The sequence below is a fragment of the Oryx dammah genome, unplaced genomic scaffold, assembly GCF_014754425.2.
Source record: "Oryx dammah isolate SB20612 unplaced genomic scaffold, SCBI_Odam_1.1 HiC_scaffold_25, whole genome shotgun sequence".
Lineage (NCBI taxonomy): Eukaryota > Metazoa > Chordata > Mammalia > Artiodactyla > Bovidae > Oryx > Oryx dammah.
The window spans coordinates 99,295,121-99,366,739 of record NW_024070209.1 but is presented as its reverse complement, the minus strand read 5'-3'; the positions used below and the strand labels follow the sequence as shown (position 1 = coordinate 99,366,739).

General features: G+C 51.4%; 1 protein-coding gene across 1 annotated transcript; it reads right to left on the bottom strand.

The window, feature by feature from the left end:
- Positions 1 to 28,767: 28,767 nt before the first annotated feature.
- NCS1 (neuronal calcium sensor 1) lies at positions 28,768 to 55,297 on the bottom strand (the record flags this gene model as incomplete). The annotated part of the gene is made up of 7 exons (XM_040225729.1): positions 28,768 to 29,439; positions 37,265 to 37,382; positions 39,944 to 40,021; positions 40,505 to 40,593; positions 43,981 to 44,059; positions 45,314 to 45,452; positions 55,245 to 55,297. Coding segments are annotated over 6 exons (537 nt in total), but the record flags the coding sequence as incomplete, so codon positions are not given.
- Between the last annotated feature and the right edge of the window lie 16,322 nt (positions 55,298 to 71,619).

Sequence of the window (71,619 nt, the reverse complement as noted above, 5' to 3'; positions counted from 1 at the left end):
CCAGCCCAGACAGCAAGTCATGACCTTCTCAGCATGAAGAGGAGCCGCGTGCCAAGCACCAAGATTTATGGGGTGGACTCCACTACAAAAGGCGATCTGGTGACCTCTCGTTTGACATTTAGTAGATACAGGCTTACGTTGCAGGAGCAGAAGCTTTGGGAACAAAGTGGTCAGTGGCTGTTGCATGAATGCTCAATGTGTACCCTGCGGTGGACATTTGTTTTGAGTTCTGGCCAGCCACAATATTAACATACAGTTACCTGATCTCCTGCCCTCCCCTGCAGCTGAAGCACAGGTGCTACAGGCTATACCCATAGATACCCTCTGCTGGCCTTCAGGTTCAGAGCCAGACACAAGAAAGCTGCTGGCTCCCTGGTGGCAGCAGCCGCCAGATCAAGTTCCTGGTATGGCAGGGACAGTGGTACTAGCCACAGCCTTTAGTCATCCGACTGCAACCAGAAGGGCTTGTTTCCACCTGGTGAGCACCAAGTATGAGTCCCTGGCTCGTGTGTGAGCCCCCAGCTACGCTGCTGAGATCAGCAAAAGCGCGCCTCTGTTGCCTACCACTGACAACAGGGCCCCACTGCTTCAGGAAATGGATTTCAGCAGACGGCCCCCGACAAAGAAGGTCACATGACCCAGGCTGAACTAATGCTATCGTCCCATCTCTCCAGCTAGAGCGATTGGTCTAGAGATGGTCATGTGAGCCAAGCGAAGCCAATCAAAATACTTTTCTGGGGTTGGGCCAGAGATGGGCATGTGACCCAAGTGGAGCCAATCAACATCCTTCCCTGGGATGTTTCTCCTGGGGAAGAATCTTGCTTCTGGGCTGACAGGGCTCAAGGCTGTGAGCAGGAGGGACACCAGCAGTCCTGTTCTGCGCTTCCAGGTGGGGAGAGACCACCTGTAGTGGGAGAGAGAAGCCAGGAGAGACAAGATGCAGAAAGAGGATGAGAAGGAAGCGTATCATCACCCTTTGAGTCCTTGCCCCCCACCGCCTACTTTCTGTGGTGTGATCATAGGAATTGATAAGTTCTCTCTTGTTTAGGCCTGTTTGGGCTGGGCTGCTGCCATTTATAACAAAAGTCTGAAATACTGAAGGTGGAGAAATGTTGCTTTATTCAGGAGATGGCTTCATGGGCTTGTCTTTCTCTTGAGATGGCAGCTGACTTATCTTTAAAAGGAGCGAGTTACCTGAGCACTGAAGCGTCTTTGGCAGACCTGGCTGGTGTTAGTCAGCAAATAGGTTTTGAGCATCTTCCTAATGTCAGATCCTGGCCTAGGTGCTTTCACTCTGTGTGAAATGATCCGGCATTCAGCAAGCACTCAATAATTGTTGGGTACAGCAAGCTATTATTATCATTGGTTCTAATTCTCCCCTTCCCATTGACAATTCAGAGAGCTGGCGGAGAGGGATGGGAGGAGGTGGGTTCAGGATTTGGGATAGGTAGTTTCCCCTCTTTTTCCCTCAAACATTTCTAATTAAAGCCCTCCCCCCAACCAAGTGATTCCTCCTAGTTCTGTGGACTTGACAAAGGGGAAAATATATTTTTTGATGTAACCAGACAACTGTGCGCTGAGGGAGTTGATGACCTGCTTTTGGAGGAAGTGATCCACTTTAAATACAGTGCTTTCAAAATTAAGGAGTTCTCTGAATTCCACCGTGTAACCTTCTTGCCAAGTCTCCCCTGCTGGCGTAGGGAGCATAGTTCTGTGCCTGCTGGGCCTGGAAAGAAAGAAACCCTACTCTCCCAAACTCCTGTAGGGTGTCCCCTAAATTAACGCCTTGAATGACAGCTTGGCCTCTGACTGACCTTCAGGTCCAGCTCGGCAAGGTGTCATAGCCCGAAGAAATACAAGTGTGACTCAAAGGCATCAGAGTCAAGTCAACCTTTACTGAAGGCTCTTGGCGTATTGGCAGAAGGGGAATTACACCTCCTGACATCTTGCCTAACTCTCTAAAAGTCTGCTTTCAACACATCGCCCCTGAAGTCATTTCACCCTCACAGCTGCACCTCTAAATTTCTCCTCTCCACACCCTTCCACATCAAGTATTTTCTCCTTCATAGCAATGAACTCTTTTTAAAACACAACTTAATTTAGCCCCTTTGACTTATCTCAACTTTTCTACCCATTACCTTTTATCAGCCCAGAGTCTCAGAGAAAACAGCAAAAATGTTCCTTAGGAGGTCAGGGGGGGAAGGAAGTGAAGACCCAGACTCTTTCAATTTCCCCTTCTCAAAAATGTTGTGAGAGGAGTTCCTTGGTGGTCCAGTGGTTAAGAATGCACCTGCCAACGCAGGGGACAGAGGTTTGATCCCTGGTCTGGGGAGATTCCACATGCCATGGGGCAATTAAGCCTTTGTGCCACAGCTACTGAGCCCACACACCCTAGAGCCTGTGCTCTGCAACAAGAGAAGCCCGTGCACTGCAACTAGGGAGTAATCCCTGCTCCCTGCACCTAGACCCAGCGCAGCTATGAGTAAGTAAATAGATTGTTTAAATGTCAGGAGAGATGAAAAATAAGATTTTAGGCATATATGTGTTTGGATGCCCATAGGTGACATCTGAAACTCAGCTGTTAGCCATGAGCTCCCCTTTAGGAAGCATGTTATAAAGTATGTTCTCTGACCATAGTGGAATTAAACTAGAAATCAATAAGAAAAATGAAAAGACAATGTACCAGAATATTTGGGATGCAGGTAAAGAAGTGTTTAGGAGAAAGTTTACAGCATTAAATGTTCATATTGGGGGAAAAAAGATCTCAGATCAATAATCTGGGCTTCCATTTAAAGAAACTAGAAAAAAAAGCTTAAGATAAATCTAAAGCATAAGGAAAGAAACAAAGATAAGAGCTGACATCAGTAAAGCTGAAATCAGAAAAATGATAGAGATAATCAGTGAAACCAAAGGCTGTTTCTTGGAAAAGATCAATAAAACTGGTAAACTGCAAGCAAAATTGACAAAGGAGAAAAAAATTATCAATATCAGGAATGAGAGATAAGAGATCACTATAAGCACACAGATATTAAAAGAATAACAAATAATAGAACAATTCTGTGTACATAAGCCAACTAATTTAGATGAAATGGACAAATTCCTCAAAAAAAAAAAAAAGTTTTTACAAAATCTCACTCCCAGGTTGAAATAGATAACCTGACTCATCCTATAACTAATAAATTGAATTTATAATTTAAAACCCTTCCAAAAAGGAAGCCTCCTTGTCCAGATAATTTACTGGTAAATCATACCAAATATTCAAAGGAATTCTACCCAATAAAAGAGAAAGGAACACTTTGTAACTCTTCTTACAACACCACCTGGTATCAAAACTGGATAAAGACATACAATCAAAGACCAGTATTTCTCATGGGCAGAGATGCAAAACTCCTCAACAAAATATCAGCAAACAAATTCAGAAGTACATAAAAGGAATAATATTCCAAGATCAAGTTGGGTTTATCCCAGGAATGTAAGGCTAGTTCAGTGTTCAAAAGCAATCAGAGTAACCCACCGTATGGTCAGCCTGAAAAAGAAAAGCCACATGATTGTATCAATTGATTCAGAGAAAGAATTTGAGAAAATGTGGTATCCATTCTTGAAAAAGCTCTCAGCAATAGAAATAGAAATAAACTGACCCACCCTGATAAAAGGAATCTACAAAAAAAAAAAAAACAAAACCCTACAGTTAACATCAGAGTTACTGCTGAGAGACTGAACACCCTCCCCCTCTGATTGGGAGCAAGGAAACAGTGCCACCTCACCACTCTTTATCAACATCGTGTTACAAGTCCTAGTCAGCATAATAAGGCAAGAAAAGTGGGAGAGGGGGCTGGCTATAGACCGGAAAGCAAGAAATAAAACTGTTCTTCCTTTGAGATGACATGATTGTCAGAATAGAAAATTCTGATGAATTTTTAACCCCCTACTCCCAACCCCCCAAATCCCAGAGCTAAGAAGTGAGTTTACCTAGGTGGCAGGGTCAAGATCAACACAGAAAAATTCATCTTATTTATATATACTAGTAATGAACAATTGGAAATTAAAAATTTTAAATGCTATTTTACAATAGTGCCTCAAAATGAAATAATTAGATATAAATCTGACAAAACAGCTATAGGATCCATACACTGAAAACTACAAAGTGTGGATGAAAGGAAGCAAAGAAAATCTAAAGACACGAAAAGACGGGGGCTTCCCCGGTGGTCCAGTGATTTAGGATCTGCCTTGCAATGATCCCTGGTCCAGGAAGATCCCACATGCTGCAGAGCAACTAAGCCCGTGGCCACAACTACTAAGCCCGTGTGCCTAGAGCCGGTGCTCCACAACAGGGGAAGCCCCTGCAGTGAGAGGCCCATACACCACAAAGCGGTAACCCCTGCTCTCTGCAACCAGAGAAAGCCTGTGCAGCAGTGAAGACCCAGCACAGTCAAAACTAAACAAATGCTTAAAAAAATAAAAGAAATGAAAAGACAGATTGTATTTCTGGATTAGAAGACTCAGTATAGCCACGATGTCAATTCTGCACAATTGATCTGTAAACCTAATGCCATTCCAACACAAATCCTAGCAGTCTCTAAGACAGAAACAAACCAGTTCTAAAATTTATACTGAAAGACAGGGAAGTAAGAGCAAAAACTGTTTTGAAAAATAAGGCTACCATGGAAAGACTCATGATAGTCAATTTTAAGACCCTCTACACAGAAGTTATCAATCAAGTCAGCGTGGTCCTGGCAAAGGAATAGCTACATACATCAGTGGAGCAGGACAGAAGGTCCAGATACAGGCACACATAATCACGGCCAATTGGTTTTTGACAAGGGTGAAAAGGCAGTTCAATGGACGGTCTTGGAACAATTGGATATCCATATGCAAAAACTCGACCAATCCTTGACCTAAACTTCACACTTTATACAGAAGTTAACTCAAATGAGTTGTAGATCTAAACATAAAAAGAAAAAAAACATAAAAGTATAAAACTTAAAAAAATATATAGAAGATAATATATTCATGATCTGGGGCTTCTTCTGTGTTGAAGAAAACACAAACAGATAGAAAGATACTCCATGTTCCTGGATTGGAAGAATCAGTATTGTCAAAATGACTAAACTACCCAAGACAATCAACAGATGATTCAATGCAATCCCTATCAAATTACCAATGGCATTTTTTTTTTACAGAACTAGAACCAAAAATCTTAAAATTTGACAAAGCTACAGTCATCAAGACAGTATGGTTGGTCCTGGCACAAAAACAGAAATATAGATTAATGTAACAGGATAGAAGGCCCAGAAATAAACCCAAGCACCTCTGGTCAATTAATCTGCAACAAAGGAAGCAAAATTATACAATGGTGGAAAGACGTTCTCTTCAACAAATGATGCTGGGAATACTAAACAGCTACATATAAAAAAATTAAATCAGATCATTTTTCAACACCACACACACAAAAATAAGCTCAAAATGGATTAGAGACCTAAATTCAAGAGCAGACGCTATAAAACTTCTAGAGTAAAACATAGGCAGAACACACTCTGACATAAATTGCGGCAGTATCTTTTTCGATCCGTCTCCCAGAGTACTGGAAATAAAAACCAAAATAAACAAATGGGGACCTAATTAAACCCAAAAGCTTTTGCACAGCAAAGGAGATCATAAACAAAATGAAAAGACAACCCACAGACAGAAAGAAAATATTTATAGATGATGTGACTGACAAGGGATTAGTCTCCAAAATCTACAAACAGCTCATGAAGCTTAATATCATCAAAATAAACAATCCAATCAAAAAATGGGCAGAAGACCTAAATAGACATTTCCCCAAAGAAAACATCCAGATGGCCAAGAGGCATACAAGAAGACATGCACCGTCCCTGACTATGAGAGAAACGCAAATCAAAGCCACAGTGAGAGACCACCTCACACCAGTCAGGGTGGCTTTGAACAGAATGGGGCTTCCTTAAAAAACTAAAATGAGAGTTACTTAGGATCCTATAAAGCATTCAGTGGTGGTGCTGGAGAAGACTCTTGAGAGTCCCTTGAACAACAAGAAAATCAAACCAGTCATTCCTAAAGGAAATCAACCTTGAATATTCATTGGAAGGACTAATGTTGAAGCTGAAGAAAAGACCCTGATACTGGGAAGACACATTGATGCTGGGAAAGATTGAAAGCAGGAAAAGGGGACGACAGAAGATGAGATGGTTGGATGGCATCATTGACGCAATGGACGTGAGTCTGAGCAAACTGTGGGAGACAGTAAAGGACAGGAGAGCCTGGCATGCTGCAGTCCATGGGGTCACAAGGAGTCAGACATGACTTAGCAACCAAAAAACAAATGCTCCTATAATCCCACTTCTGGACATACGTCCAGAGGGGGAAAAATGCCTGAAAGGATACACACACCCCCATGTTCATGCAGCACTGCTTACAATAGCCAAGACAGGGAAGCAACCTAAATGTCCATAGTGAGAAGAATGGCTAAAGAAGATACATTATAAATATATAATGAATAATGCTCAGCCTTTAAGAAGAATGATCTAATGTCACTTGCAGCAGCAGGGATGGACCCAGAGATTGTCATCCTGAGTGAAGTAAGTCAAAGAGAAATATCGTATGATGTTGCTTACATGCAGAATCTAGAAGAGAAACTATACAAATGAACTTATTTGCAAAATGGAAACAGGCTTCCATACTTAGAGAATAAACTCACGGTTACTAGTGGGGAGATGTGGAGGGAAGGGATAGTTAGGGAGTTTGGGATGGACATGTACACACTGCTGTGTTTAAAACGGATAGCCAACAAGGACCTACTGCATAGCACAGGGAACTCTGCTCAGTGTTATGTGGCAGCCTGGATGGGAGGGGAGTTCGGGGGAGAATGGAGATGTGTGTATGTATGGCTGAGTCCCTTCGCTGTTCACCCGAAACTATCACAGCATTGTTAATTGGATATACTCCAGTACAAAATAAGTGTTAGTAGCTCAGTCACGTCTGACTCTGCAATCCCATGGACTGTAGCCCACCAGGCTCTTTTGTCCATGGAATTTTCCAGGCAAGAATACTGGAGTGGTTGCTATTCCCTTCTCCAGGGGATCTTCCCAACCCAGGGATCAAACCTGGGTTTCCTACACTGCAGGCAGGTAACTTACTGTCTGAGCTTCCAGGGAAACCCCCTTTTTATATAAAATAAAAGTTTCTAAGAAATCAAAAATGTTCAGTCTGTGAAAGACAGTTAAGAGAATGAAAAGACAGGAACTTCCCTGGTGATCTGGCGGTTAAGAATCTGCCTTGCGATGCAGAGTATGTGGGTTCAATCCCTGGTCTGGGAGCTAAGATCTCACCTGTCACAGAGCAACTAAGCCCACATCAAGCTAGAGAGTCCACATGCCTAATGAAAGGGTCCACATGACGCAGTGAAGATCCCACATGCTGCAACTAAGATCCAAGGCAGCCAAATGAATAAATTTGGTTTTTTTTCCTTTGATGGTTTCTTTTATTTATTTATTTTTATTTTACTTTACAATTCTGTATTGGTTTTGCCATACATTGACATGAATCCACCATGGGTTGAATGAGAGAGAATGAAAAGACAAGCTACAGACTTGGAGAAAGCATTGGCAAATTGCAAGCCCATCAAAGGACTGATATCCAGAATGTATAGACAGCTATCAGGGGGTATAGCTTGGGGGTAGAGCATTTGACTGCAGAATGTATAAAGAACTCTCACAACTCAGCAGTAAAAAAAACAAACAACCCCAAGAGGGCGTATGAAAGGCATATGTTCAATACGTTCAATATCATTAGACATCAGGGAAAGGCACATTAAAGCCATTCTGAGATGAACTACACACCTGTTAGAACATGTGTGCATGCTCAGTTCTGTCCAACTCTGCAACCCCGTGGACTGTACCCAGGCTCCTATGTCCATGGGATTTCCCAGGCAAGAATACTGGAGTGAGTTGCTATTTCCTTCTCCAGAGGATCTTCCCAACCCAGGGATCGAACCTGTGTCTCTTGGGTATCCTGCACTGCAGGTGGATTCTTTACCAACAGTGCCAACTGGGAAGTCCAGTAGAATCGCAAGACTTAAAAAAAAAAAAAATCAGCAACACTAAATGCTAGTGAGAATGTGGAGGGACTGGAATTCTCATTCACTGCAGGTGGAAAAGCAAAATGGCGCAGGCACTCTGGAAAACCGTTTTAACAGTTTTCATAAAATTAAACATCCACTTGCTGTGTGACTCAACTGTCCCACTCTGAGGTATTGACTCTAGAGAAATGAAAGTTTACCTTCATACAAAAACATACATGAATGCTTATAGCAGCTCTATTCATAAACACCAAATCTCAGAAATGACCCAAATATTCTTCAGTGAGTGAATGGATAAATAAGCCTCACACTCTTGAGAAACCTATATGCAGGTCAGGAAGCAACAGTTAGAACTGGACATGAAACAACAGACTGGTTCCAAATAGGAAAAGGAGTCCGTCAAGGCTGTATATTGTCACCCTGCTTATTTAACTTTTATGCAGAGTACATCATGAGAAACACTGGGCTGGAGGAAGCACAAACTGGCCTCAAGATTGGCAGGAGAAATATCAATAACCTCAGATATGCAGATGACACCACCCTTATGGCAGAAAGTGAAGAGGAGATAAAAAGCTTATTGATGAAAGTGAAAGAGGAAAGTGAAAAAGCTGGCTTAAAGCTCAGCATTCAGAAAACTAAGATCATGGCATTTGGTCCCATCACTTCATGGCAAATAGATGGGGAAACAGTGGAAACAGTGTCAGACTTTATTTTGGGGGGCTCCAAAATCACTGCATATGGTGAGTGCAGCCATGAAATTAAGAGACACTTACTCCTTGGAAGGAAAGTTATGACCAACCTAGATAGCATATTAAAAAGCGGAGACATTACTTTGCCAACCAAGGTCTGTCTAGTCAAGGCTATGGTTTTTCTTGTGGTCATGTATGGATGTGAGGGTTGGACTGTGAAGAAAGCTGAGCGCCAAAGAATTGATGCTTTTGAACTGTGGTGTTGGAGAAGACTCTTGAGAGTCCCTTGGACTGCAAGGAGATCCAACTAGTCCTTTCTAAAGGAGATCAGTCCTGGGTGTTCATTGGAAGGACTGATGCTAAAGCTGAAACTCCAGTACTTTGGCCACCTCATGCGAAGAGTTGACTCATTGGAAAAGACTCTGATGCTGGGAGGGATTGGGGGCAGGAGGAGAAGGGGACGACAGAGGATGAGATGGCTGGATGGCATCACAGACTCGATGGACATGAGTCTGGGTGAACTCCGGGAGTTGCTGATGGACAGGGAGGCCTGGCGTGCTGTGATTCATGGGGTTGCAAAGAGTCGGACATGCCTAAGCAACTGAACTGATTCATCCATACCATTCTGCAGTGAAGAGGGATGAACTATTAATACAAATAAGCAGCAGCTTGCCTGGATCTTGAAGCCATTAGGCTGAGAGAATGGAGGCAGCAAGGTTACATGCAGCATCTTGGTTCACACCCTCCAGAGCTTCCCAGGTTAAGTCGGAAAATGACCTCTACATGGAGAGCAGGAGAGACCTAACAGGCAGGTCATTCTAAATTGGTAGGTGGCAGGGTTAATAAGGGGCTTCTATGGTGGTTCAGATGGTAAAGAATCCACCTGCAATGCAGGAATGCTTCGATACCTGGGTTGGGAAGATCCCCTGGAAAAGGGAACAGCTACCCACTCCATTATTCTGGCCTGGAGAATTCCATGCACAGAGGAGCTTGGCAGGCTATAGTCTGTGGTGTTGGAGAAGATTCTTGAGAGTCCCTGGGGCTGCAAGAAGATCAAACCAGTCCATCCTAAAGGAAATCAGTCCTCAATATTCATTGGAAGGACTAATGCTGAAGCTAAAGCTCCAATACTTTGGCCACCTGATTTGAAGAACTGACTCATTGGAAAAGACCTTGATCCTGGGAAAGATTGAGAGTCCCTTGGACTGCAAGGAGATCCAACTAGTCCTTTCTAAAGGAGATCAGTCCTGGGTGTTCATTGGAAGGACTGATGCTAAAGCTGAAACTCCAGTACTTTGGCCACCTCATGCGAAGAGCTGACTCATTGGAAAAGACTCTGATGCTGGGAGGGATTGGGGGCAGGAGGAGAAGGGGACGACAGAAGATGGGATGGTTGGATGGCATCACTGACTCAATGGACATGAGTTTGAGTAAGCTCCAGGCATTGGTGATGGACAGGGAAGCCTGGAGGGCTGCAGTCCATGGGGTCGTAAAGAGTCGGACACAGCTGAGCAACTGAACTGGACTGAAATGAGGGTTAACAAGCAAGGGGTGGGACTTCCCTGGTGGTCTAGTGGCTAAGACTCCGAGTTCCCAATGCAGGGGGCCTGGGATCAATCTTTGGTCAGGGAACTAGATCCCACATGCCAAAACTAAGCCTCAGCACAGGCAAATAAATACATAAATATTTCTTTTAAAAACTAAGGAAGGGGGAAGGGCTTCCCAGGTGGCTCAGTGGTAAAGAATCCACCTGCCAATCAATATAGGAGATTCGGGTTCAATCCCTGGGCCTGGAAGATTCCCTGGAGAAGGAAATGGCAACCCACTCTAGCATCTTTGCCTGGAAAATCCCATGGACAGAGGAGCTTGGTGGGCTATAGTCCTGGGGTGGCAAAGAGTCAGACGCTACGTAGCGACTAAACCACAGCAGCAAAACAAGCAAGAGGACTGGTGCACCGGACTCATCTTGGGCCGCAGGACAAGCAGATCTCCCCACCCACCCGCCAGAAGCTTAAAGTTTATATAGAGACCCTCCCTGGCTTCAGTCACTTCTGTTGTCCAGGTGGTCACAACTACACCTTACTCCAGGTCATGTCCTGGAGAATGGCTTCCGCTGTGGGAAAGGTGGACAGAACTACACTCCAAGAACAGGGAGCGATAAGGCGCCTCTGATGGCCTGGATCCAGCTCTTGGGTGGACCAGCCATCACATCCTCTCAGTGATTCTCTCCAACCCATTGTTTGTTTCCATTTATATGACATTCACAAAAAAAGACAAAACTATTACAGTAATATAGTGATGCGAACAGATTGATGGTTGCTGTGGGTTAGGAGAGGTGAGGGTGTGATTCCAAGGGGTTAGCAGAAAGGAATATGTTTGGTTTTTATTTGTTTGTTTGGTCACACCACGCAGCTTGCGGGAGTCTTAGTTCCCTGACCAGGCATTGAACCTGCACCTCTGGCAGTGGAAGTGTGGAGTCCTAACCACTGGACTGTCAGGAAATTTGCATAAAGGAGTTTTTTCAGTGATAGAACTGTTTTGGATCCTGGTGGTGGCCGTGGTTACACAAATTTATACGTGTGCTCTGGGAAAGATTGAAGGCAGGAGGAGAAGGGGATAACAGAACGAGATGGTTGGATGGCATCACCGATTCAATAGACAGGAGTTTGAGCAAGCTCCAGGAGTTGGTGATGGACAGGGAAGCCTGGCGTGCTGCAGTGCGTGCGGTCGCAAAGAGTCGGACGTGACTGAGAGACTGAACAACAACAAGACAATGAACAGAAATGTACACCAAAAAGAAAAATAATGTCAATTTTACTGCATTTCAATCCAAAAAATTAAATTTAAAAATACAGAAGCCTCAAAAAGTTAATGTAGATTAGTAAGGGCTATCAATATATAGTCACAAATAGAACTTTAAATGGTGTTTTAAACAAAAATTAATTCAAAAAAAGACATGCTCATTACAGAAAATTAGAAAAATGGAAGACACAATGAAGTTTTAAACACTCCCTAAACCAGTTTCCCCGGAGAAGGCAATGGCACCCCACTCCAGTACTCTTGCCTAAAAAATCCCATGGATGGAGGAGCCTGGTGGGCTGCAGTCCATGAGGTTGCTAAGAGTCGGACACGACTGAGCGACTTCACTTTCACTTTTCACTTTCATGCATTGGAGAAAGAAATGGCAACCCACTCCAGTGTTCTTGCCTGGAGAATCCCAGGGACGGGGGAGCCTGGTGGGCTGCCATCTATGGGGTCGCACAGAGTTGGACACGACTGAAGTGACTTAGCAGCAATCTGTAAAAAATACTGAGTCACTGTGCTGCAAATCTGTAAATCTGTAAAACCAGTTTCCCAGGAATAAGCACTGTTATTATCTTGATGAATACAACCGCAGACCTCTGTCTATGCCTGTGTCTCAGTCCGTTTGGGCTGCTGTAACAAAAACACAATAAACTTAACAGTTCTGGACTCTGGGAAGTCCAAGATCATGGCATCAGTGGATTTCAGTGTCTGGTGAGGGCCACTTTCTGGTTCAAGGACAGCCTTCTTCTCTCTGTGTCTTCACAAGGCTGAAGGGGCAAGGGAGCCCTCTGGGGCCTCTTGCTGCTGCTAAGTCTTTTCAGTCGTGTCTGACTCTGTGCGACCTCAGAGACGGCAGCCCACCAGGCTCCCCTGTCCCTGGGATTCCCCAGGCAAGAACACTGGAGTGGGTTGCCATTTCCTTCTCCAATGCATGAAAGTGAAAAGTGAAAGTGAAGTCGCTCAGTCGTGCCTGACTCTTAGTGACCCCATGGACTGCAGCCTACCAGGCTCCTCCGTCCATGGGATTTTCCAGGCAAGAGTACTGGAGTGGGGTGCCATTGACGCAGGCGCAAATCCCATTCATGAGGGCTCCACCCTCACGGCCTAATCCCCTCCCAGAGGCCCCTCCTCCTAAAGGGGGCCTAACCCTTGAGGGTTAGCATTTCAACATACGAATTGTGGGGGACACAGACTTTCATTCGGTAACACATTGGGGTTTTTTGGGGGGGTTAAATATTTGCTTTATTTCTTATTTATTTATTTGGCCACTCTGGGTCTTAAGTGCAACATGAGGGATCTCTTTCCCTGGCCAGGAATCAAACCTGGGCCCCCGCACGGGGAGCTCACTGTCTTAGAGAGCTCACTGACTTCCACCAGGGAAGTCCCCACATTGTTTTAACAACAATTACATCATTCTGTATCTATAGTTGTGATTTTTTTTTAAACTGACAATATGTCATTAAAGGGTCTTCTACCATCTGATTTTTAGTGGCTGCTTAGTAATCCATTGGACCATGAATATACCATAACCTATTTAGCCAATGCCCTATAATTAGACACATATGTTGTATCTTGTCTTTAATACTCCATATGTGAAGGCCAATTTTTCAAAATGATGAAAATCCTTGTTTCATGGGCAACTTCATTAGCAAGGGAATTGGCAGGATGAAAAAGATTGGAGTTGTATATAGCTGCTGAAAGAAAGAAAGTGGATATAGATTGCTAAATTAGATACAGCCATATCCCAAAGACACGGGGATCATCTTTGAGGTTATTTTCTAAATGACAGAAAAGAAAACCTATGTACTTTATCAGCTGTCTACAAATTAGCCTCTAACTTCACAGAGCTGTAAAATGTCTGATCCTTGATTGATGGCAACTAGAAAGTCAAAGGAAATTACAACTCCTGAGAGAATTAGTTGATCCTCAGGTGGGCTTGTTAGAAAACGCCCTTCCATGACTTTAAAAGGATGCCCCACCCTCTTTTTGCCTTATTTCCATTTTTTAAATTGTTTTTCTCAACACAAGGCAACTGTAATAATTTCTATTATTTTTATTCATTCAGTGAGCACATTGTAGCTGAATTTTTACAAAATTTTCAATGGACAATTTTCCACAAGCAGGTTTCTGAGTCGAAGAGAGTATTAGTATTTATGGCTTCTGATACATATTGTAAATTGTCTGATATATCCTTCCGTCTGCAGTGGGAGGAAGTCTTTACTCTCCTCTGCCCTCCCCAATATTGAAAGTTATTCTTAAAATCTGTACAAATATGGTAGATGAAAATGTATCAGACTTATTTTTATCTATACTTCTTGACTTACTAATAAAGTTGAACATTTTCAATATGTGTATTGGCCAGGAAAATAGTGTTTTGTTTTGTTTTATTTTTTATTTTTATTTTTATTTTTTTTGGAAAATAGTGTTTTTAAGAAAATATAACTTTAGACTTCCCTGGTGGTTCAGCGGTTAAGACCCTGTGATCCCAGTGCAGAAGGCCAGGGTTCAATCCCTGGTCAGGGAACTAGATCTTCCATGCTGCAACTAAGACTTGGTGCAGTTAGATAAATATTTTTTTAAAAGAAAATACAACTTAAAAATCCAATAATAATGTTAATATACTTTTACTCAGCCTTGCTGCACCTCTATTTTCTCATCTGTAAAAGGGTGATAGTAATGCTGACCTCCAAGTCTGTTGCCGTCAGTTGCCTAGAATCATCTCCCCCAAAAAATCCTTGCCCTCAAATTCTTAACTCACCATTTTTTTCTGGGGCGTTTGAAATTAAGACAGAGACTAAAGCACAAGTGAGCCGTGACACCCAGCACAGTGCAGAGAGAAATTTTCACCTTTAGATCTTTAGAATTCCTAGACCCTGAAGGTAAAGTCCCTTGGACAGGACTTTAGCCTCTGGCTCTTAGAGTTTATCTTAACAAAGGCCCTTCTGACCACAGTGAAGCTTCCTATGGAGGTCTGCCTGGAGGAGGAATGGCAATGAAGATCATTTGTTGAGTGTTTTCTTTCTTTTCTTTTTTTTCTTCCAGTTTTATTGAGGCATAATTGACATACAGCACTGTGTAAGTTTAAGGTGATAGCTCCATGATTTGACTTACACGCATCCTGAAATGATGGCCACAATAAGTTCAGCGAACATCCATCATCTCATATAGATACAAAAGTAAAGAGTGTTGGGAGAATTTCCTGGTGGCCCAGCGGTTAAGGCTCTGCCTCTCACTGTAAGGGACGCAGGTTCAATCCCTGGTCGAGGAACTAAGATCCCACATGCCACAGGGCAACTAAGCCCCTGCGCCACAACTGGAGAAAGCCCACGCGTCCCAGCTACTGAGCCCGCATGCTCCAGAGCCCATGTGCCCCAAGAGAAGCCCATGTGCACCCCCATTAGAGAAAGCCCACAGGCTGCAAGGAAGACCCAGGGCAGCCAAAATAAAATAATAAGAAAGAAAGAGTGGCGGGTGTTTTCCACGTGCAAAGTTTCTGCACATCACCCATGTAGGTCTCACACTGACAGATCCCAGGAGCCACTTGGAGGCTCTGTCCTTCATCAAACCCACGCTGGAGTGGAGTTTCCTTCCCTCCCAGGGATCTCTGTGGGCTTGAAGTGAAGTCACTCAGTCGTGTCCCACTCTTTGCAACCCCCATAGACTGTAGCCCACCAGGATCCTCCATCCATGGAATTTTCCAGGCAAGGGTACTGGAGTGGGTTGCCATTTCCTTCTCCAGGGGATCACCCCGACCCAGGGATCGGACTCGGGTCTCCTGCATTGCAGGCAGACGTTTTACCGTCTCAGCCACCAGGGAAGCCCTCTATGGGCTTGGTGAACCCCATCTCGAAGCTTAGGGAGCACTTAAAAAGGAAAGACGCCCTGATACCTGCTACAGCGTGGATGAACCTCAGGAACATCATGCTGAGAGGAAGGAGCCAGACACAAAGGAACCAATATGGCATGATTCCGTTTATGTGAGACATCAAGAAGAGACAAATCCATGGAGCCAGAAGGCAGGCTGGTGGCTGCCAAGGACTGAGGACAGGGGACAAGGAGAGTGACTGCGTAACAGGAACAGGGCTTCTTAGGGTGATGAAAACATCTTGGAACAAGACAAGAGGTGATGGCTACCCGACGTCGTGAAGGTACTAAATGCCACCTAGTTGTATGCATGAAAATGGTTCATGATCAACTTTATGTGATAGGAAATTTACCTCCGGAAAAGAAGGTGACTCAGGGGACTTCCCTGGTGGTCCAGTGGTTAAAACTCCACACTCGCATGCGGGGGGCCCGGGTTCCATCCCCGGTCATCGAACTAAACTCCACCTACCGCAACTAAGACCCTGCACAGCCAGATAAATAAATAGTATTTTAATGGCTCAGGAGAGGAACAACTTTGCTGCCTAATGTCTCTCGGAGTTTATATTCTCAGTTAACGGCTGCGGATGGGCAGTCAGTAATACATAGTATCAGGCGGTAAAGCTCAGACTTCACGGGAATAAAATGATCTTTTGTCCTGAGTTTTTGGTATGGATCTGTAAGATCTGGGAAGCCCATCCATTCCATTGACATCACTTAGTTTGGTCTTCCACCTTTGTAGTGCCTTCACTGCACCACAGGGTTAAATATATGATTTTTTTCTATTGTAAAACACACACAACACACACACAAAGACGAGGGACAGAAGCTGCTCAGAGTCACCAGCTGGGGCTCCCGCTGCATCTGAACCTCGTCTGGTTGACACGAGGCCAGGGTGTGGTTACGAGGATACCCCGCTTGCGGTGGACCGCAGGAACCAGGGCTCCGGAAGTAAGAAGCTGTGTGTCCTCCTGGCTGGCGTTCCCTGGAGAAGCTCCTTCTACTTGTAAAGAAATAGAGACATGTTACAAATCATTTCATTTCACTTTATGGGAAGCATTTTATCACCCTTCTTCCATCCCCTGCAGTCTTTTGAATCTCTCAAGTTTCCCTCTGGTCTGAGCGATGCTCAGCCCTCTTTGCAGCAGGCATTGATCTGGGGAATTTCCAAGAATTGATTCTCCTAACAGAGGCTGCCATACACCAGGACTGAATCTGAGGCAAACTCAACACAGGCCCCGGGGCCAGCTTCTCCTCTGAATCTTTCCAGCTCCAGAAAAGTGAGGGTGAGGGTGCAGGAAGCCTCAAGGGCAAGGTCAGGTCTAAATCCCTCCTTAGATGCACAAGGCAGCTTTCCCTGCAAGGCAGAGATTGTGGGCACCTGGGCCCCACCTGGGTGGGAAGCAGGGGCTTCCTCCCTGCTGTTTGCACAAAGCGCCCCTTTTGCACATCAAGGCTTTTCGGGTTCTGGGATGCTCCCTAGGCAGGTGTGGGGACACCTGGAAGCAAGGAAGATATTAGCACAGTGGGAGCCTGCCTCTGCTACTGCTTGGCTCAGCTGGCACTCTTGACTCAAGGCATTTTCCTCTCGGACTCAGACTTGGTTAGAGATCTGGACTGCAGTTTCTCCAGGGGTTGGGGCAGCTAAAAACACAAGCTAGGAGCCATATTTCTGGACCAAAACTGGACTAAACGAAAGGGCAGCAACTTTGGGGCAGGGAGAACTGGACAATAACAACAACAATATTAACTGCTTCTATTTACAAAGGAGTTCAGACACATCATTTTTATCGATTCTCACCCATGGCCCTGTGAGAAATGGACTTCTAGCTTCTATCAACCCCACTCGACAGATGAGGAAACTAAGGCTTAGCTAGGTTCATGATTCCGTATTAGCCCAGATCCCACAGCTGGTGGGGTGGGGGGAGCCCGGACTGGAATCCAGGGAAAGAAATATAGCTATATTATGAAACTGGAAACTTTGGGAGAAGAGAGTAATCATCCCTCACCCTTCGCCTCCCCGCAGTGTTTAATTTACAGCCAGATGGTACAGCAAGTGGGGTGGCTTGAAAATGTCTTGAGACTAGCCAAAAAATGCTGAAGACAGCGGGCTTTCCCAGGCCCCACCCTGCCCCTGGAATCCCAGGCCTCCCTGAGCCACGCGATGGTCCATCTGACCCCTCCTTGTGGAAGAAACACTTCGCCTGCCTTGTCCCAAGACCAGCCAGGAAGCTGAAGGTGAGGGTCATGGGAGTGGCTGGCTTGTCGCCTCCTTTTCTTCCTAGAGCGTCCAGGGCAAGGAGTGGCCAGCCAAGGACGCCCAGTTGGGTGCTGGCAACTCCAGGGAGCCCAGGGTCAGGTTTGCCTTTGTGTTAAGAAAGTGAGAGCTCTCCACGTTCAGACTTAGCCCATTGCCTGGTGGAAAATTCCAGACTCTGGGAAGTGCTGGTTCCAGGCACCCTGAGAGAGAGGACACCCGGCCAAAACTAATGGATCACAGTGGTGGCTCTGGCTTTGTGTTCGGAAGGCCTGGCCTCAAATCTCTGCTCTTCCACGTATTTGCTGTGTGACTCTAGGGAAGTCACTGACCCTCTCTGAGACTTGGTTTCCTCCTCTGAAAATGGGGATGAGAACAGTAGCTGAGGAGCGGCCGGAGTGGGGGAGGGGGCAGCAGCTGTATGTGGGCACTTCCTGATTGCCCAGCCCCACCTAAGCTCTCCCTGCTCTGGTCGCATGATGCTCACAACAGCAACCTGCAAGCTGAGTCCCGTGATCAACCCCATTGGACAGCTCCAGGCCTGTCCAGGTGGCACCCTGGGACTCTATCTGGCCGACCCCATCATTCCTGCAGCCTGTCCCAACCCCTCCCACCTGCTCCTGAAGTTCATGCCCGACTGGCTTCCCTGAGCAGGAATGGGCTCTCAGGCTCAGGTGTTCTCAGGGTCTTCCGTCCCCAGCACACAGCAGGTTGTGAGCGGGACCTTCCTCCCTGGGTCCAGCCCCGGCCTCCCTCCCCTTGTCCCCACCCCACCCCCGCCAGTCTGCCTCTGAGCTGCTTCTCCCTCCAGGCGAGAGGTCCTCACCCCACCTCCATGGACCCCAGCTGCGCAAGCCCCCTTCCCTCGCACACCTCACCTCCCAAGCAGCAGCATCTGGGAGAGACCAGAGACGGCCATCCACTGCCCAGATCTGGACCTAACAGAAGCTACCTCCCCCAACACCTGGTGTCTGGCCAAAAGCAGTTTTATTGGAGCCTGGAAGCCCTTTACAGGCAGTAAGACGGGGACCTGCCGCTTCTCTCTGGGCCTCCATTTGTTGTTGTTCAGTTGCTACGTTGTGTCCGACTCTGCAGTCTCATGGACTGCAGCACGCCAGGCTTCCCTGTCTTTCACCATCTCCCAGAGGCTGTGGAAACTCATTGTCCATTGAGCTGATAATGCAATCCCCACCTCATCCTCTGTCACCCCCTTCTCCTGCATCGGGGTCTTTTCCAATGAGTTGGCCCTTCAAATCAGGTGGCCAAAGTACTGGAGCTTCAGCATCAGTCCTTCCAGTGAATATTCAGGGTTGATTTCCTTTAATATTGACTGGTTTGATCTCCTTACCAGTATTCTTGCCTGGAGAATCCGATGGACAGAGGAGCCCGGCAGGCTACAGTTCATGGGATCGCAAGAGTCGGACACAACTTAGTGGTATCTTTATTTTCTTTCTTTCCTTTGATATTGACTGGTTTGATCTCCTTGCAGTCCAAGGTACTCTTTAAGAGTCTTCGACACCAAAGTTTGAAAGCATCAGTTGGGATGTAATGCTACAATTGGTCTCAAGGGGGCACTGCTGTAAGGCCTAAACAAAATGATGGCTGAGAACCTAGCACACAGTTCAGTGTGGTATTCGCTTTACCAAGACCTATTGTATTAGGATCACTTTGTTGATAGAATGGGTGAGTTACAGAGAAGAGCCATGAGGCCAGGCTTCCCAAGAAGCACAGAAAGAGGGCTATAAGCTCAGACTGCCCAGGTCTGAGCTGGTACCGACTCCTGAAAGGGGGCCTGTTTCCCTTCTTTCTGTAGAGATTCCTATCCTGGAAAAATCTGACGCTTCACTGACACGGAAGCAGTGGCCACTGGGTCCACGTGCATCCTTCCCTCCCGCCGTGTGGCTCTCTCCTGTAATCCTACCTCTGCATCTTTGCACCTGCTGTTTCCTGCCTGGGGCACCCCTCCCTCACCTCCTCCCCACCTCAGTTCAGCCGCTCAGTCGTGTCTGACTCTTTGCCACCCCAGGGATAGCAGCGCACCAGGCCTCCCTGTCCATCACCAACTCCCAGAGCTTGCTCAAACTCATGTCCATCAAGTCGGTGATGCCACCTAACCATCTCATCCTCTGTTGTCCCCTTCTCCTGCCTTCAATCTTTCCCAGCATCAGGGTCTTTTCCAATGAGTCAGTTCTTCACGTCAGATGGTGAAAGTATCTGAGCTTCAGCTTCAGCATCAGTCCTTCCAATGAATATTCAGAACTGATTTCCTTTAGGATGGACTGATTTGATCTTGTAGTTTCCCCATCTAGATCCTGCCATTCCTGAAGGCCAGCCCTGCCCCTCCTCCTGCAGGAGGCCCCCGGGTGACTGCAAGTGGGGAGAAGGGCTCAACCCCACCCCATGGTGAGGTCCTTGGTTGACATCACCCATCTGCAGCTGAAGTTCATGACCCTCTGGGGTGTGTCCTGCTTTTGAGGCCTGACTTTGTGGCTGGACAGTATACACATATGAGTCTCGGTTCACCCCTGCAGAAGCCGGACAAGGACTTCAGTCAGCCTGAGGCTGCTGCCTGAAAATCTCTCAGAAAACAGCCAGCACTGGATGAGTTGGTTTGAGGCATGTGCTTTGGTGTAGAATTCAGATCTCAGAGTGGACTGGAGGTTTTCCCTGACAAGGAAGATGGTTCCTGCCTGGTGATGGAGAGCCTCTCCCTTCTCCTCCCAGGCCAGTCCTTTGCCCCTTCACCCCAGGTCCCAGCTCTGGCCTCTGACATGGCACAAATCTCCTTCTAAAGAAAGAAGGTTTTTGGATGCTTAACATATTAATTGAGTCCTCAGGATCCTCAAAAATCAAAGCATTCCTTCCACAATATGGCAGAGACCTCCCCTCACCTCTGGGGCAACCAACATTCCAAAGATTAAAAGGAGACACCCTCCGCCAGATGGCAATTCTCCACTATTCCTCCCTGGTCTCTAAACAAAGCTGTTTTTTTTTTTTTGGCTGCGCCTCACTGGCTTTTGGGGATCTTAGTTCCCTGACAGGGTATTAAACCCGGGCCCCAGCTTTGAAAGGCAGAATCCTAACCACTGGACCACCAGGGAATTCCCTAAAGCTGTTTTCATTACATCTGTTACCTCAAAGATCTGCTTATGTGATGGCTTTATTTCAGGTCTCTAGGGAAAGGGAGGTGGGGGTTTAAATGGACTGTGAGGCGCTCTGGTGCCCCCCATCTTGAAGCCCCTGGCAAGGTCCTTCCAGTGCCCAGTGTGAGACCAGCCTGTCTAGTACCCACCCCCACTGAGGTTTCCTAGGGAAATCCCAACTAACGAAGTCTTACAGGGCCTCCTGGCCCAGGCAGGGCTCTGCCCCACCCCCTAACTCCCTAGTCCTTCAGCACAAGAAGGCCCTTCCCCCAAGAGTCCTTCCCACTGGGACCCCCAGCCTCCTGAACTTGTGGAGGGAGGCACAGCTGGAAAGGAAGAAGAAAAAGGAAGAGGGGACTGGGAAGGCATGAGTCAGAAGGGACCACATGGGGAACGTGCTGCACTGTTGGTTTTTCACTAAATCACTTTGGCAAACATTGAGAGTTTAGAGGCAAACATTTGTAGGTGGCATCAGCTCATTTTAAATGACCCAGAGAATCACTCAGTGTATGAAGGTTGAATTAAAATGTTAAAATGTGGCTGTTGACACAAAGACCCCGGATGGCTTAATCATGTTGGAAGTGTGTTTATTTCACTCCTAACAATCCCAGTGTAAATGGTCCAGGGCTGGTGCAGCCCCTCCATGGGATCAGGGGCCCAGGCACCAGAAAACCTGTTTTGGAATTTAAGGTGCAGCCAGAGGTAAGGAGGGGAAAGGAAGGGAGGGTGTGTTCATTGCTTTCTTTCCATTGGTCAGAACTGAGTCACATGGTCACATTCAGCTCCAAGGGAGGTTGGGAAATGTAGTTCTTTTGTCCATGCAGCCCAGGGCACAGCTAAATGTAGGTTGGGGGGGAGGGAGGTGGTAAAGGCTACAGAAATAAGCAGAAGTCTCTACCGTACCTATGCGAGCTCATTTTTTCTAAACTCAGGAGGCCTTCAAAGCCTTTTTCCATGCCACTTCCCTGACCAGGCTCCCCTAGATCAGGGGACTAGAGGATATACGATTTCTATTCCTGGATGTGAGACACTCCCGGGCAAGCCTGGCTCAGTCTCCTATGGGGTCGCTGCTCCTCTCTCCTGAGTCCTGGTGCGTACAAGGTTTTGTTTGTGCCCTCCAAGAGTCTGTTTCCCCAGTCCTGGGGAAGTGCCTATCTGGGCCACCTGGTTTGCCAGGATAGCTCATATGCCAGGCCAGAATACTGGAGTGGGCTGCCATGCCCTGCTCCAGGGGATCTTCCCAACCTAGGGATCGAACCCAGGTCTCCCACATTGCAGATGGAGTCTTTACCGGCTGAGCCACCAGGGAAGCCCAAGAATACTGGACTGGGTTGCCATGCCCTTCTTCAGGGAATCTTCCCGACCTAGGGATCGAACCCAGGTCTCCCACATTGCAGGAGGATTCTGTACTGGCTGAGCCACCAGGGAAGCCCGGATGTGAGGCAGGCACTATCATAATGGGACGTGTACCAGTGACAGGCAGACTGCAGGAGGCACCACCCCCCCAAGGAGAGTGGCAGGGAGGGGGCAGCCACATCAGGGCAGGGGTCTGCATTGCATTCCCCTCCCTCCATCCTATCGGCCGTTCCTTTTCTCTCCTCTTCATGCCTAGTGATACCCTGAGCTTGGCTCTGGGAAGTAAGATTTAGGGAGATGACTCATTTCTGTCATGCAGACATGAGTTTGAGGTTTGGGGAGGGCATGGGGGATGGGGTGGGAAAAATCAGCCCATCTTGGGGGGTTCACCTACATTAGTCTGAGCCAGCAGCTAGTCTGAGCCATCCTGGTAAACCAGGTGGCCCAGATAGGAAGGAATTGGCCAGCTCTGGAACTCTTTTGGGCCTCAACCCACAGGAAGTTGCCCAAGGTAGGCTGGGCCAGGGGGAGGTCAGTGGAGACATCCTGCTTATACTCTGGCATCATTGCCCCAGCTGCTTTCACACCAGGCCTTTGAACCGGATCCTGGGCTTCCCTGAGAGAGGGTGCTCTTGTGCACACCCTTACTTTCAGAGCTTTGGTGGGATCGTGGAACCGGAGCACGCGTGCAGGTGTCAATTACCTCCAGTCCCCACCTCAAAGACAGTCCCTTAGGATTTGAAACACCCCGCTTAGGAACCTGCTCTCCAGAAGGGGTCATATTCGCATTTTAAATATGTATTACTATTAAAACTTACACTCCAGGTTGATTCATTAGCAAAAGGATGCTAGAAATCATTTTTTGTAGGAGAAGTGTGAGGTGATAGAAATTAATGATTGACAGAAAGATCCCGAGAACTCTGCATCTCTGTACCAACTGGGAAGAGAACCCAAAGCCAGAGACTGTACTCTGGGTACTCTGTCCTGAGTCCCCCGACTCCCTGGACAGACAAATGTTTTAACCTTTCACACCTGCTTGCTAGTACATATTTGGACATTTGGCAGAATTTGACCTAAAACTTGTTTTTGTTGTAACATTTCATCTGGTGGGAAGGTTGCTAGGAAAAGGCTGTGGGGTCATCACCTACCTCTAATTAGAGCCCACATTTTTACCAGAAAACCCTGTCAGTTACAACTCATGCCCAGTGTCAACCAGGTCTAATTTTAGAACCTGCACCCCTAACCACCATCCCACACTGCCTTCCCATGTTGCCTTTGATTCACTCCCCTTGGTCTAGAGAAGGGCTTCCCAGGTGGCGCTAGCGGTAAAGAACCCACCTGCCAATGCAGGAGACATAAGTGATAGGGGTTCAATCCCTGGGTTGGGAAAGATGCCCTGGAGGAGGGCATGGCAACCCACTCCAGTATTCTTACCTGGAGGATCCCGTGGACAGAGGAGCCTGGCAGGCTACAGTCCATGGGTTCGCAAAGAGTCAGACACGACTGAAGCCACTGAGTATGTGTCTGAAGGAGTTCTAGTGTCTTGAGCAAAGCTGGGTGCTTGGTGTGACCATGGAGAGTGCCATCTTTGTACCCTCTTCTCTGTGGCTGCTTCGGCCTCGAAGTGAGAGTTATGTTGGGCCGTCCTCCAGCTTTGTCTCCGAGGTGTTGGTCTGACGATTCCTTTCACAAAACCGACTCTGAACCACAGCCTGTTTTTGCAGGTGGCAGCTCATTCTAATGCTAGCAGCTTGATCTCATCAGCCTACACACAGGCATGTCTGTCAGGAGCCTAGGCCCAGAGCGCTAACATACTTCTAACCAGCAGGTGTGCTCTTAAAGTGACATTGCCTTTTACTGTCTTCCTAACTAATGCTTCCGCAGCAAACTCCAGAAGGCAAAGACTGCCCCTCCTCTGATCCCTCCTCCCTCAAACACCCAGCACACGAAGGGACCACGCCATACGTGTCCAGCAAACATTTGGTCACTTAACTAGAGGGGAAAGAGGGGGTCCCTCCAAGATCCCAGGTTCCAGGCAGAGGGCAGCCATGCCGACTGCCAAACCCTGGCATGCCTTTCTGAGAGCCCCCATCAGGGCTACGTAGCTACCCACCTCTCCTCCCAGAACACTCCTCCGATCAATAAGCGACAAGTCTCTGGGCCCTTGTGCCTGACACATCGCAGGTGCAAAAGCTACGTGCGGGTGAATATTTAGCCTGAATCCACAGGAAACAGAGGCTGGACTCCTCTTTAGAACCCAGTTGGGGTATTCCCTGATGGTCCAGTGGTTAGGACTCAGCACTTTCACTATCAAGAGCCTGGGTTCAATCCCTGGTCGGAGAACTAGGATCCCACGAGCGGCATGACATGGCCAAAAAATTAAAACTGAGAACTCAGCTGGTTGCCCCCGAGTGTCAACAGCTCCCCCAGGGGTTCCAGACCAGCAGCATCAGTAGGGCCTGGGAACTTGTTAGAGATGTACATTCCTAAGCCCCAGCTCAAACTCAGTTAATCAGAAACTCTGGCGGTGAGGCTGGCATCCTGGGTTTCCACAAGCTCCGGGTGATTCTGACAACACTCAGTCCTGAGCACTTGTCCGGGCCCACGTTTTCAAACATTGTTAAACCCTGTCGAGACCCGCAAGAGATGAAACAGACAGGAACGGAAACACTAGGAGTGACTCGTGGGGTGGGCTCGAGGTTCACGCTGCTGAACCCATGGCTTCCACAGAAACTCTCCTGGGAATGCTCTGGTTTGCTCACTACACCCAAGGTTCTCACTCTGTATATTCTTTCTCTCAGGGCAACTGGGCAGACAACACCCAAAGCAAGAGAAAGCAAGAAACCTACAATGAAACGAAAAAGAAATAGACAAAGCAACAGGTCCACACAAGGGAAGCAAAGACAAGTCAGGAAGCGTGTTTAATTGGCGTGACACGGACGACATACAACGGGAGCAGGAGAGGAGGCCTGGGCGTGCCACAGGCTTCTGTCCACCCCGGGGTCCCACCCCACCCCCCAGGCGCACCACCAGGGCAAGGGCCTGCCCCTCCCCCAGAGACACCCACCAGCAGATTCAGACAGGACAACACCCCGGAAGAAGAGGGACTGGGGAGCCAAACAAAGGAAATCACCACCCAGGAAACATTGCTTTTCTTTTTTTCTTTTTCGGTAACAGTTGCTCGAATTCCTTTCCAAAGTCACAGGCTCTGGGTGGGGGGCCCCATGACCATTCACGTCTCCACTGGCCTTTCACCTTGACCAAGGGCTCTGCTGGTCCCACTCACGGCTGCTCCCCACAACGGCCCTGTGATAGGGGTTGAACAGAGACTCACTCCCATCTGACAGATGGAGAAACTGAGTCCCAGTGAGCAGCAGAGACTTGCCCAGAGTCCTGGAGAAAGCCGGTCACTGAGTCAGACTGGGAGCTTGTGGCCCTCCCTGGGGCCGCCGGTGGTGGCAGAGACGCAGGAAACACCGAATGTACAGCCTGGGCAGAGGGTCGGGGTCGGGGGTGGGTGGGTGGGTGGAAAGGATTCTGAGTTTGCCCCAATCCCGGGGAGCAGACAAAGCCTGAGATGCCTAGATGCCAAGACAGAAGCTGGGACCAGCTGTTTATTCAACAAAAGCCTTTTTATTCATTCAAAAGTTAACCATTGGGTTTATTCCGCAGATATTAAAAAAGAGGGGGGTGGGGGGCAAGGCTTCCCATCACAGTGCCCTTATGCTAATTCACTTGCTACCCCTGGGGTGGACCTAGAAGAGGGGCGTGCGGACACATGCTGCCAATGAGGTGGGGCTGGAAGCCCAGGGCCTGGATGAGATCTTGGCCCCCCTCCTCAAATCCCCATCTGCAGCCTCCTTCTCAAACCATCTATTTGGCTGAGCAAGTCCCCTAAATGTCTTTACAGCTCATCACCACCAGGGGGCGCTCCCTGCATTCCCCTCAATACTTAGAAGCTGAAACCATTGGGAACCCTGTCGCTTTCACCTTGAACAGTGAAGCTGCCACTTCCCAGGAGACCCAGGACTCCCACCCACCACCACCCCCCAAACCCCGAGAGAAGAGACAATGTCCTCGAAAGCCCAGGTGCATCTGTCATCTAGGAAGTGTCTGTCAAAATGAAAAAACGTTTCAGGGGATGGAGAGGACACACGTTTGCCTTGACGTTACTCTAAACATTGCTTGGTTGAATACTAGAAATGCATGACGTTCTTCTAAGTACCATCAACGCAGAGCGGGGAGTGGACACCGTGAGGAAAGAGCCAGGGCTGCTCCAGACGCGCTGCCTGTGGCTGATTCCTGCTCCTGGGCCGGGGAGCCAGGGGTAGGAGGGGGTGGGGGAGGCTAAGAGCCTGGCTTTCAGCTGGTCTGGAAGCCATGGAGAGCAGCAGCCGATGGGGTTGGGCCTCGGGTGCGAAACGGTGTCAGGGAGAGAGGCCCACAGACTGCTCAGGGTTCCAGGGTGCCAAGGCTGGAGGCCTGGTGAGAGGAGGTTGACAGGCTTGTTGCTGTCCACAACCTCGGGCAAAAACGGCCAGTGTCCAACACTCTCTGGATGGTCTCCGGGCAAGGACCCAAGGTGTCCCTGGGGCACGGGTCCACAGTACCTCCTGCTAAGCCACTCCTGTGGCTCCAAACCAAAAGGCCAAAGGCGAGAAGGTGGGAGGAAAGCCTGGTCCCCAGATCTCCCCAGACACCTAGGAATCAATGCCTCAGCTGGTGGGACCCACATGCTGAACCCTGGAGAATTCTCAGCCACAAGCCCTTTCCATGATGCCCCCGGGACAGCGGCACAACCGCTCCTGACCCCTGGATGAGAGACACAGATGGAGTCTCAGAAGCCATCTGACCTCCAGTCCCAAGTCACCAAGCTCACTTCCCACCCTAGGCCCCCTGGTCAGAGCCACGACGAAGAACTGCAGGACTTGATGAGTCCTGGGGCCTCCTGGGCCAGTGGCCTGAGCATAAAGGGGGCTACAGGGGCCCCAAAGAGCCCAGGTTTCAAAGTCCCCCATGAAAATGGAACTACCGATCCCTCTCATGCAGGGTCTGTCTGGGGGTCTTCCAGGGGAGGCAGAGGGTCTGCGAACATCAGAGGGAGAGGTGGGAGCTGGCTGAGTGGTCCAGCCTAAGGAGTGGACGCGCAAGGCCCACGCTGGCAGAGCTGCTGTCTGGCAGAGAGTCTGGTGGCTGAGGACTAAGGAGCAAGGGAATCTCTGGCCTCCTGGGAAATTGAAAAGTAGACGGCGAGGGCAATTCCCAGTGGGGGCTGAGCGCCAGCTCCTCATCTCCTGGGGCTGGGATAAGCAAGGAAGGGGTCAGCTACTGACTGTGCAAAAAAGAAGCTGGGATTCTAGACTCCAGCCTGGCCCTACCACAGGCTGGGAGGCTGCTTCTGGCCCCCGAAGCCTTCCCTGGGGGAGGACAAATTTTGAGCCTGGAAGCTGGCTCAAGAGCCCAGGAGGACCAGGAAACTGCGGGGAGGGACAAGGCATATCATCTGACCCCATGCAACGCCACCAGGGGCTGCCGTGTCCCTGAAGACATGTGCCAAGAGATGAGATGGTGGCTCAGACGGTCCCCATGTCTGCTGGGGTCTGGAAACTTAGCCGCAGACCACAGAGTCACCAACAGCCAGAGACCCGGGCTTAGAATTAGACTGCGTCGGCAGGGATGATCCTCCAGCCCAGGCCCCCCCCGGGTCTGCACTGGCGGCGGAAGCTGGGGCCCAGAGAGGCCAAGGGGGTGCCTGCGATCACAGAGCAAGGGCCAGCCTTGGGCTCCCAGCCTCTGCTCCAAGGTCATCTGACTCTGGGGCTGCTCTGTCTCAGTGGCAGGCAGAGCTAGAAATTTCTGTGAACACAGGCAGGTCACAGCCGGAGATGCCTCCTGAATAGGACTGCCTGCAGCTCATCTCTCCCTGCCCCCCTCCACCCTTCCTGGCTTTTCAGCTTAAGGAGGGAAGGGTACCGTGCTCCTCTGGACGAGGCAGACAGGGAGGCAGGAAAGCAGAGTGCTCAGCAATTCTCAAAGCCCACACAGGAGACACAGTAGCAGCCCTTAAATGCTGGCTCACTCCCTCATCACCTCTCCTAGCTTCTTGGTCTCCCCCCTCCCACTCCCGGCCCACCTTCCTGGCTCTCAGTCTCAGCACAAACCTCGTGGCAGCAAACACCAGAGCGAGAACCGAGACGCTCAAAGCTGTCCCCTGTCTGTCCTCAGAAAAGATGGGATGGGCCCCAAGGAGGATACCGGACAGAGAGAGGTGTGAACTGGGAGCAGAGAATAGAGATCCAGAGAGGAGGCATTCGGGCAGAGGGAACAGTGCGTCAGCCATTGAAGAAGCCCACCTTTCCCCTCTCCAAAAATCAAGCAAGCACAGTATCTAAATTTTAAAATTAAAAAAAAAAAAAAGATTTTTGGCTTCTTGGCCGCTGCAGGCCACCATCCTCCCAAGCGTGTGGGCAGGTGGGCGAGGGGCGTGCACGTGTAAACGGTGGGCCCCGCATCCCTGGGACCGTTGGACACACAGAGGCAGCAGAACAGTTAACAACCAATAAATAAAAGATATCAATTATATATGTATATCTATATATAAAAAAAAAAACCTCACTTTCCCCACCAAAAGCACAATACTGTTATCACAGAAAATCAGCGTCATCGTAATTAATCATCCTAGCCAAGCAGGCGGTTTTGCTGCCCGAGAAAGGAGGGCGACAGCGTTGCATCACCCCCTAGACCCCGAGTCCCCGCAGCTGAGTGCTTGAGCGGCTGCGAAGGTCAAGGTGGGAGGAAGGGTTCTCCGAGGCCTTCTCCCCATCTGTCAGTCGGAATCTTCTAAAACAGAAGGTAGTTTTGTTTTGTTGTTTTCTTTTTCAATGTCTGTTTGAAATAAAAAAAAAAAAAAAAAAACAAAAGCACACACGCGAGGAGAGCAGGAGAGACCGTGAGGCCCCTCCGGCGAAGCAGACGAGTCCTGGGTTCTGCAGAGGGCCGGAGCCTTTCCCATCCGTGTGGTCGTTTTCTGGACAAGCAGAGGTTGTTGGCGATCGGAGCCGGTGGCTTCAGGCGGCGGGTGGGTGCGGGGCGGGAGGGAGCCGGCCTCGCGATTCCAGGGCAGCTCGGCTGGGTGTGGGTGCGGAGGGAGGTTCGGTGGACACAGGAGTCGGGGGCAGGAGAGTCAGGGCAGAGGCGGCCTCATGGCACAGGAGGAGGTGAGTGGTTCCCAGGCATCTGGAAGACACAGGAGGCGGGGCGGGCTCAGCGCTGGCTGCCAGGGGCACAGAGCGGGCGGGAGTCAACTGGAGGGGCCGTCCCCAACCCTGCTGGCACCAGAACCCGGTTTCGTGGAAAACAGCTGCTCACTACATGCTGTGCAGCCCGGTTCCTAACAGGCCACTGACCAGTACCAGTCCATGGCCTGGGGACTGGGGCCCCTGGAACTAGAGAACGAGGTGACGAGTCCTAAAAATATGCACGCCCTCTGATCCACACATTTGGTGCTTAAGTATGTATGCTTCAGAAATAAATGCGATGCTTATGACAGTATCATCTGTAACAGCAAAATTAAACAGGAGAGAACAAACAGTGTCCACGAGAGAGGGACGGGTCGGATCAGTAAAGACAGAACCACGCGATAAAAGAATGTGCAAACGTTAAGAACAGAGTGAGCAGGGGCCAGCAAGCACCCGACAAGACGCTCGACAGAATCAGTCATCAGGGAAAAGCGAGCCCAAAGCACAAGCAGGAACGGCCCTGGTGGTCCCGTGGCTAAGACTTTGTGCTTCCAATGCAGGAGGCCACAGGTTTGATCCCTGATCAGGGAACTAAGATCCCCACGCCTTGAGGCGAGGCAAAAAAAAAGAGAGAGAGAGAGAGAGAGAGAAACACCACTTCACAAATACTAGGATAAAACCTAAAACCAACAAGCGTTGGTGAGGGTGTGGAAAAATTGGAACCCTTGATCATCGCTGGCAGGAACATAAAATGATGCAGATACTGTGGACAAGTTTGGCAGTCCCCCCCCTACCCCCAAATAAACTCATCAAGTGCATTTAAATCCCTAAACTCACAATTACACATATTGGTTTTATAAAACATCATTGGTCCCTTCTAAAAGATGTGGGAAATCCAACTTGTTTTGAAACCTGATAAAGAATCGAGTATCCATCCTGCCCTCCCTGTGAACACTATACCCTGGGGATAACCCACGAGCGCATGAGGGAACGTGTCCCTTTGTAAAAGTGACGCACCCAGCCATGAAGGAAAGACAGCTGGAGGACGTCACCGTTTCGCACAACCTGATGAATGGATGGGGACGGCAGTCAACAAGAGCTGCTGATGTCACTGACATCACGTGTGCCTGCCGGACGCACACAACCCCAGCCATGAGACAGTCTCACCAAAAGTGGACCAAATCCAGTGGCGAGATCAACTGCCATTTCCAGGAAGAACAGGAAACAGGAGTCTGTAAACAGCATGCCGGGGCACCGTTAGTAAACCCCAGACTGTGGGGAACCCTACAGAATGTGCTTTTCAACAAACAGTGAGATGGAAAGGGACGGGGGAAAACTCAGAGATGAAAATAAACTTAAGAGGGGACTTCCCTGGTGGTCCAGTGGCTAAGACTTTGCCTTCCAATCCAGGGGGTGCAGGTTCGATCCCTGGTCAGGAAGCTAAGATCCCACATGCCTCTCAGTGGAAGAAAAAACCAAAAACAAAACCCATGAAACAGAAGCAATATTGTAACAAATTCAATAAAGAATTTTAAAATGGTCCACATAAAAAAATCTTTAATAAAAAAGATAAATAAAAGAGCCCTACCAACCAATTGCCATCTGTGGCTTTTATTCCAATTCTGATTCCAATCATCAAAGTAAGAAAAAAAACTGTGAAATAATGGGAAACTGGAATTTAAATGCTGATGGGAGCATATTAAGGAATTACTTTTTTCTTGGTATTATGGATTTTTTAAAAAAATCATTATATTTTAGAAATACATTTTGAAATATTTATGCATGAAATGATATGATGTCTTGAATTTTCTTCAAAACAACCCAGCTTGAGTGGTATGTGGGGGAAGGAATAGATGGTCAAGATTGCTATGAATTGGTGATTCTGAAGCTGGATCAGTCCTGGGTATTCATTGGAGGGACTGAAGCTGAAGCTGAAACTCCAATACTTTGGCCACCTGATGAGAAAAGCTGACTCATTTGAAAAGACCCTGATGCTGGGAAAGATTGAGGGCAGGAGGAAAAGGGGATGACAGAGGATGAGATAGCTGGATGGCATCACTGACATGCTTTTGGGTGGACTCTGGGAGTTGGTGATGGACAGGAGGGCCTGGCGTGCTGTGGTTCATGGGGTCACAAAGAGTCAGACACGACTGAGCGACTGAACTGACTGATAGGTACATGGAGTTACATATTCTCCACTATCGCCTGAGAATGTTTCCATAATTAAAATGGTTTTAATCCATCCTCAAATTTCCAACAACCTAAGTGTCCCATACCACAACCCTGGTTAAAGTATGGTCTAGCCATAAATGGAATACTATGCAACTATTAAAAAGGATGATCTCAAGCAAGATTTAGTGATGCAGAAAATATGCATGATCTCAGTTCCTGAATAATTCAATGAATTATACAACAGTAATTTATCTAAGAATTATGATACCTCAGGAATCTCAGAAGGCAAATAAATCACAAAAATGACGGAACACAAGTTGGCTGTAATTACAATCAGACAGGATCTGGGAACGCCTGAGAAAAAATGGGAAGGGCAATTTTCGGGAAGAGCTTTAGAAAAGTGAATCTTGTCACCCTGAAAAGCTTGTCACAGAAATAAAATTACACCGTCTTGGCCGACGTGTGAGGGTAAGATATATGGCTACATAAACTGTGTTAAGGAAAGCCAGTGCAGACACAAAGAATGGGAAGCCAAGCTGGATAAAACACGTTACAAACCTCTTAGTGTTGAGTCTCCAAAAGAAAAAAATAAGTGTTTCCTACAAGTTGTTCTTTGAAAACACAAAACAAAAAGAGAAAAATAGCCAACAGCATATGGTTATGAACTGATTGCTGTTGAGGAAATATGTGTACGTATATATTCATAGAAAACTGTGAGGCAAAAACAAATAAAGTAATTTGAAAATAATCACACACTTTAGAGAAATGAATTACACTGTACAACTTTTCCTCGGCGGGGAGTACATCAACACCCATGTTTGCACCGCTTTCCCATGGCCTGGAGGAAACGAAGCAGTCGTTAGGCGACAGTTGCCAAGGAGGCCGCTGGTGGTAATTCACAAAAAGGGGACCGTGGAAATTAGACAGCAGATCAGGACGTGCTCCGGGACCCAGAGCTGCATACTGAGCCTCTCTAAGATTACAGAAATATCTGTCACGGTGCCTTTACAAATTGGCTTAATTATTATGTTCCTATGTGACCTAGTTACTGAGCAGTAAGTTTCTGTAAGTGTGCAATTCTTTCTGAATGATTCTAGACACAGGATGTTCACCGTGGTTATTTCCGGGCTATATGTGTGTGTGTTCAGTCACTCAGTCGTGTCCAACTCTTTGCGACCCTTTGGACCGTGGCCCGCCGGGCTCCGTTGTCCATGGGATTTTTCAGGCAAGAATACTGGAGTGGGCTGTCATTTCCTCCTCCAGGGGAATCTTCCTGACCCAGGGATCAAACCTACATGTCCTATGTCTTCTGCATTGCAGGTGGAGCCCCCACCCACTGAGCCATCAGGGTTATATATGAAGGGTTTTGTTTTTTTTTAATAATAATTTTTAATGGAGGTTTTCTTTTAAAATATATTCCCTTCAATGAAGAAGGATTTAGTATGCAAAATAACATTAGAAACAGGCCTCCTAAACAAAATATCAGCAAATCAAATCTGATGATACATAAAAGTTTATCATGAATGGCTTGCTGCTACTAAGTCGCTTCAGTCGTGTCTGACTCTGTGTGACCCCATAGATGGCAGCCCACCAGGCTCCCCCATCCCTGGGAGTCTCCAGTTAAGAATACTGGAGTGGGTTGCCATTTTCTTCTACAATGCATGAAAGTGAAAAGTGAAAGGGAAGTCACTCAGTTGTGTCTGACTCTTCACGACCCCATGGACCGCAGCCTACCAGGCTCCTCCACCCATGGGACTTTCCAGGCAAGAGTACTGGAGTGGGGTGCCAAAATTGATTGGTGTAAGTCAGAAGGGCCATCATCACAAAATCCACAAGCAATAAATGCTGGAGAGGGCATGGAGAGAAGGGAACCCTCCTACAGTGTTGGTGGGAAAGTAAATTGGTACAGCTGCTATGGAGGACAGTATGGAGGTTCCTTAAGAAACTAAAAATAGAGCTACCATATGATCCTACAATCCCCCTCCTGGGCATATATCCAGAGAAAAACATGGTTCAGAGGGATACGTGCACGCCAGTGTTCACTGCAGCACCGTTTACAACGCCCATCGACAAATAAATGGACAAAGAAGATGTGGGCTCTACACACAATGGAACTGACTCAGCCATTAAAAAGAGTGAAATAACGCCATCTGCAGCCACGTGGGTGAACCTGGAGATTGACTGAGTGAAGAAAGTCAGACAGAGAAAGACAATATCATGTGGCATCACTTACATGTAAAACTGAAAAAAAAATTATACAAACGAATTTATTTACAAAACAGAAACAGACTCAGAGACTTAGAGAATGAACTTTTGGTTACCTGGGAGTAAGGCTAGAAGGGAGGGACAGTTCGGGAGTTTGGGGTTGACATGCACACATTGCTATATTTAAAACAGGCAACCAAAAAGACCTACTGTATAGCACAGGGAACTCTGCTCAATATTATATAGCAACCTAAATGGGAAAAGAATTTGAAAAAGAACAGGAAAAAAAAACATAGAATATTTAAATGGGCAGACTCCATGGATGAGCCATACAATATATTCACACACACACAAATCGCCTGGTGTAATTAATCGCCTTAACAACAAAGAAAGAGAGAAAAGTCATATAAGAATATTGATAAATGCAGAAAATTTTGATAAAATTCAACACCACTAATGATTAAAAAATAATAATAATAACTCCTAGAAAACTAGAAAAGAAGAAAACTTCCTAAATCCCATCAAATCTATCTAACAACCTAACTAATAACAAATAACCTAACTAATGGGAAACTATTGAAAGCTTTCCCCCAAGAGTTAGACCTTCATCACTCCTGTGTGACTGGAGGGCCCAACCAGCAAGGAAGCAGAAGAAAGGAACAAAGGCAGAGAGATGGGAAAGGAAGAAAGAGAATGTAGACAATCCAAAAGAATCTAAGGCAGAATCTAAGATTTCATAAATGAAGTTAGCAGGACCACGGTTATAAAAAAAAAAAAATCACCTGAATTTCTGTAAACCAGAAACAAATGGAAAATACAATTAAAATTACTACTTAAAACACCATCAAAAACATCAAATACCTAGGGATAAATCTATTAAAAGATGTCAAAGACCTTTTAGCTAAAAATAGCAAAATGTTACCAAGACAAAAATTCAAAGGATGGCATCACCAACTCAATGGACATGAGTCTGAGTAAACTCCAGAAGTTGGTGATGGACAGGGAGGCCTAGCGTGCTGCAGTCCATGGGGCTGCAAAGAGTCGGACACGACTGAGCGACTGAACTGAACTGCACTGGAACAGAGAGATATACCATCTTCATGGACTGGAACACCCATCATTATAAAGTTGCCAATTTCCCCCTAAGTTAAACAATAGATTCATCTCTTGTATGCATGCTAAGTCACTTCAGTCGTGTCCAACTCTTCGCGACCCTATAGATGTAGCCCACCAGGCTCCTCTGTCCCTGGGGTTCTCCAGACAAGAATACTGGAGTGGGTTGCCATGCCCTCCTCCAGGGGATCTTCCCAACTCAGGGACTGAACCCAAGTCTCTTACATCTCCTGCATGGGCAGGCAGGTTCTTTAGCACCACCTGGGAAGCTGAGATTCAACTCAATCCCAATCAAAATCCAAGTATGTGTGTGTGTGTGTGTGCGCACACACAGGTATTTATAAGTTGATTCTAAAATGTATATAGAAATACACATAGCTTAAAGTAGTGAAGGCATCGGAGAAGGCGATGGCACCCCACTCCAGGACTCTTGACTGGAAAATCCCATGGACGGAGGAGCCTGGTAGGGGTCGTGAAGAGTCGGACACGACTGAGTGACTTCCCTTTCACTTTTCACTTTCATGCATTGGAGAAGGAAATGGCACCCCACTCCAGTGTTCTTGCCTGGAGAATCCCAGGGACGGGGGAGTCTGGTGGGCTGCCATCTATGGGGTCGCACAGGGTCAGACACGACTGAAGTGACTTCGCAGTAGCAGCAGCAGTGAATGCATTCTTGAGGAAGAAGCAATGGGATCTTGCTTCTCAAGATCGGGTTATAAAAAGACTGTGCTTTCACCTTGGGTTCTCTGCCTCCCAGAAATCTCACCCTCAGGGAAGCCGGTCACCATGCTGTTAGGCAGCCTTGTGCAGAGGGGCACATGGTGAGGCTGCCAAGCCAAATGAGTGAGCTTAGAAGTGGGACACCCCCAGCCACACCTTCAGATGAGACCACAGCCCTGGCCAACAGTGAGTGATCACCCTGGTTTACCTAACACAGAGGGGTTTCCCAGGACACAGGACTTTCAGCGCTAAATCCAGGATACTCTTGGGCCAACTGAGATGGCTTGTCATCCTCCTGACAGCTCAGCTGCATCCTCATGACACACTTTGAGCCAAAAGCACCAAAAAAAGCTGTATCCAAATTCCTGATATTTATTCTTTCCGGGTGCTGTTTTGCAAGATCTCAGTATGTAGCAACAGATGACTAAGACAGCACTGCACATAAGGTGATGGTAAAACGGAGTGTGCACACATGAGCTTCCCGCGTGGCTCGGCTGCTAAAGAACCTGCCTGCGATGCGGGAGATTATGGTTCGATTTCTGGGTCGGGAAGATCCCCTGGAGAAGGGATAAGCTACCCACTCCAGTATTCTTGCGTTTCCCTGCTCAGACGGTAAAGAAGCCGCCTGCGATGCGGGAGACCTGGGTTCAATCTGTGGGTTGGGAAGATCCCCTGGAGAAGGGAACAGCAACCCACCCCAGTACTCTTGCCTGGACAGTTCCATGGACAGGAGGAGCCTGGCAGGCCCAGTCCATAGGATCACAAGGAGTCTGACACGACTGAGCGATTTTCACTTTCACTTTCACATATACCAATGTGCCCAACTTCAGCGCTCATCAGAGACATGCAGATAAAGATTACAACAAGCTATCACTACAGGCTCACCAAAATGGATGAAATTTAAGAAGACGGAAGATCCAGCGCTGGCCAGGAAGTGGGGCACCGGGAGCGCCCGTACAGCCCGAGTGGGAGTAGGGGATGGTGCAACCACGTTGGAAGACTGTCTGGTAGTACCAACTAAAGCTAAATATATACCCACATTCTATGTTCTAGCAATGCAGCTCTTAGGTCTGTACCGACAGAATGCATCGTCCAGAAGACACGTACAAGATGCTAACAGCTGGACAAGACCGTGGGGGTCAGTTCTCTGCCAGCAACAGAAGCCTCTGTAGGCTGTCATCCTGCACTAAGAGAAACAAACCAAAAGCTTATAGGTTAAAAAAAAAAGAAACCACATTTGAGCTATTGATCAAGAGAGTCAGCAGCTGAGGTCTTCAGCCACCCTGACCGAGAAGGGATGAGAAACTTCTATTCTCCTAGGCCCCTGGCCCTGAATTAGAACTGGGACGTTCTTTCAAAGTGTTTTCAACCCAGGGAAACTTCTATTCGAGTCTCTGGCTGAATCTAGGTATATAAAAACGACAACAACAGAGGAGCCCTGGTTGATCTGAAGGCTGTGCCTCCTGGGCCTCCCCCTACTAGCTGTGTTTCACCTGGTCAGACCCCAAGCGCCCCTGGTAAACCCAGGCACTTATCTGCCAAACCCAGGTGTCCTCTGGCTGGGTGTGCCCCCTTGCCCCCACCCCACCCCACCCCAGACCCCCTCCACTCACCCCAGCTCTGGGCCTTGGACTATACCAGCCCATCATAGAGGGACAGTGCCTGTACGATGGACGGGTCTGCCTTGGATCCTTCCTGGAACTCCTGCAGCGTCAGTTTCCCATCAGCGTTCTGTAAGCAGAGAGGTGGGTAGAGGAGAGGGGGTGGCCAGCCCCCTAGGACAGGGGCCTCTGGCCCGGACCCTGAACACGCCCTCCCCAGGCCCAGCCCAGGGCTGGTCCCCAGAGTGCTTCCAAAGTTAGGTCAGGTGGGAGGCAACCCGCTCATTAGGTGGGAGGAGCCGGGCACAGACACACCCGGGCACTTCCTGGCTGGCTCACCTTGGGTGGGCGACCCACCTCTCGGGGCTCCTGTTTTTGCATCTGGGGAGTGGAGAGAACTGCCCAGCTTCTTTGGGGCACTGGGTGAGCCATCCTTCAGCTCAAGCTGTTGTAAAGGGCTTGGCCGACTGGCAGTGCACCTTAGGGCCATAGTTATCATCCTCGCTGCTGATTGTCCCCACAAAGGGTGTTAATCCCACAAGGCTGAGGGCCTGATGCCTGTCTCTGGGGTCACCTTTGGAAGGGTGTTTAAGCTGTTCCTGGAGCAGCATACACCGGACCCCAGAGATCGGCAAGGAGGCTGGGTGGAACCCACATAAGAGGGCTTTGGTGGATCTCTTGTGGGAGGAAATGATTCGGGCCAGAATTCCTTCCTCTGGAGCATCTTTCAAGGAAACACGTGAGAGCAAAAGAAAAAGGCCTTGGAGACTACCCACCCCCACCCCACCCCCACCACCACGTCCCACACCCGGAGACGGACGATGTGATGAGGGTTCCACAGACTCAGCAGGCAGACCTCGAGGGGTGCCCACTGCGGGTCCCACTCACGCTACACGGGTGCTTGGTCTAAGAAGAGGGGCTGGTCTTATCACCATTTTACCAGTGAGGATGCTAAAGGTCAGTCACCTGCCCAGGGTCCCCTGGCTGCTAACTGGGGAAGCCAGGTTTGCACCCAATCTGACCCCAGTGTGCGCTTTGCTTCCCAAAATAAGGGAGGTCTGATTGGGGGCAGAGGAGAGGGATTTAACACCTTGCTATTCAACCTTGCTGTTGAATAGCACTGAAACTCTGCAAGAAACTAGGATTCTCAGCCCACACTCTGTGGACGCGTCTTTTGATTGTCCCCAGGAGCGCAGCATCAACTGAGCCTCCGTGTCTGAGCCTCTCGGACATGAGCTGATCTCACTTTTTTAATTAAGGAAGTCAGGCCTCAGGCTCAAAGCTTTCAGGACAAGCACCTGCACCCAACCAGGATGTAATAATAAGTCCAAGGTCACTCTCATTCGTATTCTTTTTTGAAGGTAAGCAATACTGGGTTTCCGTACCACCCTGCTATCCAATTACAATTTAAAAACAATGCTATTTCCACTTTTAAGACTTTGGTATAAAGAAGGGTTTCTTATATGATATTGTTTATATGCAGAAGCTTTAAAAATTGATACAGATGAAGTTATTTACGAAACAGAAACAGACTCACAGACTTAGAGAACGAATTTATGGTTACCAGCAGGGGAAGGGTCAGGGGAGCGATAGATTGGGAGTCTGGAATTGACACATATACACTGCTGGATTTAAAATGGATAACCAACAAGGACCCGCGGTATAGCTCAGGGGACTCTGCTCAATGTCATGTGGCAGCCTGGGTGGGAGAGGAGTTTGGGGAAATCTGGACATGTTATCTGTATGGCTGAGTCCCTTTGCTGTCCACCTGAAACCATCACAACATTGTTTGTCAATTGGCCATACCCCAACACAAAATAAAAAGTTTTAAAAAAATGATAAGAATGAACTTATTTACAAAACAGACTCACAGACTAAGAGAATGAATTTATTCCCCCGGTTACCAGCGGGGGTCGGAGGGTAGGGGAGGGCTAGACTGGGAGTTTGAGATTGCGAAGGACACACTGCTATATTTAAAATAGATCACCAACAAGGGCCTACTGTAAAAAAAAATAATAAAAATAACAAACTCATTTTAAAAAGAAGAGTTTCTTAAACTGGGGTCTGTGGACAGAATTCAGCAGGTCTGTGAACTAAAATGGGAAAAAATGAGGTCGTCCTTTTTGTGGACTTTTAACTGAAATTGAGTCCTTCCTTCCATCATGAATCTGGGTGATGATCCCCCATGGGACCGGAAGTACCTGTGACTTTGTCAACCGTAGGGATCTCAGCATTTTCATGACACATCACGGCTGCTGTAGGACCACCGGTACGTATCGCCCCACTTTGGTATTACGGGATGCTTAAACCCACCTCTATATCTTATTATCCAATGGATTCATAAAGAAGCTCACATCACAAATTCTTTTTCAAAAAAGGTCTTGCCAGCTGTATTCCAAATAGCTCCCTTCTTAACCCTGTGGATTTTATCTAATGCACTTAAAAATCATTATTCTGAGGAGTCCACAGTCAACTTGTCCAGAATGCCAACATCTCTGGTCCATGGCAAAAAATTTATAAGGTTGAGAATCTTAATGGGTCAAAGAGAAAGAGCTGGACAAATTTATTTAAAACCCTTGCTGTTCAAAGGGGCTGGCTGCCAGCCAGACCAGTGGACATCACAGCAGTCATGATGCCTACCTGGAGGCGGACCCCTAGGTGGTCAGTGGAGCCTATGCGAGGGGGTCTCACCTTGTCCATCATAGCGAAGATCCGGTCCACCCTCTTCTCTGGGGTGTTCTCCTCCTCAGGGAGCTCCACGGTGTTTCCCTGCCAGGGACAGATGAGGTAGGGACTGGCCCCTGCCACACCTGACTTGGGGCCCTTTGCTCAAAAATACACCCTCTCCCCCACCCCAGGACTTCCCACATGGTCCAGTAGTTAAGACTCCACACTTCCAATGCAGAGGGTGAGGGCTCGATCCCTAGTCAGGTAACTAAGATCCCACATGACCTGGGGCACAGCCAAAAAAAAAACATGCCCCCCCAGACCGGGGCAGTTCCAGATGAGGCCTGCCTCTCCCTCCCTCCGACTCCCTACAATGCCCCCACCATCTGTAATTCTGCTCCAGAGCATCCCATCCACCCCAGCCCCCATCTGCACAGAGCAACCCCGGGCAGTGACCCTCATCTGGCCATCTCTTACCCCTGGCAGGAGAGCTGCCCCAGGGGGTGCTTCCTCTGGGCCAGGCCCAGCCACTAAATGTCACGTCCCTACGGCCTCCCCTCATGCCATATGACCCAAGTTTCTCACCACCATCTGGTAAATGGCATCCACAATGTCCAGCATCTCGTTCCTGGTGATGTAGCCGTCGTTGTCCAAGTCGTAGAGCTTGAAGGCCCCTGCAATCAGCCAGCCAGGACAGAATCACCCCTGGCCCGGGGCAGGGGAGCCGGCCCACCCTGCATCTCAGCATGCAGTCTGGCCAAGAGCCCCATCACTCATCCAGTCAATGAATATCTGTTGTTGTCTATTTGCTCTGCCGTCTCTGACTCTGTGTGACCCCATGGACTGTAGCCCACCAGGCTCCTCCGCCCATGTGATTTCCCAGACAAGAATACTGGAGTGGGTTGCCATTCCCTACTCCAGGGGCTCTTCCCCACCCGGGGATCAATCTCACACATCTCCTGCTTTAGCAGGCGGATGCTTTACCGCTGAGCCACCTGGGAAGCCCAGTGAATATTTACATCAACACAGATGGGAGGAGACAGACAGACATACACACACAAAAGGGACACAGGCACCATTTCAACCAGAGTTACTGAAGATAGATATATATACATACATGCAAGAGAGACACCAGGTCTGCAAGAGCCAAGGCCCCAGCAGGATCTCCCAAGCCACCACTCTCCCTCCCCACCCACCAGCCTCTGCCTGCTCTGTCACTCCCTCTCCACACTGATGCTGTATCCAGCTACGGTCACCTTAGAAAATAAAATCACATGCCTGGGAAAGGGGGAGGAGCTTCTGCATAAATAAAATCCTCTTTTATTCCTAAAAGAAACTGCTGCATTTTCTTGGTGCCGATGTAAAGCGGTGAAGATGTCTCAGTGAGAAGTGGTGTTGTTCAGTCGCTCAGCTGTGTCTGACTCTTTGTGACCTCATGAACTGCAGCACGCCAGGCTCCTCTGTCCTTCAGCATCTCCTGGAGCTTGCTCAAACTCATGTCCATTGAGTCAGTGATGCCATCCAACCATCTCGTCTTCTGTCATCCCTTTCCCCTCCTGCCCTCAATCTTTCCCAGCATCAGGGTCTTTTCTAATGAGTTGACTCTTCACATTAGGTGGCCAAAGTATTGGAGCTTCAGCTTTAGCATCAGTCTTTCCAATGAATATTCAGGACTGATTTCCTTTAGGATGTACTGGCTGGATCTCCTTGCAGTCCCAGGGACTCTCAAGAGTCTTCTCCAACACCACAGTTCAAAAGCATCAGTTCTTCAGCGCTCAGCCTTCTTTATGATATAACTCTCACATCCATACATGACTACTGGAAAAACCATAGCTTCAACTAGACAAACCTTTGTTGGTAAAGTAATGCCTCTACTTTTTTAATATGCTGTCTAAGTTTGTCATAGTTTTTCTTCCAAAGAGCAAGCGTCTTTTAGTTTCATGGCTGCAGTGATTTTGGAGCCTGAGAAAATAAAGTCTGACACTGTTTCATTGTTTCCCCATCTATTTGCCATGAAGTGATAGGAGCTGATGCCATGATCTTAGTTTTTTGAATGCTGAGTTTTAAGTCAGGTTTTTCACTTTCCTTTTTCACTTTAATCAAGAGGTTCTTTAGTTCCTCTTCATAAGGGTGGTACCATAAGGGTGGTGTCATCTGCATATCTGAGGTTATTGATATTTCTCCCAGCAATCTAGATTCCAGCCTGTGCTTCATCCAGCCCAGCGTTGCTCATGATGTACTCTGCATAAAAGTTAAATAAACAGGGTGACAATAGACAGCCTTAACATACTCCTTTCCCAATTTGGAACCAGTCTGTTGTTCCATCTCCAGTTCTAACTGTTGCTTCTTGACCTGCATACAGGTTTCTCAGGAGGCAGGAAAGGTGTTCTGGTATTTCCATCTCTTTCAGAATTTTCCACAGTTTGTTGTGATCCACACAGTCAAAGGCTTTCGTGAAGTCAATGAAGCAGAAGTGGATGTTTTCCTGGAACTCTCTTGCTTTTTTCTATGATCCAATGGATATTGGCAATTTGATCTCTGGTTCCTCTGCCTTTTCTAAATCCAGCTTGAACATATGGAAGTTCTTGGTTCATGTACTGTTGAAGCCTGGCTTGGAGAAAGCATGTGAGATGAGTGCAATTGTGCGATAGTTTGAACATTCTTTGGCATTGCCTTTCTTTGGGATTGGAATGAACACTGATCTTTTCCAGTCCTGTGGCCACTGCTGAGTTTTCCAAATGTGCTGGCATATTGAGTGCAGCACTTTCACAACATCATCTTTTAGGATTTGAAACAACTCAGCCGGAATTCCATCACCTCCACTAGCTTTGTTTATAGTGATGCTTCCTAAGGCCCACTTGACTTCACACTCCAGGATGTCTGGTTCTAGGTGAGTGATCACACTATTGTGGTTATCTGGGTCATGAAGACCTTTTTTGTGTAGTTCTTCTGTGTATTCTTGCCACCTCTTCTTAATACCTTCTGCTTCTGTTAGGTCCAAACCATTTCTGTCCTTTATTGTGCCCATCTTTGCATGAAATGTTCCCTTGGTATCTCTAATTTTCTTGAAGAGCTTTCTAGTCTTTCCTGTTCTATTGTTTTCCTCTATTTCTTTGCATCAATCACTGAGGAAGGCTTTCTCATCTCTCCTTGCTATTCTTTGGATCTCTGCATTCAGGGAAAAGTGAGCTCTAGCCCACGGTCTTCGTCTTTTCTCCAGATTCCCTCACTGTCCCCTCTGAATCCTTCTCTTGACCCTCTTCAGGGCCTCGCACATGCTGTTCCCCTGCCTCGAGCCCTCTTCCCTCCTCCCTCTTCCCAGCTCAGCTCCCAACACACAACAGGGTCAGTTCCTGTCCAGTCAGCTCACATCTCGCGCTTCCTGCCTTGGCTGCTGTTTTCTGGGGCCTTACGGACAATGCCCCCGTGCTAGACTGACAGCCGCGAAGGCAGGTGCCTGTCTATCTGATGCTCCAGTGGGTCCCGGTCTCTGTCCAGTACTGACACCTTGCCGTGTTTGGTCAGTATCTGCTGGCTGAACCAGGACATAAGTGAAGGAATTAGATCAGTCATCACAACAGCCTCCAAAGCGGTGGGTCCAGCCCTGGAAGCGGAGCTCTTAGCTCCATGCTGTCTTGCCCGAGGTCCCATGTCTGTGTGTGTCAACCGTTCAGTCGTGTCCGTCTCTTTGTGACCCCATGGACTGTAGCCTGCCAGGCTCCTCTGTCCATGGAATTCTCCAGGCGAGAACACTGGAGTGAGTTGCCATTTCCTCCTCCAGGGGGCCTTCCCAACCCAGGGATCACACCCGGGTCAGGTTGCAGGCAGATGCCTTTACCACTGAACCTCCTATGTCTGCACCTGCTCAAATGTCCCTCTGCCCCTGCCCCATCTGTCCACCCGCTTAAAGAAGCCACGTTCCTCCTGCCTGGGCACCCCTGGGAAACCGCCTCTGACCTGGAAGGACAGGCCATCTGTGCCACCGTCAGCCCCGGGCAGACGGCCTGGGCCCGGGGGTTTGGCCCCCCTCCAACCCGGGGCCGCCAGGGAGCGAGACTTACACCGCAGCTTCTCATCCAGGGTTCCCCTCGAGGTCACCGACAGCGCCTGGATGAACTCAGAGAACTCGATGCGCCCGTCCTGCAGGAGAGAGAAAGGCAGGCGTGGCCTCGGTTAATGCAGGTCAGGCCCCTTCTCCGATGGGTGGTGATGGACGGATAGCAGCAGGTACCAGACCCCCAAGAGCAGAGCATGGGAGGGAAGCGATGAGGTTCAGAGAAGATGGGGGGAGGGGAGGACTACAAATGGGACAGGCCAGTAGGAGGGACAGCGACAGGGCGAGCCAGGGGGAGAGCCTGACTCCAGAGCTGGTGGAAGGAACAGCCAGCGGCTCCATCAGCACAGCACAGGGGCCGCCAGAACCCCCTTCTCCTCGGCCTAGAACCACAGGCTCAGAGGTTTGAGAAGAAGGTGGGGCTCTGGACTGTTCAATCCTATTTGGTTTGCAGCTGAGGACACTGAGACCCCAGAGAGGCCACCGGAGCTCTTCCTAGGGCCAGGTAGCCTGCGGAGAAAGCCAGGGCATGAAAGAGCAGAGACAAGCCTGAGTGCCCAACAGCATGGAGCGTGGAAACAAGTGACAGGACATCTACCACGAACACAGGGGAAGCCAGGAAGTATGCTGGCGTGGGATGGAGTCCGGAGGACTGCAGATGCTCCGACGGTAGGTATATGCCGACTGTACGGGGGGCCATCGCCTGGGGCGCAGGGGTGGACGCGCTACAACGCGGATGAGCCTTGAAAACGTTATGCTCAGTGAAAGAAGCCAGGCACAAAGGATCTCATAGTATATGACTGTCAGTTTCCTCATCTGCTAAATGGGGGTAATTAAAAGGCATCCTTTACTGGTAGTCGGTTGTAAGGTCTCGGTAAAAACAATGCTCTTAAGGGTTCAGTAAGTGTCTGTTACGATTACAAATCCTATTATTATCCCTGGAGGCATTTGCATTTTGTCCTTGTAAGAAAAGGGTCAAAGCAGAGGTATATGCATGCATGTGTGTATACACGCATGTCTGTGTGGATGGCATGTGTGTGCGTACGTGGATCTCTGCGGGTGCTTTGTGCACACTGGAGCTCATGCAACGTATACACGTGCAGGCATTTGTGTGCAATACGAGTGCACATGTTCATGTGTGTGTGCATGCATGCGCGTGCATCTGTGTGTATGTGTGTTTCTTCTCCGAAGGGAACATCAGCGGGTGAGCGTGGATGTGGAGACGCCTCAGGAAGGAAGGGACTGTGGGCTGGTTGTGGAGGGTGGAGGGGACTCTGGGCTGGTATTGGGGTGGGGAGGGGACTCTGGGCTGGTGCAGGACCCATCAATCCCCAGCTCACCTTGTTCTCATCAAAGACATTGAAAACAAACGTGGCGAACTTGGTGGGGTCCCCAAATGGGAAGAACTGCTTGTAGATCTTCTGGAAGCCTGCTGCGTCCAGCTGCCCACTGGGGCAGTCCTTGATGAAGCCCTTGTACCTAGAGGTAGAGACCAGGCGAGAGACGGTGGAGACTCCAGCATCACCACCTGCTGGGAGCTCCTGCCCAGCGCCCCAGAAGCCGGAGGCCCTGTTCTGGGAAACTGTGTCACATGGGGTCGTGAGCACAGACCTGGACATCATAGGCCTGGGCTCATCCCACCCCTGCCTCTCGTTAGCTGTGTGACTGGCAAAAGGTGGCCACACCTCTCTGAGCCTCATCTCTCCCAGTGGGTAAGAGTCACATGGCCACTCAGCCCCCCGCTTCACACAGGCGCCTAACACAAAACTCACACAAACAACCTCCTCGAAGCCTCACTCTTGCGCAAGGCACTCCCACCTCCCCCACCTTCTCCACTGAGCCCCTCCTAGAGCAGGGCGGGCTGGTGGCACTGGTGGGCAGAGCCACAATCTGGAGCCTAGCAGCTGGCTCCTCCCACATGCCTGCACCCCCTCTGGTGTGCACACACCCGCTCCCCTGCCTCTGTTCCCAGGGAACTGGGTAAACAATGCAGGAGGAGCCCAGCAATCTCCCAGGGCACCTCGGGGGGTTCCAACTGGACCTGTCCACCCTGCATTCCCAGGGCCCAGCACGGGACCCTCCAGACAGCCGGCCAGCTGATGGCAACATGGCTTCGCAGCCCTCATCCTGGGTCTGCCATTTGCAGGCTGTGCATCCTCGGGCAAGTGGCTTCACCTCTCTGAGCCTGACTTGTCTCCTCTACGAATAGGGACAGCTGTCACATCCGTCATGCAGGGACTGTGTGAGATGCTGACAGCGTCCTTGGCACAGGGCTGGACATAAAAAATAATCGATGGCAGGATCTTTAGTATCATGACCTCAGTGCTCTTTTAAATCAGTTCACCAGCTGGCTCCTGCATGGAGCTTGGCAACTCCAGCCAGGACATACCTTCCTCTGAGAAGGATTCCCAGCACAAATGGGGGTAGAGAGACAGATCAGCTTTTATCGGCTACCAGCTGTTACCTCCGCTCAGCCACTGTCTGCTGGGAGCTTTGCAAACCTGATTCTCTTGGGACACCCAAACAGGCCCATGAGCAAAGTATTAGGAGGATGGCCCTCCCACCATTTCTTTTTTATGGTGTAGCATGTGGGATTTCAGTTCCCCGAGGGATTGAATCCCAGCCCTTGGCAGTGAAAGTGCAGAGTCCTAACCCCTGGACTGCCAAGGAGTTCCCAAGGCCATTTTAAAGATGAGGAAAATGAGGCTCCGTCATGGAGAGATTTGCAAGTCCTCGCAGCCTAGACTGGAGCTGAGGCAGGGTATGAAGTATCCACTGAGAGGGTCAGATGCTCAGAGACACCAGCCCTGAAGATGTCCCCAGCTGCCCCACACTTCTCCAGTCTACTGGGGCCACTCTCCGATCAGGTCCTGGGAAAGTTACTGGAGACACGTGACTGGGGGCCAACCGGGAGCCAGTGCGGAAGCCACAATGCCCCCACCCTTGGAGAACAATCTGAGGGGCTTGGGCTGGGGGAAGGGACGTGCAAGGCACAGGAAGGAGGGGGCCTTGGCAATCGTGAAAGTGTTAGTCGTTCAGGTGTGTCTGACTCTTTGGGACCCCATGGACCGTAGCCCGCCAGGCTCCTCTGTCCATGGGGTTCTCCAGGCAAGAGTACTGGAGTGGGTAGCCGTTCCCTTCTTAAGGGGATCTTCCCCACCCAGTGACCGAACCTAGGTCTCCTGCATCGCAGGCAGATTCCTTACCATCTGAGCCACCAGGGAAGCCTGGGACCTAAGTGATTGAGGTCAGATATCAGAAAGAAAGCAAGACAAGACTCTTGCTAACATGTCAGAGTTTCTTCAAGGGTGAAGGCGAGGTCGGGAGGAAGCCAGGAGATGGAGCAGGGCTCGGGGTCTGGCTTGTGTGAGTTCTCATCATAGACAGTGCCCATCACAAGCAAGGGGTCATAAAGGAGGCTGGGCCTCCATGTGCCCTCCCACCCACCCCCTGGGGCACCTCGAAGGGCCAGAGGCCCAGGGAGGCAGCACAGGCTCAGTTGCCCTGTCTCATTACCTTTGACAACAGCCCCATGCTGGGCGCTGGCCTAAGCCTTCGTGGACAGTTCCTCCTGCAATCGCCACTCAGCCCCGCTCAGTGGGTTCAGTGACCCCACTTCACAGATGAAGGCACTGAGGCCAGGGCCCCTCCCACAGCAGGGACCAGGAAAGGGCCAGTCCCCCCGACAAAGCATCCTTCCCAAATGCGTGTTCCAGGCACAAATCTCCATGCCTGGGCCAGGATGAAGAGCCAGGGAGGAGCATTTCGGGGCCGAGACCTGGTCTGTGACCCTCAACTCTGGGTCAGGATGGGTCCCTGGGCACGAGGAGGGGGCAGGCCTGGCGCCAGGACGTGATGACCCACGTGAGGGCACAGCAGGCCCTGGAGACCCAGATGGGGGCCCCACTTCCCCTGGTTTCCCCCAGCACCTCCCATTTCCCCCCAGGGGGCTGTGTGTTACTCGAATGATTCTAAACGATTATTAAAAACAACAGAGGGAGACCCGAAGGTGCCCAAAGCCTTCTCCTGGCCCGGTCCATGGGGCTGCCTGGCCCCCAGGAGGGGAAGGCGGAGCAGTGGGCAGGGAGCTGGCAGTGCTATGTGAGCCTGCAGGGGGCGCTGGCAGTGGGGGCCCTGCAGCTTTCCTGGGGGGTGCAGGGAGGCTGGCCTCAGTGGGAAATCTTGGGCTTGGGGGTGGGTGTCTTGTTTCCCTGGCAGAGATTGTCCCTGTCCCTGTGGGGCCCAGCCCCCTTGGTGCCATCAGCAGCAGCCCCACCCCGGCCCGATGGCCCAGCCTCCCCTGCCCACTGTCCCCTCCCAGGCCCATATTCCACACCCCGTGGCACTTTCCAGAGTTGGCCACACCAGCCACCCTCCCAGCCTTCGGACCTGCAGGTCCCTGGGCCTGCAAAACACCTCCTTCTCCTCCTCTTCGCCTGGCTAACTCACTCATCCACCAGGTCCCAGCTTTCTTCCAGGAAGTTTGCCCAGGCCTCCCCTGGGGCTGCACTGCTCATCTGCTCCCCCAGCCCTAGAAAGACCCCAGGGCAGCAGGAACCACACTGTACACGCATACCTTCAGGCTGTCTCCCATCCGACTGCGAACTCCCTGATGCCACAGTGCCCACATGCCTGGCCCAGGGCCTGCACATAACGGGGGCTCAGTAAATGTCCACTGAGCTCAATGAATGAGCTGGATGAATGAATGAATGAATAAACACAAATAAAATAAATAAAAAGAGCCGAGGTGTCACGGGCATTCTTCCAGAGCCCTGGAGACCCTGGTCGGAATCTGAGAACTCCAGCAGATGGTTAGAGAACTACGGGTACACTCCCACCCTGCCATGGATCGATGGGAAACTGGGGGCCCAGAGAGGGAGAGAGACTGGCCCAAGGCCACACAGCAGACACAGGGCTCGGTCCCAGGACTCCTGCCTCCCAGGCTCGCTCTTCATCCGCCTCTCCTGTGAGCCAAGCTGCATGTAAAGGCAAGTGCTTGCTCTCCAAACACTGTAACCCCATCATCAGAAGATGGGGGCACCCCATCTCGCTGAAGAAGAGAGGAGTCTGGGCCCAGATGCTCCAGCGGCCCCCAGGGCCCTGAATTTGCTCTTCAAGCCCTCACGGCTCTGAGATCAGGACTTCCTGCCAAGGTCCGGTTCCGAGGTGCAGCTCAGCACCCTTGGCTGGCAGAGCCGGGACACACACCCCAGGCACACACCCCCTCCCCACAGCGGGCACGCAAGGGAGCTGCTGCTTAATAACTGAGTTCCTGCCCAGGAATTCCATCCCAGGATAACAAGAGACGTACGTGGCTGCGCCCCCGTCCTCGGCCCTGGCTCAGGTTCCAACAGGCCCAGGGCCTCTCCCTCCCTCCCCACCACCCCTCTCTCTCTGCTTCAGACATACAGCTGCCTGGAAACCTATTCTGGAGCCCGCCTGTGCTCCAGTCCTGGCTCATCGTGTCTCACTGTAAGAGGGGCCCGAGGAAAGCCCTTTCCCGCAATCTCCCAGTTTCTCTGCTGGTAAAATAAATGGCTTAGACTAGATGAGGGTTTTCCACCAACACTATTGACATCTGGAGTCAGACGATTCTTGGTCGTAGGGGCCTGTCCAATGAGATAGAATATTTGACGACCTCCCTGGCCTCCCCTTGCTAGATACCAGAAGCATCCCCACCCCAAGTTATGACAACCCAAGGTGTCTCCAGACAATGCCAACATCTCCCCTGGGGCAGAGCTACTTCAGTGGAGGACCAGAGGCCTAGAAGGTCTCCGGGGAGCCCCACAGAGCAGAGAGAGGGTCTTCCCCAGTGTCTGCCTTCCAGTGGTCCAGGATTCCTAACAACAGGGACCTGGGCTTCCCAGGTGGCTCAGCAGGAAAAGAATCCACCTGCAATGCAGGAACCACAGGAGATGCAGGTTTGATCCCTGAGTTGGGAAGATCTCCTGGAGGAGGGCATGACAACCCACTCCAGTATTTTGTGTGGGGAGTTCCATGGACAGAGGAGCCTGGCGGGTTACAGTCCACAGGGTGGCAAAGAGTTGGACATGGCTGAAGTGACTTAGCACGCATGCACAGACATGAGGCTATGTGATTTCCAGGCACCATTTCACCAAATCGTCCCAACAAACCCAGGAAGTGGGGATTATTGCACCCATTGTACAGATGGGGAAACTGAGGCTGGGAGCTGTTATATTTCCTCTTGGCTCAGGGCCGCCACATGGCATTTCTTCAGCCCAGCACACTCCTTCCCTCCTCCTTCCCCCTTTTGTTCTTCTGCCTAGTGCATCTCCCCTAGAGAAGCTCTCTCTGCCTACCCCAGACAGAGCCAGGCTCCAGCACACACACTCACAGCACCCTGTCCCTGGCCTGGGCCTCGCAATGGTGCCCATAGCCTCTGGGATGACAGGCCAGTGAGTGCATTGCAGAGTCTACTGAGGCAGGAACCCACATCTTCTAGTTTACCCTGAAGCTGCAGGTTGTTCTGACACACAGCAAAACAATAAATATAGGGCTAAGTCATGTCCTACTCTTGCGATCCCACAAACCGCAGCCCGTTAGGGTCCATGGGATTCTCCAGGCAAGAATACTGGAGTGGGTTGCCGTTTCCTTCTCCAGGGGATCTTTCCAACCCAGAATTGAACCCAGGTCTTCCATATTGCAGGCAGATGCTTTACCAACTCAGCTACACAGGAAGCCCAAGACACACAGCAGGGGCTCAGTGAATGCCTAGCGAGTCACACAGTGGGCAAACGGGGGGCCCGGGGTGGAGCCCCACCACCACCTCTGTGTGTGGCCAGTCACCAGCCGTGGCCCCAAACCTCCACGGCCTATTTCCCTGGGCGCCTTCTGCCTGGTTCCAGCCCAGTGGTGGAAGCGACAGAAGTCCTGGCGCTGATGATGGTGAAGGTCAGGCCGGGGGAGCGGGGAGGCACGAAGTGTCCTCACACAATCTTGTTTCAGAGCAGGGGTCTTAACTCTTTAGGAATCGGAGGAGAAGCCATGGAATCAAATCTGGGACACAGCCCTGCCCTGGAGCTCCGCACACGCGGTTTCCAGCCACCAGAGCACAGGCGTCTGACGAGGCTGACTGTACCTGAGAGTCAGCTCTCCATGACAGGGTGGAGATGAGCGAAGAAAAGCCTAGATTCGACAACTGCCTTCTGACGCCTCTTTAAGAGGGAAAGGGAAGGAAGAGAAATCTGTCATTTCATAAAAACACTGCAGGCTGAATGCCACTTACAAAACACTCCTTCCTGTATGCCTCCCACCACGGCCCCAGCCTCGGTCTGCCCCCCCACTGCGCCAGCGTGGGTCCCCTGGGAGACTCCAGCACCTCGTCTCCTCCAGTCCCTACTGCCCCCGGCGCTGGGAAGGTGCTTGGCACAGAGTAGGTGCTCAGTAAACATTTATTGAATGAATAGCCCAACAAATGAATGAATGAATGAGGGAGTGAAGGAAAGGGGGAGTGGGTGAATGACTGAAGGAACAAGGGAGGAAGTGAATGAAAGTGAGCCAGTGAACGCGAGTAGGGCATGAATGAGTGAAGGAGGAAGTGAGCAAATGAATGAATGAAAGGGTGAATGAAGGCGTGAAGGAGCAATGAGAGTGAATTGGTGAATGAATGAGTGGGTGGAGGAATGAGGGAGCAAGTGAATGAATGAGTGAATGAGGCTGTGAATTAATGAATGCATGAGCGATGAGTGAATGAATGAACACCGGCCACGACCCGCGGGTCCGATTCCAGCTCAGCTTCCCATTCTCTGCAGGCCCCGCAGCCCCAAGGCCACCAGGGCCTCATTCCCCAAGGCCCCGGCCTTCCAGGCCTTCCTGGGATCTGCTGCTCTCAGATCCCACAGAACCTTGTCCTCTGGGACCCAGCTTGAAGCGAGCCCTGCCATACCCACCCACCTCCCTGCCAAGGGTTAAGTGTGGCGGACGCTGCCTTCTGCAGTGTGAAAAGTGGGAAATAAATAGGTGGATGAAGAAGAAAGCATAACCCCCAGCTGCAATCAGCCAAACGCAGCTGGGACTGCCTGCCGCAGCATCCCTGGCAAACTGTCCCCATTATCTTTTCAAACACCTCCTTTCCCATGGCATTCCCCGCCCAGCTCCCTGGAGACCAGCCTTCAGACAATCCGGAGGAGGGGCTCACAGACATCCCTGCGGCTGGGACCTCTTCCCTGCACCTCTCCCCTCCCCCTTCTAAGTCCTCTCACCCTCCCACCCTCCACAGCCCTCAGCTTTGTAGGATTTCCCAAAGCCAGAGCGGGCAGGGCTGAGCCCCTGTACCCCTGGCCACGGAGGCCAGCAAGCTGGACTCAGACTCCACACACACACACACACACACACACAGAGCTGGGTGACCCAGGCAAGTGTCTCAGAGCCTCAGTTTCTTCATCTGTAAAATGGGCTGCTCCTAGCCTGACCTCACGGCATTGTTTTAAGCACCTGGCCCACAGGAGGCACCCACAGATGTTAAGGAGAGGCAGCCTCCTGACCCAGGGCTGCGACTGCGGACAAGGATCCAGGATTGACAGCTGGCCCTGTCAAGGCGGCTGCAGAATTCTTCCTGCCTCACCCACTGTCTCTGTTACAATGCCATCAGGCTATTTGGTTATTATAAACATAATAAAAAGCGTACGGAAAACTTATAAAATAGAAAATGTGAGAGAAAGAAAATACCCATAATCCGTGAGGCCACCACCCCCAACACACCCACTACCAGCCTCTGGCCAGTTTCCTCCCCATCTGCTGTTCCCTCTGCACATTCTTCATCACAAAATCAGGTTGGGGCCACTATTTACACCCTGTTGCTCCCATTCGGGATCATGTTCCCTTCACTCTCCCGGTGACCACGATGTCACAATCGATTGTAAGGGCCTGGGGCCTGCTATGGCAGGGGTCCCCAACCTCTGGGCTGCAGACTGGTACCTCTGGTCTGGTCAGCGGCAGCATCAGATTAGAAATAAAGCGCATGATAAATGGAATGTGCTTGAATCATCCCCAAACCATCCCCCTCCTTCCTGGTCCATGGAAAAATGGTCTCCGGTGAAATGTGCCCCTGGGGCCAAAAAGGTTGGGCACCACTGTCTGCGGTCTCCTACTCAGCCCCCATCAAGGTCTTCAGTCTTCCACTGTGGTGAATGGAGCTCAGGGCAGGAAATGAGATGGTCAAGATGGTCAAGGGGATGGCTGTGGACCCAGACCTCACACCAGCCCCACCTCCCTGAGCCCCCAGCCTCCTCTCTCTGCAAATACAGAGCTGGGGGCAGCCGAGGGGGCGACCAACATGAAGCCAGGTGGGCGGCGAGAGCCCATGTGGCCCAGCCCAGCCTCGCATCACTGTGGCCTGCTTTGCGCTCCTGACCACCTGGGATCCGGGCCTGCCCAGGGGGACCTGGCACCTGCCCAGCTCTGCTTCTGCTCACTGCGTGGCCCAGGACCAGTAGAGAGTCACAGAAGACCCTGGGCCTGGCTCCTCTTCTGTGGAGCAGCTAGTGAAGGTCAGCCCCAGACAAGACCACCCTGGGCCGGGCTGGAGAGACAGGGAGGGTGGTCAGTGTGACCTCTCCCACGAGGTGACACTGCAGCAGATGCCAAGATCTGGGGCTGAGGGAATAGCAGGAATGGAGGCAGGAAGCAGCCTGGTATGGCTGGTGCCTGGTGTGCCAGCAGGTGAGGCCAGAGACTTCGGGGAGCCTTGAGGGCCAGGCAAGGGGCTGGGCCTTTATGCTAAGTGCAGTAAGAAGCCATGAGGGGCTTTTATACTTATATATTCGTTTGTTTTGCTTGGCTGCACAGGGTCTTAGTCGAGGCATGCAGGCTCTTTGCTCTTCATTGTCACATGTGGGATCTAGTTCTTTGACCAAGGATGGAACCCCCTGCCTTGGGAGCTCGGAGTCTCAGCCACTGGACCACCAGGGAAGTCCCCGCAAAGGGGCTTTAAGCAAGAGAAACACAGCAGGAAGACGGGGTGAGGCGATCCAAGAGGTGAGCCTGGATCACCCTAGGATAAAGATCTAGAAGCAGGAGCATTTCTGAACGCCCACCTAGAGGAGTGGCGAAGTGGAAAATGAGGTTGGAGGTGGGTCAGGCCCACCTGTCAGGGCCGAGGACGTAGGGAAGGAAGGAGGAGGCGGCATTGCTCCCGCCTGCCCTCCATCCCTGCAGTCAGCTCACCCCGCCAGGGGCTGCCCACCTGGCCGGGGTCTCTGGCAAGGGGTCAGCCGAGCTGGGCAGGGCAGCCACAGCTCTCCCCCTCTGCCGCCTGGACTCAGGGTCAGGGAGGTGTAGGCAGGGCTCCCCCAGGAGTCTCGTGGCCTGCAACCTTCCCAGGTGTGGCCTCCGTGGCCTGCTCTGATGGAGTGCATGTCTGAACAGTGGACGGAAGACAACTGTCAACGGCTGTCAGCCCTTGGGCCCTGTGCTCTGACCTTTACAGGGACTATCACTTCAATCCCTCATTATTCCTACATGGGGAAATGAAGGCTCAGAGGCCAAAGAGATGGGAAGAGGCAAGGCTGGGACTCTAAACCACCAAACTTTCTAGAAGGTCTCCAAGCTCCCCTCCTTGCTCACCTATCCACCCCCAACTCAGGTTCACTTAACAGTGAGCCTCCCCTGGGGGCTCCACATTCCGCAATGACAGACAGTACACCACTCTCCTCTCCCCACCCCAGGGCAGGCATCGCTAATCCATCACAGACCTCATTGATGCCTCACCGCTATACCTTCTGTTTGCCCCATGACTTACAGCCTCAGAATCCTCCTTAACACAGAAGTCCAAGCAGCTACTGTGGACTGATCAGAACTGGCATCCAAGAAGAAAGAGCTGGCATCCTTGATCCAATCTATTCAATCACTTTATTAGAGAGAGTGGCTGAACCCCAGAGAGGGGAAGAGACTTCTCAAGACCATGTGATAATCCAGTTAGAAAGCTGGGCCTGGGATCCAGTCTCCTGACTTGCTTCTGGTTCAAACCCCCTCCTCGGGTGAGCAGGGTCTGAAATTAACACTGGTGGTCCTCAGAGGCATGGGGTCACCACCAACCCACCACCACCCTCAACCACAGTTCAACTGGATCTAAGTTAGTTCCTTGTGAACAAAGGAATCTGAACCCAAGGCTGCCTGGACCTGTTTGTTGATAAGCCGCTCTCAGAGGGCCCTCCATGTGCCCCTGTCCTGGGCAGCTGGGCTGCCGGCCCATCAGCACAAAGCCAACACTCCCAACCCACCCAACAGTTTTGGGAAAATGCGGCTACTCACCACTGCTGGACTTCCTTCTCGGTAACTGCAAGAGAAAAGAGAAAAGTGGCCTTTTAGCTCAGGGAGGTGTCCTAGGGGACAGACAGACACAGGGGAGCCTCCTTGCTGCCCTCCCCACCCCCACCCACGGCCATTCTGCCCATGTCTGGACATTTCTGGACACCAGCCAGCTCTGAACAAGAAGATGCCTGCCATCCCCTACCCCCAGCTGGTGAGCAGTCTCAGTCTGACCATCCTGACCCCAGGGGGCAACCATGGCCCATCCCCTCCAGACATCCACTGAGCTGCTGGGAGGACTGTCAAGATCAGCCTCTTGCAGTCAGGGGCTGGTGCTGTCCTGGGCAGGGCGGGCAGGGCAGGCAGCACTGTGTGCCCGGGCCAATGCGGAGGATCAGTCGTCCCCATCCGGCGTCCCTGGGGAAAGGATGGTCAGAGAAGTCACTAGTGTCCCCAGGCACTCAGCCGCCCTGCCATCACATGGAGGGCCGGGCCAGAAAGGCTGAAGCCCCTCCTCCGCCCTGGAAGCACCCAGCACCCTCCCCTCCTCTACCCAGCCTTCCAGCCCCTCAAAGCATTCAGCCCCAGGTTCTTTTTACAAGCAAGGCAAGAACGGAGACGTGAACGAAAAGCTAGAACAAGCCATATAAAGTAGCAGAACCTCCAGCCGAGCCCAAATAGTCATTCTTTACTGAACTGTGAAATAAACAACAAAAAAAAAGTTTTTTTCTGAAAAGTACTGAATCAGTTCGGGTTGGAACAAAACCAGTAATTTCTCTAAAGTCACTGAACAAGAACATCTAACCACCTCTAAGGCCTCACTCATTCCCAGGGTGGGGGTTGACCTCGGGAGAGCACCTCCAGCACTCCGCGCCTCAGTTTTCCTGTTTGTAAAATGGGAATAACAGTTACAGTGCCTGCCACACTAGCTGTCCTGGGAATTCAATCAGAACAGGTGTGAATACTCCTGAGTCCCCAGCACAAGGCCTGGCACTCGGATGTGCTCAGTTCAGACTTGGAGAATGAATGGATGAGTGAGCAGGCAGGAAGGTGAGTGTTGGGTGCAGGTCAGGTGAGTAAAAAAACTGAAATCCCTCTCCAGCGAAGTGGTAAGGGAGGCCCAAGGGGGCCCACCTCACCATGTGTGCCTGATCAGACTCGATCAAGGTCACTTTTCAAGAAACCGTTCAGAGCAAGCTCATAACAGCTGCCAAGTCCCGAGCACCCACCACAAGCCTCGATCTGGAGCAGGGCGGGCTTCTGTGCTTCGGTCCAGCTGCCTTGACAATGCTCCCAGGGAAGCTGCCGCTCTGCCCTGGTTGCAGATGGGGAAACTGAGGCACAAAGGGCGGCAGGACGTGCAGTGGGAGGGCGAGAGTCTGCATTCGAGTCTGTGGCTCAGCCACCGGCCCACAGCCGGACCCTGGTAGTTAGACTCCTAGGGCAGGTGGCAAGACTCCGCCAAGCCCCCCTTGTCGGCACTCTCCTCCCACAAGAGGCTGGAGGAGATGCCCTGTCCATGGGCACAACGCTGAGTCTGTCATACAGAGTCAGGAAAACAAATGTCATATATTAACACACACATGTGGAATCCAGAGAAATGGCGCTGGGGAACCTATTTACAGGGCAGGAATAGAGATGCAGACAGTAGAGAACAGACTTGACACAGGGAAGGAAAGGGAGGGACGAACCGAGAGAGCAGCGTTAGCACATATCCACGACCGTGTGTCAAACAGACAGCTAGTGGGAAGCTGCCGCACATATAACACAGGGAGCTCAGCTCAAGGCTCTGTGACGACCTAGAGGGATGGGATGGGGTCGGGGAGGGAGGTCAAGGAGGAGGGGATATATGGACACAAACAGCTAATTCCCAATGTTGCGCAGCAGAAACCAACGTAGCATTGTAAAGCAATTACACTCCAATTTAAAAAGAGACAGAGGCAGCAAGGGAATGGTGAGAGTTGTAGGTTACCAGGAACAGCCAGACCTGGTGTAAAAGAATGCAATTTTCCAGGAGAGTTTTGGCAGAGGGTAGAGAGTCTCTTGGACAGGAAGGAGATCAAACCAGTTCATCCTAAAGGAAATCAACCTTGAATATTCACTGGAAGGACTGACGCTGAAGCTGAAGCCCCAATACTTTGGCCACCTGATGTGAAGAGCCAACTCATTAGAAAAGACCCTGATGCTGGGAAAGATTGAGGGCAGGAGAGAAGGGGACGACAGAGGACGAGATGGTTGGATGACATCATCAACTCAGTGGACATGAGGCTGAGCAAACTCCAGGAGACAGTGAAGGACAGGGGAGCCTGGAGTGCTGCAGTTCACAGGGTCGCAAAGGGTCTGACGTGACCGAGTGACTAAACAAGAGAGTGGGAAGGGAATCAGGCAGGAGGGTGGCAAGGGAAACCTTCTCTGGCCTAACAGAGACTGGGCAGCCCTACCCGCACCACCATACTTGGTAGAGAAGGGCAGCAGGAGACAAGGGACTGATCCTTAAATATTCAACCTGGAGACACAGGAGATCCACCATAGCGTAGCCAGGAGCTTAGGGGCTCATACTCTGGAGCCAGAATGGACAGCCCGAGTTTAAACCTAGCTCCGCAGCTTACTAGCTGTGTGTCCTGAGCCTCAGTTTCCTCATCTGTCAAATGGGCTAGTTGTGAAGGTTAAAGTGCTTGGTGCTCTTCATAGGCATAAAATCCCATAGATAGGTGTGATCCTGTTTTCCCAATGAGGAGACTGAGGCTCAGACAGACCTGCTTACTTGGCTGAGTTACCTGAGGTGGGTGTGGGGCCAGGGGCCAGGACTGTGCCTTCTGAGCCCAGGACGGATGCCCAAGTGGACGCCCCCACCCCTACTTCGAGTCATCCAGTGAGCTGTGTGACCTTGTGTGACCTTGGCATCATATAATATAAACAGGAGGAGCAGGGTAGCAAGCGCTGGGGTGCTGGTCCACTGCTGACCTTAGGCAAGGCCCCCTTTCAAGGTCAAAGGAGGAGACTTCCCTGGAATCTTCCAGCTCAGAAGTCTCGACCCTCTCTTGACCATGCCCCCTGCCCCATCCCCCAGCAGCACCCCCATCCCAGGGCCTCTCAGCCTCCACCTCCTCCCCCGTGCCCTTCACCAGCCCCCGTACCCAATAAGCCCTCAAGACACAGGCACAGTTGGCTGCCCCTTCCCCATTACAAAGGCCCCCAAAACAGAGCACAGAGTGGTCAGCAGGTAGCCAAGCTCTGCAGGCTGTGAGCTGGGAAGGGGGAGACAGGCCTTACCCCTGCTTTACGCAGCTAATTAGCCAGGAAACAGGTATCCCCTGGTCCCATGCCAGGCCCGGCAGCTGCCACTGCTTCACTGCCTATAGCCCTGGGGTCTGTTGGAGGTGGGGCGAGCAGCAGGCAGATCTCAGAGGGTCTTGGCCACCTGCCCCCGCTCCACAAAGGTCAGGCAGGCCTGCCTCCAAATTCCAGCTCCCAGTCTAATCATGAAGATACAACCAGACAAACGCAGAACGTGGGACATTCGACAAGACAACTGTCCAGGATACTTAAACGCCAGCGCAAAAAGGTAGAAAATGAGGCGGGGGATTGTTCCAGATTTAAAAAAAAAAAAAAGACTAAAGAGACAAGGCCATCAAATGCAGCTCGAAATGCCTGGCTTGGGTCCTGAATCTGGAGTCAAAGACCAGCTACCCTGGGTGCAGATGACACCACCCTCACAGGAGAAAGCAAAGAGGAACTAAAGAGCCTCTTGACGAAGGTGAAAGAGGAGAGTGAAAAAGCTGGCTTAAAATGCAACATTCAAAAAATGAAGATCATGGCATCTGGTCCCATCACTTTATGGCAAATAGGAGAAAAAGTGGAAACTGGCAGATTTTCTTTTCTTGGGCTCCAAAATCACTGCATACGGAGACTGCAGCCATGAAATTAAAAGACGCTTGCTCCTTGGAAGAAAAGCTATGACTAACCTAGACAGTATGTTAAAAAGTGGCAACATCACTTCGCTGACAAAGGTCCATCTAGTCAAAGCTATGGTTTTTCCAGTAGTCATGTACGGATGTGAGAGTTGGACTATAAAGAAAGTTGAGCGCCAGAGTTGATGCTTTTGAATTGTGGTGTTGGGGAAGGCTCTTGAGAGTCCCTTGGACTACAAGGAGATCCAACCAGGTCATCCTAAAGGAAATCAGTCCTGAATATTGGAAGGACTGATGCTGAAGCTGAAGCTCCAATCCTTTGGCCCCCTGATGCAGAGTTGACTCATTATAAAAGACCCTGATGCTGGGAAAAACTGACGGCAGGAGGAGGAGGGGATGACAGAGGATGAGATGGCTGGATGGCATCACCGACTCAACGAATCTGAGTTTGAGCAAACTCCAGGAGATAGTGAAGGACAAGGAACCTTGGTGTGATGAAGTCCCCGGGGTCACAAAGAGTCGGACGCGACTGAGCACCTGAACCACAACGACTATGGATGTGAGAGATGTGATGGGGGTGGTGGGGGAAGCTGCCCACAGGCAGGCACTCAGATGCCCGGATGGACTCACGGCTCATTCCATTAGGAGCAGCTACGGCACGGAGGTGGCGTGGGACCATGTCCTCTTTCCTTGGGATGTGCCCTGAAGGATTTAGGGGTGACAATCAGGGTGCCTGCAGCCTCCCTCGAGAGGTTCAGAAATACACACACACACATTTAGAAAGAGACAGGAAGCAAATGTGGCAAAATGCTGACAGCTGGCGCATCGAGACGACGGACACACAGGTGCTCACGGCCCCAGAGCTGCTCTTGAGCTTTCAAGATAAAATGGTGGGGGGAAGCTTTGGCCTCATCAGCCCACTGCCTGTGTGCACCCCCTCACAGCGCCAGAAGAGCTGAAGGTCCTGCTGGGGGAACACGCCCCCAGCAGCTCCAAGGACCGCAGGCACTAGGAGGGAGGAGGGGGCGAGGGGACGGTTATGGGGTCCCTCTGTCTTCACCCGTTGCCCAGACACTAGAGTGACATTCCCAGGCTCAGGCTCCCTGCTTGGTTCCATCCCTCCATCCCTCCGAGTCTCCATTCAAGGGTGAAATTAACATGCGTCCACCACGGACTCGGCAGGTCCCAGGTCCGTGCTCAGGGCTCAGGGCCCAGGATGCATGAAGGTCATTTTCAGGGTGACCAACCCCCGGCCCCTGCCCGCCCCAGTCCTGTGATGCCCTCAAGCTTCTCTAATTGGTCCCACCTCCAGGCCTTTGCACCGGCTGCTCCTTCTGCCTGGAACCCTTGCCCTTGCCTCTGTCACCTGGGTAACCCCTACAACACCTTTCAAGTCCCAGCTGGGATGTCCCTTTTCTAGGAAGCCCCTTCTTTGGGAACCCCCTTCGTGGGTGGGAAGCACAGTTTAAATGGAGTCTTGTCTTCCCATCAACTATATAACAGAGGGTCAGACAGGGCACTGCCTACAGGGCCAAGCCAGGGAGAAGGGGTTACAGGACATTAGAAAAATAAGGCAGACCGCAGAGAAGGCTCTGGCCGTTTACCCCTGGGTGAATGAACTCACATCTCTGAGCCTTGGTTTGCTCATCTGAGAATGTTAAAGTGTTAGTTGCTTACTCGTGTCTGACTCTTTGCAACCCCATAGACTGTAGCCTGCCAGGCTCCTCTGTCCTTGAAATTTTCCAAGCAAGAATACGGGAGTGGGTAGCCATTCCCTTCTCCAGGGATCTTCCTGACCCAGGGATCAAATCCGGATCTCCTGCACTGGAGGTGGCAGTCTGAGCCACCAATGGGACAAATCACAGTCTCTCTCTGAGAGAAGGGGGATGAAGTTAGAGTGTTCGGTGCGACGTCTGGCACCCAGCGACGGCTCATTAGAAGCCCTCCCCCCCCCCCCATCATTTTCCCAGATGGATGCTAAGTCCCCAGTGGCCAAACGCTTCTCCTAGCATCACCCTCATCACCCTCAAAGCCCAGTGTCCCGACGTGGGAGGCAGAGAATAGACCCTGTTGATTCCCACATGGTCACCAAACCACTTGGCTGGGTTGGGAACATGTCCTAAAACATGGTTCTCACAACGTGTTTACCTTCACGATTACGACTGGCTCCGGCCAGTTTTGAAAACAAGCTGCCTTTCCCCAGCTCGCTCCCGCCTCCAGGCACCCAGGCTCATTAGGGAAACCAGTATTTAAGACCACGCAGCCCAAACTTGGAGAGGCTCTGGGTCAGCAGCTTGTCTTGACTGCTGGTATACTGGCTGGCTCCAAAACAAGTGACTTATCCTCTTTGAGCCTCAGGGTCCTCATCTGAAGGATGGATACAGAAACCTAGCAGGCAGAGCTATCTGGAGGGTTCCTTGAGGGCTAGATAGAAAATTCCCAGCTTAGAGGACAGCTGGGACTCCCTCCCACTGACCTGCCCTGAGCACCAGGGCAGCGGAGCTAGAGCGGACCTGCTGGGGGCTCAGCGTGGGAGGCGGGGCCTAGCCCCTGCCCCCCAACCCAGTCTTCACCCCGGCTGTGGTGGGGGTCTGCTCCCCTCCCACGCCCAGAGCCGTGTTCCCAGGCACTTCTCCTCCCTTGCCCACAGCTCTGTCTGCTGGGAAAGAACATGAGACCAGTCCCTGGAGCCCAGGATAAATGTTGAGTCTGATTTTTATTTCTCTAAAGCAAAATACCTCTCTCCTGATGGAAGCTCAGCTCAAACACGGTGGGAACAGACAGCAGGGGCTGCAACCCCCACAGAGGCACTTGGAGGACCCCCTGTGGGCAGCCTCCCTGGGGGGGCCGTTCTGCGGGGGTCCCTTTCCATCTGCAGGGACAAAGGCTGCAAGAATATCAGTCATGCCTCCCCCCGCCCCCACGGTGGCTGAAGGAAAACCCATCAGCAAAGGGGCCTCCGTTTTGATTCACACAAAAAGAGAACCTCCAGTTTGATTCACACAAAAAGAGAACGTGGGGACCGTTTGGACCTGGCCACCCGCAACCCCTCATCACAGAATCCCACCCTCTGACATCACGGATCCTGCTCCTTCCAGAAGTGCACCTCGCCCCAAAGCTCCCCCCCAAGCCCCGGGGCTCTCCTTCTTTGCTCGGTCTCCAGATATTGGGGTTCTCCAAGTCCCCACCCAGAGCCCTCCTCTGTGCTCTCCAGGGGGCAGCACATGCACCCCGCACCCCCCCCTCCAGACTTCTGGCTCCTCTTGATAGCCCAGAGACCCCTCACGGACCACACAGTCCAAATGCACCCCCATCCCAGACCAGACCTCCCCTCCTGGGTCCCCAACCTGTGAGCACCCCTTCTTCTCGCCTTACCAGGCAGTCCCACCCATCCTGGCTCCCTGAAGAACCCAAGAACACCCCCACCATCCAGGGCTGGCCCGGAGCCCCCCAACCCCAGCCCAGGGCTGTGCCAGCCTCTTCCCATCCTCCCATCTGGGCCCCACCCGGCAGCCCTAATTTGGTCACGTCCCTCCCCTCCCAGCAAAGCTTCTTCAGAGAAGGGAGGGAATGTACTAATGGGCCAGGATGCAGCCTCCTGCCCTGCTGTCGCCTGGCCCCCCCCAGCTCAGGGCCAGAGATCCCCGCCCTCCCTCAAGGGGCAGTCGCCCACAGGGAGGATGGTGGTCTTGGGACACTGTGGATTTCAGGGCTCCGCAGCTCTCTTCCTGCGTGACCTGTCACTTCCCAGGTCTGGGCCTCAGTTTTCCTGCCCCTCCTGCTGCTCACGGCAGCGTCACCTGCTGTGCTAAGTGTGAAGGGTGGCACCAGGGGGATGGGAAGACAAGAAAGAGCGTTCAGTAAGGCCTCCGAGGTTTCCCACCGGTAGGGGCCGGCCACACGCACGAGGGCGGTGTAAGCGAGGCTCTCTCTGATCCCCCAGGAGCCACAAGCTCCCCGAGCCCCGATCACTCCCCACCCGAGCTGTCCCAGACCCATGGGTCACATACAGGCCCTGGGGTGAGCCCACATAGACCCCATGGATACACACTGGTGCTCCAGGGAGGAGCAGATGAATCCTGGCTGCCCCCTACCTGGGGCCACCTGTGGCTTCCCCCCTGGGGCGGGGGGAGGGGCGGGGGGCTCCTGAGACCTCCACGCCTCCACGAGTCAATGACCATGGAAGCTCACAGGCCCCCAGGCAGGAGGTCCCAAGGGGGAACACCAGGAGGGGGCTGAGAGGAGACTGCAGGGTGGGCACCCGTCCTGGAGCAGACAACCTGGTGAGCTTGGCCAGGGGCGGCAGGCAGGCTCATCCGTGACACGGACCCTCCAGCAGAGCCGCCGCTAGGGGAGAGGTAACATGCCCCTCCCACTACTACTGCCCTGTGGTGGGATCGGTCGTGCCTCTGCCGGGCTGGGCACAGAGCGGACCCGGCGCCCTCCAGCCCGCCCCGCGCCTATTTTCCATAAATGCCCAGCTGCGGGGGAGCTGGGCTCCAGGGCCGGCCTGAGTTTCATCAGGAAGGAGGCCTGGCCTCCTGCCCAGCACTCCCGGGCGCTCCAGGAGCCCCGCGCCCTCACCCTGAAGGAGCCAGTCTCCCAGAGCCCAGCCCGCTCAGGCCTCCTCCGGGGTGGGGGGCAGCGGCCCAGCCCCCATGGCTATTTCCACCCTCGTTGGCTGAGCTCCGGCTGGTGGGGGCCCATGGCCCACCGCAGGGCACCCCCCGCCTGCCTCGCCACCCTGCACCCTCTGTGCAGGCTCGCCGAGGGGGAGGACCCAGGGCCTCAGGCTGCCAGCCCTGGGAAGATAAAGACCAGAGCCGTGAGCCACTGTTGCAGCGACCAGCCCTGCACCCTGCCCTCCACGCGGGACTCCGGAGACCCTGACAGAGCCCCAGGCTCCTGGGGTGTGCAGGGAGCCACGTTCATAGTCACCCATGAACTGACCCAACTCTGACCGCTCCTGGCCCCTGCTCCTTAACCGCTCACGGCGCCCCCATCCTCCACACTAAGAGGGATCAGGGTGCCGGGTGGCAGGATGACTGAGCAGTCCTGGGGCTGCTTCGTCTGCCAAAGGGCCCACTGTGGGTCTGGGGAGAGCGCCGGGGCCCCCTGACTTCAGGAACCCGGAGTAAATGTCAGTTCCCTGACCACAGAGAGTGGGTTCGGGTAGGAAGGGGCCCAGTCAGGCCCCAGGCTCCCAGACCTGCTCTTCGCTACCCTGAACTCAGGCCTGGAGGACCCTGACTGTGGCCCCGAAGAAGCTGGGGTCTCTCCCACTGTGGGGACGGGTCCACGCACTATGTGTGACCCCGGTCTGTGCAGTCCCCTCTCTGAGCTGTGGTTTCTTCCTCCATCACAGGGCTGCTGCTGCAGCCTGCAAGAAGAGGTTGAAGGCGCTGAGCCCAGCAAGTGATGAGTGCACCACATGGAGCCAGGGACTCGCATGCCAACAGTCCCGGTATCGGCAGAGAACATCAGGGGTCTCACTGCGGCTGTGGCAGGACGGGACAAGTGGCTAGTGGAACCAGGCAGTGGGGCCCGGGCTAAGACTGGACGCAGAAAGGAGAAGCCCTCAAGGGAACCCAGGAATGAGAGGCTGCTCAGGCCACTCAGATCCCAGTTCAGAGGCCCCTGATCCCACATATTCCCTCAGGTTCCTTCCTGAGCTCCAGACCACCCCACTGGCTGAGCTCTGGGGCTGCACCAGCCCTTATGCTGAGAGATGAAGGGTCCCCAACAGCCCACTTCACTGGTGAAGAAACTGAGGCTTCACAAGAGGCAAAGGCCCTCGTCCCAGATCACATTCATGGTCAGTAGTGGAGGAGTGGAGGTGGGAGGTCAGGTCGACGTGACTCCAGAGCCCAAAGTTAAGAAGGCTTTAGCCTAGAGATGGTCATCCCCGAGAAGAGGGCCCCCCACCCCGTGTCCCCAGGCCACAGCAAGCCCCCGCCAAGCACCTATTGAGGGCCAGGCACTGGGGTGCATGAGACTTGGGGAGCAGTGGCTCCTGTCCATCAAAGCGCCCTTTGGTGGTACCTATCCCGGAGACTAAGGCCCCCAGGACCCCATCTTTCTCCTGGATGCTGTGACCTTTCTGGCTTTCAGATTTCCCAAATAGAGCTTGAATCTTTGTGATTCATTTCCCACTCCAAGCCTCAGTTTTCTCCTCTGACAAATGGAATAGGAATGTTCACTCTGACCCACTCACAGGTAGGTGAAAGTGCTTTGTCCCTGGAGGAGGAGCCCAAGGTCTCCCCAAAGGTGCCCTTCCCAGATCCCCTGAGGGAACAGGGCCAGGACCCCCCACCCCAGGAGAGAGGGGCAGAGTCCAGGAAATCACCGAAAAAAAGGTGTGTTTCAAGTCATGTGTTTTAGTTCAAATTTTTCTTAGTTCAAATAGATTTTGCAGTCTATTTCATCATTTACAGATGCTTGTTTTGCTTTAAAATTAAAGTTTCGAAATGCATTGATTTTAATTCCTATGTAAGTTGAATAACTGTTCCCAAAATGTTCTCAAGTCAAACTGCAGGAAGATGTCATTTGTCTCGTGGCTTCCAGGAATAGCAAGACGAAAGAGCTGCCATATATTCGGCATGACTGTGTGTGTGTCCTAGACAAGGCACGTCTCATGCCTGAAGCTCATTCAGTGCCCAAATGATGCTGGGGGTAAGGATGTTGATTATCCCCATTATACTGATCAGGAAACTGAGACCCCCAGGGGAAAAGCCATTTGCCCAAGGACCAAAGTTAGCCTGCAGTGGAGCTGGAGCCAGAACCAGGGTCTGAGTGACAGCATAGCTTGTCCGGAAGTGCGGTGTCTGAAACAGCACACAAATGTATTCTGAGAATAACCTTGCTTAACACTCTGCCTGATTCCTGCACTTCACCATCTGTCCCCCTGAATCTTTGGCTTCTCTGAATGCCCAGAAAAGGGCCACCAGGGCTGGGAAGCAGAAGTCCTTAGTATCTGCTGATCTGTTAATGACCTGCTTTGATGAGGGAACCAGACCAAGGCACACTAACACAGGTTCAAATCCCGGCTCTCCCACGTCCCAGCTGTGCATCCTTGAATGAGTCACTTAACCTCTCTGAACCTCATTTGAAAACTGAGCATGCTAAAACCTATATACATCGCGAAGAGACTAGAAGAAACTGGCAAAAATGTTCACAACAGTGACATCAGAGAAACAGTACAAGGAATGCCCGTATCTTCCAGTTTCGTCCTTCCCCAGTGGCTGGATCTGTGGGCAGGATCTGGGTCCGCCTACATCACAACCATAGAACAGCATCCAGCACACAGGAGGCGCTCTGCGCACGTCCGTTCTTGTGGAAGGCGTGCTATGCTCCATTTGGGTGGGTAAATTGGAAGGTAGACACGCCCACCTTTATTGTCTGAAACGCAGTCACTTCTGGCTGATAAATGGACTGGCTTTGGTGACTACACGTGTGTTCCTCACTCTCTCACACACGCACACACACACCAAGGTAAGACTCCAGTGACTCCCTGGTTCAAGTCCTCCCTACCAACAGACTCTGAATCTTCCAGAAGAGTGGTTGGTCCTGAAGGATGCAAACCATACCTTCTGCTTCCTCTGAGACCTTGGGGAAAGGCTGACATTCGAGATTTTCTCAGGACTCCTGGGGGAGAACCTCTCAAACATTTCAGAGCAGAGTGGAGTGCTCAGGGATTTGGTGCAGCCCAATTTCACGAATATTTTCCAAGCATCTGCCAAGGTCAGGGGCTTCCCTTGTGGCTCAACTGGTAAAGAATTTGCCTGCAATGCGGGAGACCTGGGTTTAAGGTCAGAGGCTGCGGGAGGGACTGAAGCACCTGGCCAACAGGAAGGGTCTATTTCTGAGTAAAGTAATTCATTCTTTAGCTCCTATGTGATCTTGAGAAACTGAGTTCACCTCTCTGAGCCTCAGTCTCCTCTCCTGTAAAATGGGGATTGTGGTGGTGGTGCCAAAACTTTCCTTCCAGGGTGGTTAGAAGGAACAAACAGGATTTTTCACCCCTTTGTTCATCCAGCAATTAATTTCTGAGCACTCATATGGGCCAGGGAATGCGACAGTGACCTAGACACCAGTCTTTGTCCTCCAAGGTCCTGATGGAACTGTAGATACTGACCTACAGCAGGGGACCACAGGGCTGTCTAATTATCTGTCATGTAAAGCAGGAAACCACCCAAGTAGGGGTCAGGGCGTGCTCCCTGAGGACGGGGCGCTTACACTGACCTGTAAAGGTGATCAGACCTCAGCAGGCAGAGAGAAAGGGCTTGCCAGCAGTGGGGCTGCTGATGTCCAAAGTTCAGAGCATGGTGAGATCAGGGGACCACCAGAAGGGGCCAGGGAACATTCAAGAGGAACAAAGCATTAAGCCAGAAGAAGCACCATGGGACATACCTGGTGGTCCAGTGGCGAACACTCTGCGCTCCCAGTGCAGAAGGCCCAGGTTCGATCCCTGCTCAGGGAACTAGATCCCACATGCCGCAACGAAGATTGAATTTCCCATGTGCCGCAACTAAGACCCAGTGCAGCCAAGTAAATATTTAAAAGCAGAAGAAGCCTATGACCCAGGCAGATGGAGCACAGCAAAGACTCCAAAATGTTAGCAATTGCTACTATCATTAATAAAGGTGTCACAGCACGCAAAGTCAGGGCAGGACAACCAGGGCCGATAACATGGGCACCTGGGAGGGGCAGGGGCAGCAAGAGCCATGGATAGTCACCCTCCGCCTATTCACCCCGTCCTGGGGCACATGGCCTCTGCCTCCTCTGACCCATAGCCCCCACTTGCTTGCTTTGTCCCTAGTCCTGGGAAGGGGAGGGACATGCCAGGCTGGCCTTCATCGCAGGGGCCCCCAAGGGTTCCAGGGCACACATCCCAGGGCCTGCGAGGGTGGAGCCCCAGGAGCCCAGGGTTCACGGCCCTGAGGGTTCCAACTCCAGCTCTGGCCCTTTAAGAGCTATGAGTCGGGTCACTCGTCCTGGACTCCAGCACTGGGACTCTGAGAAAGTCACACCCGCACACCCACCAGCCTGACCAGAACCCACCAGAGGCAGGACCGTGACCCTGAGCAAATGCTGCTGTCTCCTCCGGCCAAGGTGGGCCCCGTTCTCCCGCCCTGCACCCCGTGTCCTCACCTGTTCCCAAGGCTGGCCCCACCAGTGTGGCCTCTGGGTGGAGCCCTGCCCTGCTGGTCAGCTGCTTCCTGGAAGGGCTCCCCGATTGGCCTCTGGCTCCGGGGGCACCCCCTCTACACTCCCACCCCTGCTCCTTCAGGTTTCCAGGGCCTCAGAGTTGCCACAGCTTGATGCCTCCAGACCCAGAACACACTGTTCCTTCTCTGTGAAACACTCTCAGCATCTCCCATAAACCACCCCTCCCCCAAAATCTCCCCGTGGCTTCTCAGCTTCCAGGTCTCCCTCAGGTCGCGCTGCCAAAGTGAGCAAATAAAAATTCAGATTTCACATAAACAACGAATAACTGTTTAGCATATCTGGCAACACTACCCTTGTTGTTCAGTTGCTAAGTCCTGTCCGACTCTTTGCAACCCCACGGACTGCAGCACGCCAGGCTTCTCTAACCTCACCATCTCCCGGAGCTTGCTGAGATTCATGTCCATTGAGTCGGTGATGCCATCCAACCATCTCATCCTCTGTTGCCCCTCTCCTTGGCCCTCAATCTTTCCCAGCATCAGGGTCTTTTCCAATGAGTCAGGTGGCCAAAGGATTGGAGCTTCAGCTTCAGCATCAGTCCTTCGAATGAATATGCAGGGTTGACTCCCTTTAGGATGGACTGGTTGGATCTTGCAGTCCAAGGGGCTCTCAAGTGTCTTCTCCAGCACCACAGCTTGAAAGCATCAATTCTTTGGTGCTCAGCCTTCTTTATGGTTCAAATCACACCCGTACGTGATAACCATCTCTCCTAAAACACTGCCTCCTCCAGGAAGCTCTCCCAGGTGCACCCCAGACCTGGTGGACTCGCATTGCATTGCACAACACTCTTTCCTGTTTCCCTGCCAAACTGAAGACCAGGAGGGCCAGAAACCCATCCATCCAATCTACCCTGTGTCTTGGCACTCCCATGACTTTCTGGATTGGGGAGTGAGGGGTAGCATAGTGGCCCAGGGATGCCCTTGGCCAGACTCGCCCACAGGGGCACCCAGGGCCTCCACCCGTTCTCGCACAGCGGGCTGGCCCTCCTTCCCAGAGATATGCCCAGGATGCTTCTCATGACCACCCAGCCCCCTCCACAGAGCCAGGGCGGAGGAAACACGCATCAAGGTGGGAGCAGCTGGCAGGCTCCTCTCCTTTATTTTGATGACTACTGTTGGTTTTAATTAAGATCTCATTCCGCTCAGGCCTAGCAAGGAAACAATAGCTGCCCAACGTGGCTGTGTGGGCTAGTGAGCCGTGGAGACTGGCAGGGCCACGGGGGCCCAGGGCAGGACCCCCTCCCCACCAGCAGAGGCTTTGAGCTCCACCAAGCTCTCCGCCTGCCCAGCACACACACCATATATTTTTGAACAGAAGGGAAGCATTCTTTTTTTTTCCCCCACAGTGCCAAAAATAGCCCCATCTCCTGCCTTTGAACAGGAATCTTGTGTTTCCTACAAAGAGACAGGGGCAGGAGGGGCCTCAAAGGAGGGGCTGAGCTGACTGGCTGGACCCCTCCTCGTCTCCCCAGCCCCAGCAGGAGAGAGGGGCTGGGGTCCTCGCTAGGCCTGACCTGCTGAGGCCCAGCCTCCCAGCACCTGCCTTCTGAGACCCACCTCTCCCCCAGATGTGGCAAGCCCCCCATCACCCAGGCCAGGAAGTGAGAGGAGGCCAGGCAAAGGAACAGCAAAGACCCAAGATGGAGGAGAAGAGACACCCCTCATCCATTAGCATGTGCGTTGATGGATTTGTTTCCTTCTTTCCGACAAACGTGTTCCAGGCTCTGTCCGAGGACCAGGGATGGAGCAGTGAACCGTGAGACCAGACGCGATCCCATCCACAAGGTGCCCACAGCCCGATGGAAACAGGGTGGGTTACACGTGTTCTCATCGCCAGATCTGGGGCAGGCACTGGCTGGATCCCGGGCACCTCTGTGGAGGGGACTTGGGCCCTGGTTTAAGCCGAGTGTGGGTGGAGGTGGGGGGCCCCGGGGTCAGAGGAATGAGGCAAATGGTAGGGTCAGAGGAAAAGCTGTCCTAGTGGGCACTCAACCCTGGCGAGGACCCTCATGTCACCCGGCTGCAGGCCCTCAGCGGGGGGCGTTTTCTGATTTTACACGTGAGGCCCCCAGGACTCAGAGAAGGGTTTTTGAGTCTAGGATGTCCAGGCCCTCTTGCCAACGTTTTCCACCTTCATTCCATCCACCACCCCAGGAGGCGGGGCTATCGTCACCGGCCCATTTTACAGACGAAGTGAGGAGGCTCCATAAGAAAGGGCTTGGCCAAGATCGCAAAGCTGATGAGAGGAGCTGGGCGTTGTATCCAGGCCCGGCTGGCCCCTGAGGGGGATCTCCCGACACTACTGACAAGCCATCTCAAATCCTGTCCCCTCCCCCACCCCCACCAGGTCACTAGATCTCAGATCCTATTTCCTCCCCCACCCCTAGAAGAGAAAGCAGGTGTCAGGGTGCAAGGTGATCACAGGCCTGGGAAATGGAGCTGTTGTCCAGAGGCTAAGCTGTGTCTGACTCTTTGCGACCCCATGGACTGCAGCACCCCAGGTTTCCCTGTCCTTCACCATCTCCCAGAGCTTGCTCAAACTCATGTCCATTGAGTCGGTGATGCCATCCAACCATCTCATCCTCTGTCATCCCCTTCTCCTCCTGCCCTCAATCTTTCCCAGCATCAGGGTCTTTTTCAATGGAAGTAGAGAACTGGGGATGTAAACCCAAGCAACTCTGCTGCTGCTGCTAAGTCACTTCAGTCGTGTCCGACTCTGTGAGACCCCCGAGACGGCAACTCTGCCTTCCTCCAAATCCAAGGTCCTTTCTGGTTCCTACAGCAGCTTCCTAATTAAAAAAAAAAAAAAAAAAAAAGAGGCCACTTCCTGCCCCCAGAAGGCTAGAGCAGTTGGGGAGCCAGAGGCTGAAGAAAGAGAGAATGGCACTCTGAGCCCACTTCCTAGCTGAAAACCCAAGCTTGGAATGAAAAAAAAAAAAAAGCAGAGTGCTATTTCTGCCTTGGGTTAAACATTCCTCAAAGCCACATTCCTCTGCCCTCCTCCTCCTCCCCTGCCAGGGAATCCAGAGCTCAGCGTGGCCTGGACGCCCCGCCAGCTTCCGGGGCCACCTCATGAGAGCAGGAGTGCCAGAGCCAGCAGCTGGCCTGCACCCATCCCAAGCACCCCGCCGGGCTCCCGAGGTGGGGAGCACGGCCTCCCTGGGGGCATGGTCGGTCAGGCTTCCCTGGGGCTGAGAAAAGGCAATGCCCCATCTTACTGAGAGTGCAACAGATGGGGAACGG